The sequence below is a fragment of the Pinus tabuliformis genome, chromosome 4_1 (assembly GCF_031772625.1).
Source record: "Pinus tabuliformis cultivar Carrire ecotype Pingquan chromosome 4_1, CPIR1, whole genome shotgun sequence".
In the NCBI taxonomy this organism is placed as follows: Eukaryota; Viridiplantae; Streptophyta; class Pinopsida; order Pinales; family Pinaceae; genus Pinus; species Pinus tabuliformis.
This window is the reverse complement of record NC_142303.1, coordinates 212,398,426-212,470,514: the sequence shown is the minus strand read 5'-3', so window position 1 is coordinate 212,470,514 and position 72,089 is coordinate 212,398,426. Positions and strand designations below refer to the sequence as shown.

Here is a 72,089-nt window from a genome sequence, read left to right as displayed (position 1 = left end):
AGCTGCAGATTACATAAAGACAAACTTAGACGTCCTCACCAAGGACATACACCCGATCGACCAAATTGAGCTACACAAGCAAACAGGTGAAATGGTCTATGCTACACTAGCAGATAAGGCTATGCTGGCCCATCAACTGAAGGAATCATTGAAAAATACAAACACTCAATTGGATTTGGAGAGAATGTCTTCCTCAGCCAAAGATAACAGAATAAAGACATTGGAGGAAATCATTGTGGAACTAGGGCATGATCCTAAGAAGGATGCCAAAGGCATCCAGGCCCTCATAAAGAAAAAAGAAGAAGATATTGTTGCACTCAGAAAATAATTGAGGTTACCTGCAACCATGCACCCTCAAACTACTGAACTTGTACAAGAAAAGGAAGGTGAAGATATGATGGATCTGCTAATGAAGATGAATCAAAGAATAATTCAAATGGAGCAAGAATTGGAGAAAGCATTGCAAGGCAAGCAGGGAGAGTCGACCCCCCAGCCACCTGAAACAGCTCCAACAGTGGCCACTGTTCCTCCCACACAAGCAGGAGCAATTCCTCCTTCCATTCCAGCATCCACAACAACTACATTGACCACAGATGCTTCAGCAGTAGCAGCAACAACAGCACCAGAATCTAGCATGAGTATGGAAGAAATGATGAAAGCAGTCAAAGAGCTAGAAGTTCAGGTGACAGAGGTGAAAGAGGCCAAAGAAAAGTTGGCCAAGCTGGAGGAAAGCTATGACAAGTCCAAGATGACAGTGGCTGAAAGAAAAAGAGAAATAAAAGCCTTGGACAACAAAATAAAAGCCTTAGAGAAGGAGCTTACTCTAGATAAAACTCTATCTGAAATCAAGAAAATTTTGTGGGCCAAAATTGGCCAGTCTGTCACTGACCAACGACAATCAATTCAGACTATACATGAACAAATAGAATTGATAGGCTTAGCTCAATTTGAGACTCAAAGGGCCAGAGCATCATTGGGAAATATGCCTGAACAGGCCAATAGAATGATTCAGTTCCTGAACACTCATACCAAAGAGCAGCTTGCAGCTCTGGATATCAGTAGCAGGACAGATACTATTCTGACAGTGAAAAAGGTGCTGACCCTGAGAAATTTTGTGCAGACTCTAGAAAGAAAGTGCGAGGAAATGCAAGTAGAAATAAATGACTTGAAACTAAAGGTTGCAGCATTGCAGAGCAGAGGGTTACCTAGCCTATTGACCAGTAGTGGTAGACTGCTAACCCGTGAACAGTATACTACCAAGATAAACAACTATGTTTCCAATCAGATTACCGCATCCTCAAGCACCTCAGAAGAAACAGGGCCTCCCTCTAGACAGAGTCTTTATGACAAGTTAGAAAATCTGTTCTACATTGAACATGAGATAAATCACCTATTTGAGGTTCAACCCAACTTTTACAGATATACTGAAGCTAATGAAACACTGATTAAAGTACAAAGACATCTGCTGCCTACAAAGGATTGGTGGCAGGCAATGCTGGAAATCCTACCCAGGTGATTTGATTTCTGTCCCATTTTGAGTCAGCTACAGGTCAGCAACTCCACATACATGGCCACTTGCCAAAGTGTCAAAACAGTAGAAAAAGAAAGTTAGATGTAATGGCAACTCATTAAAAGAAAATCAAACACAGGTGGCAAACGACAGCACATCAGGGGCGTCAACCAAAGCCACAACTATCAGCCGAAAAAGGAAGCCTAAAAGTCAACAAAAGTAAAGCACTTGAGGCGGCCAGTACAGCCTAATTACTTCCACATGTTGTGCAGGCTTACACATCAATTATTGTTGTTTGCCAGAGTAGATAGATAATTTATTACTAGATATTTTCCTATGCGATATTTTTGTGAAAAGCTCTCTTATATATACTTCCAATTGATATGTATTTTTGTTGGTGATTTTATCTCTGGACTACACTGTAAATTTTCAGACTGCCTAATACAAAAGGTTGTTCAAGCTCACTGTTGCTGCACTGTTTGAATGTGGATTTAATGTTCTGGGAACCGCTACAGAATTCCTGAGTCTTTCTATGGATCAATAAGTTGCTCTAACCTGTGTTTTTGTCTTCTGTGTTTGCAAACATCATATGTGTTTCATAGTCTTAGTAACAGAGAAAAATAATAGCCCAGGATTTGTTTAAATACACTCTGTGTTAAATCTCTGCTATTAATTATGTTTTCTTCATAATTGGTCATAAATATGAATTCTTAGCTGCTCATATTTGCGCTAATTCTTTCATTTTTAATACTATTTAGGAATTATTAGTTGCTCCTGGATAATATTCATGCACCTTCCCTCTGCCAGCATAGTGAAGGATTCTTGATTTCCCTTCACCCACTGAGTGACACTCCATAAACTTCCAGATCTTAAAATTGTTCCAAAACTGCCTATCTTGTTCTGTAGCATCACCCTTTCCTAAAGAAACCCCTTCAGCAGTACACCATAATAGACCCCATTACCCAATGGTATAGACTATTTTTTGACTTGCATCCCAGCTCTATTTGAGATCACCATCCAACAAACTAAAAACCAAACTTTGTGCATTATAACTAGCCTAAAATACTCCAAAACAAAGTTAAATTTCAAAGAGAGCCCTCTCTGGTTGTAGATTGGCTAGAATCTGCAGCTAAAAGACTGGTTAGTGGTTACCTCAGCCGTATTCCCTTCAGGAGGCAGGGAACAACCTGAGTGATAACAGAACCAATATTTTCAAGATTTGTATATTGATTGTGGTTATGATTATGCATGGGAACATGTGTCCTATGCTTCTATGAAAAAATAAATAAGTTAATATAGTAAGCAATAGTAATTACAAATAGTCCAAAGTTCAGACTGAAGAAGAGTCTCATAACAGTTTTTCCTAAATTCTTAATGATATCATAAATAATTCAATAAATGAAGTTAAGGACCTAAACTATCTATTCAAATTGTAAAATAAGATTACTTAAAAGAACTAGGTTCTGAGACTCTTTGTGTTAATGTACAAATATATAATAGAGACGCTCTGTTTGACAGAGACGGTCAATGTGTACATTAAGATATATGTTTACAAAATATTGTCCTGATAGGCAAACAATATGAGAAAGGTCAAACAAATGTACTCGAACCAATCATGTCTTTTTGTGGTGTGGTTAATCTATATGAACTATATCATGTCTACATAAACACTGAGATAATTAGCATTTGCACCAAAAGGGGACAAAGACATGTTGATAGAAGTGTAGATGAATGTAGAATGACATAGAGGTAGCATTGCATGTGGACATGGAAGGCATGAAGAATGAGGAGGCTAAAATATTGATAAAATAGAACTTCCAAATAGGTAAAAATGCATCATAGAATCTTTCCATTTATCATATTTCTATCACGTAACTCATAACTAAACTAGAAGCAATCTTCTTGGAGACAATAGGTATGCTAGAAAAACCAGGTATGTGCATAAGTTTAAATTAAGATTTTTAGTTATAAAATTGAAGAGGTATATTTTGTTAGAAATGAAATTATAATTATATTTTGCTACAAATGAATTTATACTACTCTAAATGTAATTAGAATCACAAGTTTTACACCTGGTATCAAATATACGACATTATTTATATTTTTAATACTTGAGATTTATAAGGTGGCACCAATTGCAAAACCCAAAAATTGGATTTAATCAATTCCTTTCCATCCAATCTGAGAGTAGGCCATGCACATGGATAAATAGGAGTTAGTGTCTTTTTAAGCTTTAGCCTTCATCAAACTTTTTTGTACGTTTTATTTTCTAGTGTAGGAAATGTTCTTGCTCATTTTATTATTTGCACATATAAGCTAAAGGAGTTGCACATATAAGCTAATCCTTTAGAGACAAACAACTATTTTAATTATAATAAGAAGGATTGTCCAAAAAATACTTTGAGGGCATTACTAAATGAGTAAGATAGGCTGCTTCTTCCTATTGTTCAAAACTAACAATAATGACCTAGTCATTAGATTGCTCAGGTTATTGATCTTGCTCTACCAAAGAGTCTCCTCTTCTTAATGTCATTTCTTACTTTCTATCACTACTACACCAAGGGCACTTTTGAGACATTTTTTTAAGACAAAAGAAATATTTTGTCTCAAAAACTCATTTTTTATTTTAGTTATTTTACATTAAAAATTAATATCAATTGATTTGTCTTAAATATAGACTTTACGACAAAAATAGGTTGAGACAAAAATATTTTAAGACAAAACTTTATATTTAAGACAAAAATAGTTTAAGACAAAAATATTTTAAGACAAAAGTAGTTTGAGACAAAAATAGTTTAAGACAAAACTTTATATTTAAGACAAAAATAATTTAAGATGAAAATATTTTGAGACAAAACTTTATATTTAAGACAAAAGTAGTTTGAGACAAAAATTTAAAGACAAAACTTTATATTTAAGACAAAAATAGTTTAAGACAAAATTATTTTAAGACAAATCTTTATATTTAAGACAAAAGTAGTTTGAGACAAAAATTTAAAGACAAAACTTTATATTTAAGACAAAAATAGTTTAAGACAAAATTATTTTAAGACATAAACAATTGAAGACAAAATTATTTTAAGACAAAACTTTATATTTAAGACAAAAGCATTTTGAGACAAAAATATTTTAAGACAAAACTTTATATTTAATACAATGACCACTTTAGATCAAACCTATATTTAATATGATATTTCACTTCAAGTGAAAATGGAGGGCAGCGCTGAGTTTCAGGGTGATCTGCGCACGCGTTATGAACTGGAGCTCTCACGCCCCTGCTTCCTCGGCCCCTGCGGCCCTTCGCAGGCCCCCTGCTTGGTAGCCCCTACTGCTGGGCTCTCAATCCTTCCCGACATCCCCGTAATCGGGCTTTGCCTCCCTCCTCCGGCCAGTGCTGCTGCTGCCACAGCGTCCACGTCTGGGTTTTGCAATCGTAGAGGAGCGTAGCCACCGCCATGAGTCCGCCTAGGGGTGGGGAGCCTTCTCCCACCCCACCAATCTCTTTAGAAGAAGCATTTAGAAGATTGCTCTTACAGAAAGGGAAGAAACATTTGATTCTAGAAGTCCCGAAATTCATCAAAAAACTGGAGGAAATTCCTGAGATTGCCCTGCCAGAAGACCAACCGATAAAAATCGCCCTAGCCCTGGCTGATAGAGGGTTGGTAGGACAATTTATGGGATGTTGGCCCTCTACAAAAACAACAGATGACTAGATCCAACGCAACTGGAGGCCCTAGCTGGAAAAAAATGGGATCTACTATGTTGGCGAAAGAGGGTATTTCATTTGCTAGTTCACCTCCAAAGAAGATCGAGATTTGGTTTTCAGAAACGGTCCGTATTTTATGGGAAATCAGGGTCTGTATCTTAATAAGTGGACCCCCGACTTCGATCCCTCAATCGATACCCCTAAAGAGGTCCCAGTCTGGGTTTGGCTTCCCAATCTTCCGATCCATTGCTAGAGCTATCACACCTTGCAAAATATTGGAAATGGCCTAGGTCGTTTCATTGACAAAGCAGATAACAAGGGCCAATATACCTGCACAAGAATCTATGTGGAATTTGATTTGGAAGCTGGACTACCCAAAGCAGTAAAAATTATAGTCAAAGAATGGAATCACTATCAAAAATTGGATTACGAGCAACTGTCTTTCAAATGCAGAACCTGTCACGAACATGGACACTTCCAACGAAATTTCCCAAAAGCTCCAACCGGGGACAAAGTGGACGAAGAAGGATGGAAGGAAATCAAAAAGGGCAAGGTAGTCCCAAAAACAGCTGAGAAGAAAAATTCAGGGCCATTGGTAAAGCCCCGGCCTAAACCAAAAGCCAAAGAAGTTCCAAAAGAGGGTTCTTCCTCTAGGGTAAAGACAGATGCCATTGGAACCCAAGAGGAACTAGAAGACCCATCGAAGAAAGTGAAAGAAGCAGAGGCAAAACCAACTCTTCCTCCATCAGAGGATGAACAAGGGGAAAAAGAAGAAAACGAGGAGCACATCAGTCTGGGCTCCGATTCTGAGGGAGATTTAGAAGATGGAGTCTCAAATTCCGACAACTCGCAAGTCACTCCTATCAAGTCGGCCAGGGGTCGAAAGTCCAAGAAGAAATAGAGAGAGGAACAAACTTATCTGGATGTTCTCCAAGGCTCTCAGAAAACCCTCAAAGGAATGATGAATACCAAATCTAGGCGCAAGCATGGTCAGGCTCCAAAACGAGCCACAACCTTCCAATCCAGTAAATAATGAAATACGTCTCTTGCAATTGCAGAGGGTTAGGTAGTAGGTTGAAAGAAGAAGCTCTAAAAGACATTGTAAGGATGTACTCACCTGAAATCCTTCTCATCCAGGAGACAAAACTGGAGGACCTTCTACTCCTCCAAGCAAGCAAAGCATTCTGGCATAAAGGCCAAGGGAGAGCAGTTAACACTAGAGGCGCCTCTGGAGGGATTGCCTCCTTTTGGGACAGCTCCAAATATGATCTGATTCATGAAGAATTTTGCCCCCATTGGCTACTCACTAAGCTCCTCCATAGAGAATCTGGCCACCAAGTAAGTATGTTCAATCTTTATGCTCCGGTATTACAATCTAAGAGAAAAATTTGTTGGGACTCGCTCCAGTCATATCTTTTCTTGCACAACCCAGAAAATATTATTATTGCGGGTGATCTGAATGTTACGCTAGCTTCAGAAGAGAAAAAGGGGGGCTCGCTGGTGAGGGACCTAACTAGAGAATGGGTTGAAGACCTCATTTTAGATTGGGAATTGGAGGATATCAAGCCCACATCTGGGAAATTCACCTAGTCAAACAAAAGGATAGGCCTCGGCCACATTGTTGCTCGTCTGGACAGATTTCTAGTCCAATCCTCCTTCTTGACTTGTGGTCTAATGGCCACCTCTAAAATTTTATTGAACTACACCTCTGACCATAAACCCATTCTGCTTGAGCTCTCCTTGGATGGAAATCTTGGCCCCATTCCCTTTAGATTCAGTTCTCTATGGATTCATCAAGAAGGATTCCAGGAGGTGGTCTCCGAGGCTTGGTACCGACAAGTTCATGAAGGATCCTCTTTCTTTGTGTGGGAAGAAAAAATTAAGAGACTTAAAAGGGAGCTCAAGGAGTGGGCTAAAAGGTTGAAAATGCCCACCGCCAAAAGAAAGGAGATGCATGACAGTTTAGCAAGCCATCAATTAACAATAGAGAATTCCGATGTAACTCAAATCCTTCTTCAAAAAGAAGTAGAGCTGCAAAAAGATCTCCATAGAGCAAGTAGGGATGAAGAAGAGTTCTGGAGACAGAAGTCCAAAAATCTTTGGTTACAGGCCGGAGACAAAAATACAAGCTACTTCCATAAGCAATCTGAAGCAAACAAGCACTTCAAAACATTAAATGAAATTCACTATCAAAACACTGTGGTTCAAGATTCTAAAGGCATAAAGTGAGCAGCCCACTCCTTCTTCAAAGATATTTACTCTGCCCCGGAAGACCCTCCTATCGATTCTCAGGCCTATCCGATTGCTCTTATTCCTCACTGTGTTCAAGATTCTGACAATATTATGCTGATTGCTTCGATCAGTATGAATGAGATTAAAGAAGCTTTAGATTACATGGATCCGGATAAAGCCTTGAGCCCTGATGGGTTCACTGCAAGGTTCTACCTAACTTGTTGGCCTACAATTAAAAAAGACCTTCTGAGAATGATCCGTAAATCTCAGACCTGCACCAAGATTGGAGGCAGTACCAACTTGGCCTTCCTTGCCTTGATTCCAAAAGACAAAGGTGCCACCGATTTCAGCAGATTCAGGCCCATTTCTTTGTGTAATACAAGTTATAAGATAATTAAAAAAATAATAGCCAACCGTATTCAGAAAATTCTGTCGGTCATCATCCTTGAAAACCAAGGAGGATTCATAAAAGGGAGAAAGATTCTTGACAATATTGTGCTGGTGCAAGAAGCAATTCATTCAAGCTGTCATCAAAAAGAGAAAGGCATGGTGATTAAGCTAGATTTGACAAATGCCTTTGACAGGGTGAGACATGATTTCCTGTTTTCTGTGATGGAGAAATTTGGCTTCTCAAAAGTTCTCATAACTTGGGTGAAAGCCTGCATTGCCTCCCCTTGGATAGCGCCTCTGGTTAATGGTCGTTCAACGGAATTTTTCCAGGCCTCGAGGGGGCTAAGACAAGGTTGCCCTTTGTCCCCGCTTCTTTACGCCATTCAAGCTTCGGTGCTCAGCTTCCAGCTAGACTACTGTCAACAAATCCAAACTCTGCCAGGCCTGAGAATGGCTCACAATGTTAAAGACATAAATCATGCCTAGTTTGCTGATGATACATTATTGCTTGGAGGAGCTAGCATAAATTCTACTAGAACCTTCAAGAAGGGGTTGGACATTTATAGGGAGGTTTCGGGCAGCAAGATTAACTATCTAAAAAGCACGATCTATGGCTAGAATTGCTCGATCAAAGATTTCACAGACATAACAAGGCTATTAGAAATGGGAAAGAACCCTGACCTGGGAGTCATTTAAGTATCTTGGGATCCCAATCTTCAAATCAAATCCTAAGGTAGCTCAATGGATGCCCCTGCTAGACAAGCTAAAACTCAGAATACAAGCTTGGGGAACCTCATGGTTGAATAATGCTAGGAAGGTAATCCTTACAAAATCTGTTCTCATAAGTCTCCCAGTTTATCAGAACTCCATTCTACTAGCCCCTAAAACCTTTATTAGTAAAGTGGATGGTCTCCTGAGAAGATTTCTGTGGGAGGGAGGGAAAAATAATGAAAGAAGGCTCCATTTAGTTAATTGGGACACTATTAAGAAGCCATTCTTCGAAGGAGGTCTCCAAATGTGGGATCTGGCAGCCCAAAATCTTGCTCTGGGCTCCAAGCTCCTTTGGAACATTGTTTCTGGGAATCCTAGTTGGAGCAAGAGAGTTCTGTGGAAAAAATATTTTCATGGGCAGCATTTGAGGTGCTTGGACCAACCTCCTAGAATTTCCAAAGGATCACCAGTTTTCAAACTCTGTCTCACAGCTTTGAAACTTTTCAGTCATAAGCTTTATTGGATCCCAGGTAATGGGAAAAAAATAAAAATTTGGGAAGATTCGATTCTTGGAGATCAACCCTTGAATCAGATGGCAGAACTGGAAAATATTAGAGCTTGGCTTCAGGCCAGCAATCTGGAAACCCTTTGGGACATCTCCAATTGGACAAATGATGCAGAAAGTATATGGGATGCTTGGAATTTGGGGGAGGTCCCTCATTGGCTGGATGGTGAAGCCAATTTATTGTTGGATTTGATCTAAGGAAAATCTCCCTTAAAGGCCTCTTCTAAGGACAAAAGAGGGTGGGGTTCTCTTTCAGGCTCTTACTCAGTAGCAGAAGGTTACAAAAGTATGATGGTTGTCCCTAGCGTCCCCCCAGAGCCAACTGAATGGAAATTTATTTGGTCTTTTCCTACTCTCCCCAAAATTGACTTCTTTTGCTAGACTCTGGCGCTTAAAAGTATCCCCACTAGAGATAACCTAAGGAAGAATGGAATGGAAGGTCCCTCCAGGTGCCCTCTTTGTGAATCGAATGAAGAAATAGCTAATCACCTATTCTTATTGTGCCCCTTTGCTCAAGAAGTTTGGAAGGGTGTCCTGATGTTACGACCTGACAAAATAGAGCTTCCAGGAAATATTCAGGACCTGCTAAGAAACTGGACCAAGTTATCCCCGTTCTGTCTCTCCAAAAAAAGCCTTCTTAAGACTGGCTGGATGTGGATCCCCAAATTCACATGCTAGAAACTGTGGTTGGAGAGGAACAACAGAATATTTAGGGAGGAGAGTTGTAACCCGGTCAGAATGATCACTAAGATCAAAGATCTATTGGAGGAGGCCTTAGAAACCAAACCCACCATAAGAAATGGCATGATTATGGATAGCGAGGAAGATCAATGGTTAAAAGCGCTTGTTCCAAATCATCAGAATAGATCCATTCCTCCTGTTAAAGCCCCTTCTCATTGGAAAATTCGTCTGGAAGAACAGGAATTCAGCAAATGGAGATCTGCTTTGGATGATCACTGCCTATTCTTCGATGGGGCCTCTAAAGGTAACTCAGGAAAGGCGGGTGGCGGGGGAGTTATCTTAAGCCCAAGTGGCTCAACTGAGTTGTGCTTTTCTTGGGGTCTGGGGCATGAAACAAACAATAGAGTAGAGGCTCTTGCTCTGTGGTAGGGTCTAAATCTAGCTATCAAGATGAATATCCTCTCCATCTCAGTCTTTGGAGACTCCAGACTAATTATACAGGCTATGAACTCTCCAAAGATCCCTTCTCAGGTGCACTTAGCCCTCATCCTCAAAAAAATCAGACTATTGTTGCCCAAGTTCCAAAAAATCTCCTTCTATCATGTTCTGAGGAAGTTAAACTCATAGGTGGACTTGGCAGCCAACCTAGGCTCTCTCAGGAGTAGGAGATCTCTGTTAGTAAATGATGTTGAATCGGACTGCAGCATTCCTTAATTTTGGAGTTGTCTGGGCCTCTGTTCCTTTGAGCATTTCGCTGATTCAGATTCTCCAGACTTCGGGACCAAACCATTTTGAGCTGGCTGTTGTTAGGAAACGTGGACTCATCCACAAGGGAAAATTCAAAATGAAACCATGGCATTTTCGATCTCTGTTCGTCATTGGAACTCACTGCTGCATCTGGGTAGGTGCTAGGGAGTTCACGAGGGCCTCTTCAAGGCCAATTTACCACTCTTGGCATTCTTGAACACTATATAACACTCCGCCAGACATTTCAAAAAGAAAACGCAGTGATTCTTGGGATGATTCGGCACTCCGGCGTGTTGGATCTCCTCTCTGCAAGCTAGGAAGCAGAGCTACATCACGGAAAGAAAAAGCAACGAAATTTCAAGGCACCATTCTGAAACCAAATCAAGTTCTTTTTCAAGCCTCTATATGCATTCACATTGTAACTCATTCAACGAACTATTCAAAATAAAAACCTTCTTTCCCCGCCGACTGTAACAAGGAAATACAGGGTTTCAGTGTTAAAGTCCTCGGCAGCTGATTTGCCGAATTTTAAATAAAAACTAACCGTTTATGTCAAAAAAAAAGAAAATGGAGAGTGGAGTGCTTAGGGTTTGATGCTGCTCTGCAACTGGCACACCTTCACAGACTGTGTCATTCTACCATTAACCTTCAGCCATAAGGTAGCTACAGCACAATAAGGAATAGCTATCATGCAATGGAATCCCCTCAGGAGGAGGACATGATGCCTCCCCTCGCTGATACGGAAAATGGCCTGCGACAGACTAAAAATGTTAGGATGGACCATCCAAAAGATACATCAACAGAGAATGAAAATACGCCAACGAATAACAACACAAATGAAGAACCACGAGTGACGTCAAACACATGCAAACCGGTAGCAATTGACAGACCCAAAATCGAGCTCCCAAGTCAGCGCATCAACACCCAGATCTAGTTTATGAGGGATCATGCTTTGATAGGAAAGTTCATAGGCCTTTGGCTAATGGAGAAAGCTTTGCATGGCTAGATCACAGCCAAATGGAAGCCAAAAGGGCATATAACACTGCAGTTAGGGCCTAAGGGCTTCTTTACTGCCATTTTCAATTTTCTGGAGGACCGAAATAGGGTATTGGATGGAGGACCATATTTCTTCAACACAGCAGGGCTGTACCTAAGAGGATGGATCGAACGCTTTAACCTGAACAAAGAAGATCTGAGCTGGGCCCCGGTGTGGTTGCGCCTTTATTCTCTCCCTCTGGAGTATTGGGACGAAGACTCTTTGCAAGACATTGGGAATGGTTTAGGTGAATTCATCAAAGTGGCAGAGGAGAAAAAGCTGAAGCGATACACCTCCTATGTGCGGATCTGTGTATACATGCACCTCAGAAAAGCTCTCTCGGATGCGGTAAGCCTCTACCATGATGATTATGAATGGTTACAAACAATAGATTACGAGCATGTACCATTCCGCTGTCGAAAATGCCACGCCCTGGGCCATTTATTCCGAGACTATCCCTCCAATATGAAATCCACGACCACCCCTTCAATGGACAAATCCGACCCGGATGGGTTCACAAAAGTTCCCAATCACAAAAAGACCCATAAAAAGCCCTCTAACTCAGTCAAAAAACCTATCACTAGCACCTCCTTGCCTTCAACAAGCAATAGCTTTGAAATCCTGCTCCAGCCGAAGGTTCATATTTTAGATAATCAGAAACAACCTGAAGCCATTCCTAAGACTTCCACCCATTCTGCTCCATCAAGCTCAAAGAAAGCCCTCACTTCTAAGCAACCCACGGACACCAAAACACCCTCTCCCAGTAACATGCAGAAAAGGACTTCTCAAGGTATGGAGGTAGATAGCACTCATATGCAACTCACAATTGTAGATGATACAAAGGCAGAGTAGGAAATAGTACAACACATGGAAGAGGAACCAGAGAGCTTCGACATCGGAGATCTAGATATACTAGGACTTGAACATGCTTGTAAGAAAAAGGAATATGACAAAATTCCTGAGCAACAGCTAGAGAACTTAGAAGTAACTCTCTCAAGAGCACAGAAGCAAAGATCATTAGGCGTCCAAACTGGTAGTCAGTGGGATGGAAGAAATATCTTCAAAGATAGCAAGAAACGAGGATGGAAAACCAATCTTCATAGAACCATCCGCATAGGGGAGATGTTGGTGGAATCTAGAAGATACTCCAAGCTCACCAAATATTATAATCCCCTTCCCAATCGTGAATCATGAAGCTCATCTCATGGAACATCAGAGGGCTCAACAGCTCAGGGAAGGGACGATTAATAAAGAACATGCTACAAGAAGAAAAGCCTCAAATTCTCATCTTGCAGGAGACCAAGTGTAATTTCACAACATTGGATCAGATCCTTGCCAAAGCATGGCCAGGAAGCAAAGAAGTGGCAGTGGAAGCCATGTGAGCCTTAGGAGGGCTAGCCATTGTTTGGGATGATAGAGCTATAACACTTACCAACATACATGCCAGTAAGCACTTTATTCAGGCCAAGTTTCATTTAACAGGGACAAATGTTCATGGACAATTAACTAATGTCTACCTCCCCCAGGAGGCAACAAACAAAGTAGACACACTGAACACCCTAACTCAGATCAACTCAGAAAGATCCCACCCACTTTGGATCGCAGGAGGGGACTTCAACATGATTACAAGATTTGAGGAAAAAAGAGGAGGACGGATGAAGCTGGACTGTGAAAGCATGCACTTCAAAAACTACATTCATAACAACAAGCTTATAGATATGGATTTCAACAATGGAGTTTATACTTGGAACAACAAGCGTGCAGATGCCCACCAAATTGCATCTCTGTTAGACAGATTCCTGATCTCTGATAATGCAATACATCCTGGTGGGGATCTCTTGGCCTCTATATTGCCACTCTCTGGCTCAGACCATTGGCCTATTAGGCTTCATTGGCAAAGACTAGGAGACAATGTTCGCAGGCGCTTTGGCTTTGAAGCCTTTTGGCTAAATCACCCCGATTTTCATAACCTGATAACAGAGACATGGAAAATTTCACACCACCAGAAGGCGTAAAAATGTACAAGCTCCAATGTTGACCCTTTTATCGTGCGCGAGATTTTGAACCGGAGCTCCCGCGCCCCTGCAACCTCGCCTCTTACGGCCCTCCGTCGGCCTCCCACCTAGCAGCCCTTGCTGCTGGGCCTCCAGTCTTCCTCCTTGGCACCCTCGTAGTCGGGCTCTGCCCTCATCCTCCGGCCAGTGTTGCGACTGGCTCCCTTATGGCCTTTCCATGGCTGGGATCAACCCCTCCTAGATGCAAGACAATGAAGACTAGGCTCAGATCTTCGCCTCTCTCATTTCTGAAAATGCTACCATTCGAAACAAACCCACAGCTTCAAAGTTCGTCAAGAAACTGGCTGACATCCCATAAATCTCCCTTCCCCCTAGTCTCCTAAGGAAGGCAGTGATCTCTCTAGTAGAGAGAGGTCTGGTTGGACAATTTACTAGCCTGTGGCCCTCTCCCAGAGCTGTACAGAAATGGGTGGAGTGCAACAGGAACGCGAACATCCAAGGAAAAATCGCAATAAGATTCTGTGGAAGGGGTTACTACACATTCCTCTTTGAAACCAAAGAAGACCGGAATCTCATCTTCAGAAATGGTCCCTACTTCATGGATTCGAGAGGTCTCTATCTGAACAGATAGTCCCCTGACTTCGACCCAGAAATGGATATACCTAATGCAGTCCTAGTTTGGGTTCGCTTGCCCCATCTCCCTCTTCATTGCTGGGGAGATGAATCGGTCAAAGCCATTGGGAACGCTGTTGGAAAATACATCGACAGATGCGAACCAAAGGACAACATGCACGCATGTGCAAGGATCTGTGTTGAAGTCGACTTAGGAAAGGGCCTTCCAGAAGAAATCAAGATCAAAGTGGACTAATGGACCCATATTCAACAGCTGGACTACGAACAAATCTCGTTCAAATGTAAGGTATGCCATGAATATGGTCATTTTGCTAATAGGTGTAGTAAACTAAAAGAAAATGAAATGAATGAAAATGCTGAAGCCAGTGAAGACACATGGGAACAAGTCGAAAAAAAGAAAGCAAACCCCAAACAGTCTCGCCCAAAACCAAAGCCTCCCCCAGAAATCCAAGCTGCACCCTTCTCCCCCCCTCCCATCTTGACTCAGCCATTACCCTCTACATCAAACCGCTTCGAATATTTGGAGGAAGAAGACCACTCATCCCCCCACTCTCCTCCTGATCCCCAGGAGCCCCCTCTCCCTGAAAGCCAACGCCAAGACACTATCGAATCCTCATTGCCTCTTACTATTTCCTCTCAGCCTCTTCTTGTTCCTCCCCTCAACAGAATCACCAGAAGCTCATCTAAAGATCACGGGGGTTCTAGTGAACCCTCCAAGAAACCTGGCCCAGGTAGGAAATCTACTAAGCAGCACAGGGAGAACAATAATACACTATAAGCATTCTTATCATGAATTAATTTCATTTACAAGTATAAAAAGTTCAACATCCCTCTAGGATCTATGTGAGGATGTGGTCCAACCCTGAACAGGATTATGTTATCCCATGAATACTATTAGTGTCATGTTTTCATCAAGGTACCAATTACTTTTTCAATATACATTTCTTTTTCTTTCTATTAGGAAGTTAACCATTACATCATAGGTATACTCATCTAAGTACATCATTAAATTTCAAATGAGTCTCATCATCTTGAGCCTTAACCTCTTGTCGAATATTCTTCCTTCCCCAAGGACATTTGAGTCTAATTCAATGTTAAGATATTATCGTTTGTACAATCATTTAAATCATCAATATCATGTTAAAATTCCATGATCACTATACATATTGTGCTTATCCAAATGGAACACATACATGAGGTCATCCTTATTTAAGTCTTAGGTTATGCTTAATCCACCTGCATGAAAGCTTAATCCATTGTTATGCTTCCATTGTAGCCCAGTAGGTCAAGATACTTGGCTCTTACTAGAGCAGCTTGGGTTCAAGTACCCACAATTGAAATAATGTGCTTGTTGTCCCCTAGTGATTTATCCATCACTTGCATGATTTTCATTGTGAATCTTGGCTTATCTCATCAAGTTCCCACTTGATATCTTTTATCATAGATTCATCCATCTTCAAGTTAGACTAGGGATTCTTCCACCTTAATTTTCACTCGTTAAATCTTTAGTTTATAGTTTGAAATGCTTGGAACCACTACCACCATTACCATCCATGAATGATTTGGTATGCCTAATATGTTTGACAGTAAATTCTTTATCGATAATCAATTTACACTTAAATTTCTTATTAACTCAAATTACCACACACACAATATACTAAAAATAATAATAATATAAATAATGACACTTCCAATAAATAATAAAGTAAAATAACAACTTATCAATTTCAACATAATCTTTTAATATTAAATAAAAAAATTCAATTTTTATTACTCATTTCAACATAATACTTTAATAATAATTAAACAAATTTAAGCTCTATTATCTAATTTATTAAATGACTAAATCCACATTATATAAATTCCTTCTCATTCCTTAAAACTTGGTGAGTCCTTTTTATACTATACTTAATACATGTTTTATATAATATAAAATAACACTCATTATATATATTTATATATATATACCTTTGCTTATAATTTTAAAATTTAATTTAAATATATTTTCATAATACCACATCCTATAAATCCTATTTTTTCTAATAAAAAATTATAGTCATCCATAAATATTAATTATAACCTCAACCCATTATATACTTTATGTTAACGAGTTATATGAATTACATGGTGTCCATTATATTGTTTTAATATTAATGTATATGTATATTATCACTTCCATTAAATATAAGCACTAATTTTAATAACCTTAATGCATTAAGGTTAACACATGCAACCTATTAAGTTTTTTTCTTTAAAAACTCGTCTTGCCTTAAAGCAGCCTCTCCGTCTCTCGTCTTTCACATTCTCCCGTGTGCCCGACACCTCTTTTCTCTCTGCCTTATTATCATATATCTCTTAATGACATCAACGTTGTGATGTTTATTACTTGTATCGTTCTACGTGGAGAATTCACCAATATGGCAGATAAATAATTTGGCATTTAGCAAATTGGCAGGGTTTATAAAACAACAATTTTTTTTATCACTAGTTTTGTCTCTCTTATTTACTTTTTCTTAGCAAATTCCTATAAGTGGTTTTGTTGAGTCTATTTTTGACGCTCACGGCAGTTTTGATTTGGCTTTTGGAAGTACTCTGGACTTTGACTAAATAACATTTTGGCGCTTGTCTTAGCATAAACATCATGCATATGATGCTTCTGAGGTTTCGTCGATCTTGAGGATGCGACAGTGTTCACCGTTGATTGCTTTAAGAATATGGAGGAGGATTAACTAGATTTGCCTTCATAAGTGAATATTTGCCACTAATGCAACCAATGTTTTTGCCAATGTAATAAACACAACACTCCAAGAGAGGGTATAAGGATTATTTCCACGTAGAAAATCTTAGTCAACACAATATGAATTATGTAATTCCCCAACGAGACAACATGAACAACGAGTGACGATACATAGCAAAACATGTATTGCAATAAAATTGATTATGAAAGCGTAAGCTCCCGAGGAAAATATCATATAGAAGTAGGATAAAGAATTTAATGTTGATGTTTCCTTATCCGCATTGGATTTTGGAAAACCTACAGTCAATGCATTTGGATTTATTTTCTGGCCTCTAAAGCGGTTATGAGGCAAACGAGCCCCTGGCCTTGCCAGACATCTGGTTAAGACCACAATCTCATGATGTACTGTCAAAAACCCATTTCTCAAGAATAATATATATATATATAGTCATAAGGTTTTACATACCTGGGATCACCCTTTGGACTTATATATACAATTTCCTATGATTCATTTACCTTACGTCAATTTATGCACGTCAATTGTCATACGGGTATGGTTTAATGGATTGGTGTACTGCTTTTTAACTTTAATAAAAATCTCTATAATATGGTTTGGATGCATGTTAACCATGCAGCAATGGTTCTGGGGGTAACTTTACGTTTTCCCTTTAGCCATCACGTGGCACCCCTTATCCATTACTGTCAGAATTATCTCCTGCTCTACTTCGTACTGTACGAGGCTGGCAGGCTATCCAGTCTTTTCGCCTTGCAACAATGGTGGAGGGCACACTTCATAATCCAATGGTGGTAGATCGTCTCCGCGGGTTGCTGCCTAAACTAATGCTTGCCTTGGGTAATGGGATCATTTTTTGGGGAACTTTCTCTGCAGCTTTGCTCTGGTTCATTCCATGCGTTCTGTCTCGGAGAGAATAGCTCGCAGACCCTGTTCAAATGCTAGAGGATTCGTTTCCAAACCCTTCAGGTAGACAACCGCACAATGTCTTATTCCTTCTGTAACCTTTTGGCTATGCGTTCTTTTCGAGTTACTGATAAACTTCTCGATTATGCTCATGCATCATGCATCTGCAAGGTTATTCGGCAATGGGGTCCTCTTACAACACTGGAACGAGTGCTGTTCATTCGTTGGTCAGAGTTTTCTTTAGTGGTAAGTGTCTTGGCAAGCACGAGGATAAATTCCTTGAGTTTTTGTTTTACTGTGGTTTGCATTACTTATATTTTTGTCTAACATGTGCTATTCGGGATGCTCCTTGTACATATTAGGCACCCGTTCCTCACACGGCGTAAAGACTAAGGAAAACCCCACCCCTGTTCTGTTCCAAGTTCCAGGTATGGGGAATCCTACCGGCCGCGACTATGTCTATTTTTCTTCAGATTTTTTCTTGTGTTTAGAGGAGGGCAACCCTCTAGGTCACCTTTATTTTTGATTGAACCAGGGTGGGGAGGGTTATTCGTTCCCTCCAGGCTTCGGTTACCATGGACATGACAAATGTAATTTTAGACTCTTGAATTTGGATGTCCGACTGCAATTCCTCTGCTCGGACAATTGTAACTGTATATATATTTTAACGCACACATGTGCTTATTTTGCTCATAGCATATTAGGCTCCTTGTTTACTAGACTATAATTTATTGTGAGGGTATACTGCTTTTAACGACATAATATTTTTTCCTCGTTTGTGCTTGTTTAAAGGTTACCGCACCACGGCCTTTCTGTACAGGAATTTGTACTCGTTTTTGTTTTATGAGTTCATAATATTGCACAACTTTTATCTATGTCACGTTTTTTGTTTGGTTTAGCTGCACATTCCTATACAGTTTATATGATGTTTTATGTAATTGACTGAAGAGGGTCTTATCCCCTAAGCTTACAACCTCCCTTGTTGAGAGGGTCCGAACCCTGCCCCTCAATTACAGTGTTCTTTTGAATTAATTCCCGATTGCTTCCAGGTTATTAATACTTGTAGGCTAGAAAGAGTTAAAACGCGGACAAGATAATAACCCTACCAACCTGCTGTTCCATTCTATTCCAAACCTAGTTTTCCTTTTTGGGTGTTCCATTTGGCTCAGATAATGTCCACAGAGTAGGTCTCCAGCTGCGCTGCTCCGCTTTCTGGCCTTCCTTATTACAGAGGAAATGCTTTACCGCATCTTAACACAACCTGCAATAATCTCTGCCTTAGATTAGGGTCGATACAGTTTGCGGCAAGCAGACATTGTTTTATTTTATTTTTTTCTAATTATATACACCTATGTCTCTTAAAGAAAGGGGCTCAGCCCAAAGGCTGCAAGCCATTACTGAGTAATGCTGGTCTTGAGTTGATTCCATTCACTCGTCTAATTTCGGGTCTGCCTAAGCATTTATTTGTTTCCTTCTTATTTACTGATTGGGATTTTGTTTGTTGCAGTATTCATGGGCAATGTGAAGTTATCATGTTTGATGTTACTGCACGATTGACTTACAAGAATGTCCCAACGTGGCACAGAGATATTTGTAGGTATCTCTTTTACAGAGGGGTTGGATCTCTAAGTAGAAATGAAGGTTCCTTAATTGTGTGGTGGCACAACTGCCTGAACCGATTAGCTAAATATCTTTGTGAATTTCACGGTGTGTGAGAACATTCCTATTGTTCTTTGTGGAAACAAGGTTGATGTGAAGAGTAGGAAAGTGAAATCTAAGCAATTTACTTTTCATAGAAAGAAGAATCTTCAGTACTATGAGATATCTGCAAAAAGTAACTGCAGCTTTGAGAAGCCATACCTGTACTTGGCACGGAAGCTCTCAGGGTGAGCCTTTAATCTAGTTTCTGATGCTCCCTAATATGAATGTTATATTAAAAAATTTGCATTGATTCTATAATAGGTTATTTTTATAGGGATCCAAACCTTCATTTTGTGGAGTCACCTGCTCTTGCTCCTCCTAAGGTTCAGATAGACCTTGCAACCCAACAAAAGTAAGTAGAATGCTATTTTCTTATTATTTTTTGTTAACTTTTATTGAAATAATTTGTTCCATTTCTAAAAGATTGAAACTTTGGCTTACAATCTTTTATGTTGTCAGGTACGAGACAGAACTTGTAGCTGCTATGGCCCAACCCCTTCCAGATGACGATGATGATGCTTTTGAATAGCTTTGTTAAGATGCTTTTGCAGATTTAGGGATTGGCAGATTCAATTAGTTTTGTATCATTGGAGTTTGCTCTTGAGTTCAGACATTTAATTCTAATTTTTATTCAGGGCTTATAATAGCATTATCGCATCTCTCTATATGTGATTTGGGTACTGTGCAGATGTTTTCATCGGTGGAGTTGGCTAAGCTATCTTAGTTCAACTCCATTACAGAGCTATTTTTATATGCTAAGACAGTTTTTTCCGTTATATACTCTTGCACATTTTGCACAAGAACTTTTTGTACTCTTCAAATATTTCAAGAATGCTCAAGTGCCTTTCATTGTGTACTGTTGGGGGAAATGCTAGTTGCGATGATTGTTGCTTGTAATATATTATGGCTTGTTAAAAATTTCTCTGAAAATTCTAGCTATGTCTGAGGATTTATTTTAACTCTGAAATTGGTTTACATAGTTGATAACTGTGGCTATCAAGCCTGCCTGGGTATTCTTGTGGGTATGTTGTCTGTCGAACACATAAAGGTATCGCCATTTCATTAATTGGGCTCTCGATTGATTTCTGCATAAAGATTCGCATTGTCTAAATCTAAAGTCGTTTCCATTCAACAGTCTACAGATTCTTCTTTAACTATAGTAAAACTGGGAGATGGAACGCTTATCAAAGCTAAGGTAGCATCTTAAATCCAAACTTCTGACTCCCATTTGAAGTAGATATTAAAGCTTTATAAGATGGCACGCTGTTGAAAAGTTGACAATAATTAAATATGCTGGCTGGACATTGCATTTATATATGGGTGGCCATGTTAAGCTCATGTCATATATCCCGCTGCAATTTTTTTTTTTTAATATATACATATACACACATCTATAACTTATTGACATTGATTTACAATGGAATATTTTATTTTTTTTACACTTTATGATATTTGTTGTCCTCCCTAACGAGTAAGTAATTTCAAGTATTTATAAATTTTCAAGTGTTTTTCAAATTATGCTTTTGCCATAAGTTTGGAACCCTTGGAAATGTTAGAAAGAGTTCGATTTTTATCACTTTACCTTTTTGAGATAGAAAACCTAATAAAGTTTATCCAAAACAAATTATATATTTTATTGCAAAATTACAGTATTGGAATAAGAAAATAATCATTATTACAGCTATATAATTACCAACACATAGACGTGCTTTATAAGGTTGACGGTCCTGTATCATGTGTACATAATTGTCAACACATGAGTTATTCTCTATACGGTTGACAGGTCTGCAATTCCTATTCTTATGTACGCTCACATAATGGCTCACTTTAAAACTTGCATGAAACAAGTCCTATAGCTGTACAACTACCCAACCGGTTGGACAGGACTGTGATGATTCCCACGCAGTTCTCCATGACTCAAACCTATTAGCAATTGACACGATCTCCACCCGATGATTTGTGTAATCCCCCAGGGCTATGAAATTAGCGATGCTGTGGTTTTTGTGTTGTTTGATACACATTGATTTGGGTTAACATTAATTGAGCATTAACTTGTCTGTCCCACCCCGGGTACGTGGCGTGGGCAGTCTCCAGCTGCCGCCTCGGGATCCTTCATGTATCGACGGCTACGAGACGAGAGAGGCGATCCTACGGCTGCCATGGATGCTTGCCGACTTACACTACTCTTGGCACCGGGTTGTAGTCCCATTCTTCCGCGGGAAGACCTGGAACTTGTTTCGCCTCCTGCCTCAGCTAAGGGCTTGACAGCCTCGGCTCTATGGTTTGGTTGCAGAGAACATGTGCGCGAGGTTTCGGAACCTAATCCCACCACCAGAATTTATCGACCTGGTAATTATTTGACAATTTCCTTTCCTATTCCGTCGATTTACAATCGTTTGATTTGCATATAGACCCATCATATATAGGATAAGTATTTACAATTCTTTAACCACAGTGTTTTTCTCGCACGCAGGTACCCCCACTCCTTCTGTCTGGGTTGCGGATGGCATTGGATGGAGTGGTGAGCGGATAACCATCCTGGCTTCCACCGGTATGATGAAATTCCACTTGCTTTTGTTTGTAGGAATGGGATCTGGACCTGGTCTATAGGCTATTGCGCCTGATTTGTGTCTACCGCTTGCCAGAGCTCGCGGATAGGTGGCCCGGTTTCGGGTTCTGGTGAAGTTATCCCCGAGAGGGCTTCTGTTGTTTTAGTTAAATGAATATGAGGCTTCATTCCTCGTGGTTTGCTTTCTCTGAGCTGCGCTGGCTATGCATGCTGTTCCGTTTGTTTACTGAATGATAAGATACCAGATTCGTACTTATGGTAAGAAGAAGATCGTCCCATTGAACAGTCAGGAGACTGCGGAGAAAATGGTACTGCAATTTTTTTATTGATGGGGAAACATCAGTGGACCTTCCTGCTTAGTGCTTAATTCTGTATCGTTCAACTTAGTTTTTCGTTCGAATTCACCCACAGGGAACTTGCTAGTGCACATGTCAAGGTAATTACTCTCTGGTCTAAATTACTTGAATATTCTTTTGTCAACTGTGGTTCTCGGCTATTTTATTATTCTTCTTTCTAGTGATAATTCCTTTTCCATCGTTACTTTTGCCTCTAATTATATATTTGGTTAGGGTTTCAAAGGGGAAGCCTTAGACTGGTTTTCTATAAATAATGCCTCTAACTTCAAGGCGTATGTGGTTTCATTTGACTCCTGCCAGGCAAATTTTGTTTGAGTTCTAGTTTTCTCTTTGCACAGAGGGATTTCTTTGTCGGCAACACTCACCGCTTATATATATATATATATATATATATATATATATATATAATTTCATTTGGAACAGGGTTCTGTGTCTTTGTCTTCGTGCTATATGAACATGTATAACTCTTACTTTCTCTGTCTAAACTCATTATAGTGCTCATAATAATTTTTTCGAAGGCCTTCTCGTATACCCTAACTGATGTCCACGTATCTTTTTGTTTGCAGGTGTGTTATGAACACAGGTATCCTAGGAGACCCCCCCTGTTCTAGACAAATTATACACAATATTTTCATCTCACCTATGACATTTACAAGTTCTTACAAACATTTTATTTTCTATAAAATTGTACAGGTTCTCAAACTTGATGGCCGAGACCACTCTAGGATTCCAAGCTCAGGGTTTAGATGCATTCAAGAGGTCTTTGCACTGGCCAGCTTTGTGCAATTTTACCCGTAATACCTTAAGAACCATAATTGTATATTGCTAGCATCAGTCATTTCACTATAATTATTCATCTCACCACTTGGAACTATGTTTATTTATTTATAAATATTGTTTTGTTATAGCTTTATTTGGGTTTGTTGTATTTTCATTTCTCTGTATGTGGTTAGTCTTGCATGGTCGGATTATATAAACTCTTTATGTTTATGTATATATACGCTTCGGATCTATGAGAAAACTATATACTGAATTCAAATCGAACCCTTTATGGTTATTTATGGTTAATATTTGATAAAGCCCAACTATGCATTTTCTTTGTTTATTTTAATGCTATGTATAATTACAAGGTATGTTCATGGTATGTTCATGATCTTAGTCTAAATAGGAAGGTATTTTGAAATATTTATTTGATAATGAAGAAGCATTGATTTTATATTTCCTCCACATGGAAAATAATATTTTGTAGCTTATATTTTATAGCTCTTTTTTTCCTTAATCTATATTTTTATAGTTTTTTTTTTCTTCATTTCACATTTGCAATTACTTTACATGTTATCTAAATGGTTTACATACTTTTCCAATCATAGAAACAAAGTTTTATTTTATATTTATTTACTCCCCCACAATATTGTTAGGCCAAAGGCTTCACAAATCTTGTTAATGGAATCACTAGACTTCTTCTTAGCTCTAATCTCCCCAGTATTTAGGACTGATATTCTTGGGTTAGATAAATAGGGTTCCCCTAAACTCTGGAGCTTCTAAGATGAATGCACTCTTATCTAGGATGACCCTAGAGACCCTAATATTAATGTAATTAATTATATTTTATTCAAAAGTAAACTCCAATCTATGAATATTATATTTTTCTCAATGCTAATTCTACTACTTGTTTTGTCCATAACACTCCCCATAATTTTCACAAACCAATTAACTCTTCTAGAAAAATTCAACAATTCCAATTTAATAATCCTATCGGCCTCTCTTTGTACCTTTTGGGACAATTGCTAGTAATAACCCATATGTGCTGGTTTCTATCAGACAACAATTTCTGTGGTGGTTTCTCTCATACACGAGTATTATTTGTGAACTTTGAATGTGAAACTACTTTGAAAGAACATTCAAAATGATTAAATAATTTTTTATATTGTCTCTAGAGAAACAATAGTTTGAATTATGGACATTTATTTATTTTTAAATAATTTTTTATATTGTCTCTAGAGAGACAATTATGGACATTTATTTTTTTTAAATAATTTTTTATATTGTCTCTAGAGAAACAATTATGGACATTTATTTTTTTTTAAATAATTTTTTATATTGTCTCTAGAGAGACAATTATGGACATTTATTTTTTTTAAATAATTTTTTATATCGTCTCTAGAGAGACGATAGTTTGAATTATGGACATTTATTTTTTTTTAAATAAGTTTTTATATTGTCTCTAGAGAGACAATTATGGACATTCATTTTTTTTAAATAATTTTTTATATTGTCTCTAGAGAGACAATAGTTTGAATTATGGACATTTATTTATTTTTAAATAATTTTTTATATTGTCTCTAGGGAGACAATAGTTTGAATTATGGAATTGTCTCTAAAGAGAGAAAAATGTAATTGTCTCTAAATAGACACAAATGAAGTTGTCTCTAGAGAGACAAATCAAATTGTCTCTTAATAGACAATAATTCTTGTCTTTATAGAGACAATAATAATATGTGTTCTATATTGTCTTTATAGAGACAAATTTTTGAGACATTATATTTTGAGACACCCGCTTAGAGACAATATTTAAGACAATACACAAGTTTCTTTTTGTCTTAAGTTAAGACAATTGACTCAAATATTGTCTTAAATATTGTCTTAAAACCCCCCTACATGTAGTAGTGTATGGTGCAATTTGGGTTCATTATTGAGGTTGTTGAGCTTTCTCTACCAAAGGGTCTCCTCTCCTTGATTCCATTCACTACTACATGTAGGGGGGTTTTAAGACAATATTTGAGTCAATTGTCTTAACCTAAGACAAAAAGAAACTTGTGTATTGTATTAAATATTGTCTCTAAGCGGGTGTCTCAAAATATAATGTCTCAAAAATTTGTCTCTATAAAGACAATATAAAACACATATTATTATTGTCTCTATAAAGACAGGAATTATTTTCTATTAAGAGACAATTTGATTTGTCTCTCTAGAGACAATTTCATTTGTCTCTCTAGAGACAACTTCATTTGTGTCTCTTTAGAGACAATTACATTTTTGTCTTTTTAGAGACCATAGCTGAGATTAAAGTCATATTGTCTGTATAGAGACAATATAAAAACTTATTTTAAAAAAATAAATGTCCATAATTCAAACTATTGTCTCTGTAGAGACAATATAAAAAAATATTTAAAAAAAAATGTCCATAATTCAAACTATTGTCTCTCTAGAGACAATATAAAAAATTATTTAAAAATAAATAAATAAAACCATTTTGAATGTCTGTTGGCGCATATCGTTCTCACCTGGAACAGATTCATAAGATAATAAGCAGGAACCTTCCACACAATACATACATATAATTTCAGTTCCCCATTAATGATATTTAAAGGGGAAGTATAAAACAAGGGTGAGAATATTTGCAAATCTATTCCAAACATTAAAATTCAGGCTAGAGTTGGGACTTACATTTATAATACATTTTTGCAATTTCCAAAGACTTAAATTTTAGGAAACAAAGAATGTGTGCTAAAAAAAAAAATGTATACCTTCCTCTTTGGCAGAGCGAAAGTTAGAAAGGACGTGAGGTAAAATGTTTCTAGAACAAAGCCTGCACTGTTTATTGTGAGGATCATGGTACTGTGGGATTTGACGAAGGTGCTCCCATAGAGCAGCCCAACACAAAAATTGAATAGGGTGAACACATAAGGAAGAATAGAGTACTCTTTCATGGACTTGAACTTGTATATTCTCCATAATGTTGACCTGCAATTCATAATTTCAGTACCAGGCCTGTCAAATCAATCAAAACTGCATAGAATTTCACTCAGAAATAAAGTAAACATTCAAAAAGGAAGTAGCCTCGCACAAGCAAAAACAAAGAAAAGAAACAATAGCACTGGTAGCGAAGGGTGCCCTATACTTACATATGGGATAAGTAGAGTACTAGAGATGTTGCATTTCCTGTTATAAACATCACCAACAATTTAAGCATTATTTTGCTCATTCGAGCACAATATAGAAAAAATTAGCTCTCAGATACTCAATTTCAATGCAAGGTGCACCTTTTCTTTCTCAACATAATACCAATTTATCTAGCAAAACTAAAATTTGCAAAGACAGAATCATTTGTATAAGCAAACTACAAACTGAACAACATGATGGACTGGGTTTTCTATAGGCACTGATTATAAACCCACGATCCTTCACAAAAAAAAAATATTTTTTCTATTGATTATATAAAGTGTAGTTAGGTGCATTTGCAGTTTACTATATGGAACAGATTTATAATATTAGGGAAACATAGAATTATAAACAGAAACATAATAATAATAAATAAATCAAAATTATGATAATATTATATATTTTTTTAAACATCTCTATTTCTTTTAATACTTTGCTTATTAAACCTAGATTCATAAAATTAAGTTTTTAATTCCTTTAATACTTTTAATTACCAATTATGTCTATCGATCCGAATAATTTTCTTAGCCTGAATAGAAGATTCTTCAACCACGCTTCTGTATTCTGCTCTATAACCACGACGCCTCCTGTTTTGGCCCCATTGTAGGAGAATATCTCCTCGTTCTGCAACGCAATGCCTTGACGGCTCGTTTTCTTAGCTAGTCTTTCTATCTTCACTCTTCTCATGGAACGGTTCCGGAATGGAGTTTACGTATTCGAGATATTTCTGGTGGTTCCCGTTGCTGCTTGTCGATGACCCTCCTTTCGTCCTTACTGTCTTTCCTTCCAAAAGGGCACTGGGATGGATCCCATTTAAAATCCTTCCATTCTAGAGGTTTTCTTCCTTGCATAGTTTCACGTGTGCCTTTTTTGCATTACTCATCGGCATAGAATCCGTGCTAGCCCTTTAATATCTGCACAGAGGAATCAAGAGCATAACATAAATTTTTGGCCACATATTTAGTTTGCAGGTTGAACAGGACAAAGTATAGCTTACTACAATAAGAAGTGGAAGCTTATTCTTTTATCCAGAAAAAATTGTAACAAGAAAATGTACCCAATAGAATTGAAATTTAAAATAGTTGAGATGTCAAGAAAATAATATCTTATTAGTCCCTGCCTGGGACTAATAGCGATCGATCGATCATTGACCATACATTAACTGGTCCTTTGACCAAAAAAAATTGTGCACTATCAAAGTTTAACCAAATTTTATCTTTGCAAATATCGGTGTAAGAAATTTATAACCAAAGTTGCGAATTGGAGGTCTTATTGCACGCTTCACGTGCCCCGATGTTAAAATGAAATTCCGGTGTAATCTTTTTACCCAAACTTTTCATTTGAAAAATTATCCACAATGAATTATCCGGTGTAATAGCTTTATCCAAAGTTTCCAAGCATGAGGTTTTTCAAACTTTGGTTAAAAGTTTTTTTCCAATCCAGAATGTTTGCAACCATTCAATAAATGCGCATGAGGGTTTTCAAACTTTGGATACAGGATTTTTTCGATGCAGTAAGTTATGCAACCTCGCAATAAGACCTTTTGTATACAGGATTTTCTTGATGCAGTAAGTTATGAAACCTCGCAATAAGACCTTCAAATTCAAACTTTGCATAAAAGTAGTTTTGGGATATAAACATTGGTTAAATAGAGCATATCCACAACACGAATTTTGCAGGGCAGTAGCCACTTGTCTTCAGTTGGCCACTTGTCTTCCATTGTTCTTCAATTCTAAATGCTATATGGCAGCGTGCTCGCCCTTTTGCAGATTTCTCAAATACTATATGGCAGTCGGCATACCTGTCTTTCCCTTCCCCTTTTTCATTTTGTTGCAGGAGGCATTAGCATTTTTGGATTTTGCTATAGGAGGCATTAGCTTGGCTCCTTCAGAAGTCTGGAGAAATCTGCTTCTTCTGAAGTCTGAACAAAGCTGCAAAGCAGTCTCAAACATATCATTCACACGTGCGCATACTTAAATTATTCACAGGATTCACAATCTTAAATCTATGCCCATTCTATTCATTCTCATCATTTATTTGAAAACTTTAAAATATTAGTGTTCGCTTCTATCAAAAGGGATCCGACGAGTGTCTCTGTTTGCAAACGATTATGAGTCTAAATATTTCTGGATTGGGAAGTACCAATGGTGAAAATGAAATGTATATATATCTGTATCTATTTCTGCATAATCACAACAAAATATATAAACTTGGCATTTTATAATGATATGTATTATAGATTCAGTGCGTTCAATTGATTTTGTTCCCTAATAATTAAATATTAAATTTATAATTAGATATTAAAATTTATAATTAAATTTTAGTAATTTTCAAAATATCATAAAAATAAGCATCTAGGACTAAGATACCTGGAAAAGTTGAAAATATCTGTAAATTTCTTTTACTTCAAAAAGGATATGAATATAAGGCGTGCGTAGCTGCTACTCCATCTATCTCTATCTCGCCTTATTGTTTTTTATATATGTCTACACTGACTTTATCAGAATTTGGAATGCTCATAAACTTCTCTGCCATTTTCTTTCTCATCCCCTTTGCATAATGTTGTCTGTCGCCCCCTTAATCCCACCATTTTCTTAGCGAGGAACTACTACCCGCAAGATAGTGGACGGGTCAATCTACACCAGGTAAATATCAGTAAAATTGTATTATTATTAAATGTATCCAAAGCGCTGCCTAAAAGGGTTTATGGATAGACACCGAACTAACGTTTACTAATGGTTTTGAATGCCATGTATTTAGAGGAATTTTTTTATTAATGGTTTTGAATGAAAGCATGTATCAGAATTAACAAGGAAAATACAACTCGTCTGCAACCTGAATTTGTTCCTCCAGCTTTCTTTCTTTAGTGGTCAGCATCGACTTGATCTTTGCTTGCAATTTTCAGTTCTGGTCTTGAAGGGCTTGGAATGCCTTTTGCAAATGTGCAATATTTTATGTCGTAGAGACTGGTAGGTTTGTCTCTGCGGGGCCTTTCGGAATGACTAAGTCAAAATCCTCAACTACAGAAGCTAAAGACTCATAAATTTAAAATTAAGGGTTTCAATCTCTAATAATTTCAAATATCAATCTCTGAATGTCCAAAAAATTACGCTCTAGGTCTTTCTTTACAACTAATTTTACTGTTATTTTCTTTATCGATATCTGGTTTTGTATAAATTCACTACATAAGGGATTGAGGGAATTAGAAATGAGAACCTGGAAACCAGCTGAGGCTTGAAAAAAGATCTTTGTCTGTCAAGAAAAACAGCTGAGGCATCTGAAACAGGATCTTTGTCTGCCAAAAAAAACAACAACGTGACTTAATCCTTGTCATTGTTAGCGTGGATGGATTCAAAGGCGGTGGAGAAATTTTCAAGAGTTGCATCAATCTAAGTAAAATCCATGGTTTCTTCCCTATTTTCAATATTCCCACCCAAACATTTCGGGAGGTTTCTGTTAGCATGTCGTATTACTTACTCTTATTGACGCGCTAATGTTTTGGTTATCTGGTTTATATGGTTCATAGTAGCTTTATCAAATCTTTTGAAAGGTCGCTGTTCACGGTTTAAGCAGGTTTTCCATGCAACAGGGAATGTGGCTTGCATCCAAGCCCATATGTCATCCAAATTTTTTTTTAGTATCATTTAAATATTGAGTCGAACCTAGAAATTGGTAAATTTGTTATTATAGCTTTTAGCATATATACCGATATGAGTGCTCAAGTTCCATGGTAAAACCAATGTTCATGCAAATTTACCAACATAGCAAAGAAAGTCGAAATGAAATTTAGACCAACTTTAAAGAAAAATATGTTAAATTATTTGGTTTTCTTAGTCATGTTTTCCCCGCTCAGCCTAGTAGACTACATCATTTACAAGATAGATGTGTTTATTTGCAAATAGTCTATTTACAAAATGGATATATGCAACAAATTTTACAATAAATTTGATTGGTTGTAAGAGTTTCATTTTCCCGATCAATGAAAACCCAGAAGGAAACAAAAGCCCATCTATGAGCAGTTTCGGAGCATCTTCAAAATGACATTGTTTTATTGAAAAAGTGCGAAAATGACATCAGTTTTAATGTTTTCCAGAAACTCAAATATGCTTCCCAAATCCACCAGCTAGAGAAATAGATTCTTGACTTCATTCAGTATCAAATTCCTCTCCAATTAAGTCTTGAGGTTATGAATCTCGTAACAAAGTTGAAGAGCCTTCCGTCAGTGTGCCAATTGGGGTTGGTGGATGAGAGAAAAGTAAATGAGATAGTCGTGCCCGGGCTAACCAACCACCAGTGTTAATCCATATTGTTGTTTCAGCACCTCAGCCTTGCATATTTCACTTCCAATTAAGCTGCCATGCAGCAACACTCGTTACATATTGACTTAAAATTATTATGGTTAATTTTACATAAATTGTTATTATTTAACTTGCATTTTATTTGTTATAGGGTATCTTGGGGTATATGATGTTTAGAATTTTTTTTTAATGAGTGTCTCTCTTAATGTGTTTGAAAGTGTGCAAAACTTATTTTTTTATGGTTTATTTTTATCTCAAAACCTCATTAATACTTTATTTAGAAATTCAAGGAATTAGAAATATATATACTTGCAGAGAAAGTAGGACTCGCCAAAGGCCTGAGCAAATGGAATATAGTTGCAGAGAAAGTAGGGCTGGCCAAAGGCGTGGGCAAATGGAATAGACAAGTCATAGTGCTCACTTATCTCACAAGTCACAATGGATTTTAAGCGGATTCTCCTGGATAAGACAACAGAATCTGGAATCCATATCCAATCAATTAAAATGATGAATCGAGACCATAAATGCTATTGATTAGGGTGATGCAAGTTAATCCATGGTTTTTACCCATCTGCATTAATTTTTATGCAAGCAACACAATTGGAAATTGTTAGTGATGTAAAGAATTAATTATCCAGGCTATTTGTTTTCTATTGCAAACCATGCTCAAAAAAGGGTGCGAAGACTAAAGGAAGAGGACAGGGAACTGACTCGCCAGGTAATGGAAAGAACGCTAGAAATGAAGGAGACCATTCTCTAAATACCAAAGGAACAACAAAGACTACAAAGCGGGCCGACTGATTCTTTAACACTAATCATTTGATTGTTAAAATAAATGGAAAAATATTTGCAATTCGAAGATCAAATTATTTTAAGATAGAAATGTGATTACACTAACTTGTTTTTAGTGGTCGTTGGCAGTTTGTAAGCGTAATAGAAGTTTTTGTTATATTTATGAAACATAAACATCTATTAGGCTTACAAACTGTGTTACATCATTTACAAATTGCGTTATATGGCATATATTTATTGTTTAAAAGGTAGTTTTTCATGCCGTGATTGCATCCAAGCCCACATGTCATTCAAATGTTCTGGCCATAAATGCAAGCCCAAGTGTCATTCAAATGTCTTCGCCATATATTTATTGTTTTAGACAAATAAATTATATATATATATATAACAATTAAAAGGTATGTTTTATATTTCTACATTGTAACAATCACTATTATACTATATAGTTAATTAGTTTTTCATTGACACTAAACTTTCTGAAATACATCATATAGTTAAAAGTTTCTTTGTTCATTCTGAAATAAAAGTTAATTAATTCGTTGTTCATTCTAAAATACACGAATTTGATATTCATAATGCAGAATTGATTTTTTAATTTTGTAACTTATTCGAAAAGTCTACTGAAAGCTCTTGAAAAAAAAAGGGCAGCATTGATTTCTTTCGCTGTCTCTGTGCATTTTTATCTACAATATGCCATACTCTTTTATATGATTGTTCATTTAAGCCTATAGCATACACATAATATCTAATTCTTTTAACTTCTTTGCATCAGAGTGTCCAACGTTTCTGAATAAAGACCTCGCGGGAAAGAGCTTTAGTTTGTATGCGGTCTCTTCCAAAGACAGAATCAATAGTTCCCAAATTCTCCAGAGACGCGTGACTGTTATGTGAATGATAAAAGTTGGTTTAGATCTCAAACATGAGTGCTTAAAAGATTAAGTTTATGAAATGATCAATACCCCAAACATTCAACTTCTATAACATATTAAATTGATACAACAATATATGGAATAATTGGATTATTAAACTACATTTATTAAGATTTGTAATATAAAGATTTAAAATATTCAGTGTACATAAATAAAAACTACTTATTAAAAAATAACAAAAAAATTATATATCACAAATATTATATAAAATTTCCAAAATAAAAAAATATATATCTAATTGGCCATAATTACACTTATATAAAAATAAAAGTTCATGAGTCTTTCTATCCCATGTTCATTTTGAAATATTAAATTATATAATTTGTATTTAATAATTAAACTTGTCCAACACATTACACATTCAAGTGCATTATGGGATTGTGTAATTGTTTTCTCTGTTCTGGAATAAGATGCCTTTGTGATAGCCTTCTATGAGCATTAAATTAATATGAAAATTGTATTTCTTTTGAAATTAGATTAAGTGAATTATGCAATTGTGTGATGTAGACAGCAAGATCTTTGAACCCCATGCAGACAGCAAGATCTTTCAGGTAAGGTAGCAAGTTTGTTTAAAGATGTTGCACAGAGTGTTTGTATTTTGTTGTTGTGGCAGACCCCTGGACTAGCAGCTGCATGCAGCACTTGTTACACTAAGAAGTGGGAGCTTATATTTTTAGCCAGCAAAAAAATGTAACAAGAAAAGGTATCCAATAAAATTTAAAATAGAGAAGAGAATAACATCCCATTGTTGAACCAATAAAAAACAACAAGTGGGTTGGGGAGATTGGATTATAACCTTGAGTATGTCAGGAGTAAGCGGATTCGGCCCTTGAGAAGAAAAATTTGCCATCACCGGAGCTGGCTTTTTATTTAACCCAGTCATCTGATCATCAATGGAAGCGACCGCGGACCTGAGTGAGCATCATTTAATTGGGAATTAGAATTTCTTATGCAATATCGTTCATCGTCTAAAAGTTTTATTAACCAACTTTTACTACACCGCAAAAAGCTGTATTTAAATCCTACCCTGTTGCAGTCCTGATGTAGTTAAAAACTAATGCTCCATCAGCTGCACTCAAATGAGCAGCAGGAAGAGTATAAGGCTCTGCAAGAATTGATTGGTCGCCTCCGGGATCATTGCAGACAATTATGCCTACTCCTCCTGCCAATCGAACTGTTTCACCTTTCACAACCAGTGGATTGGCACCGCGAAGGCAAGCAACGATTTTTCCTTTAACTTTATAGGGATCTAGTGTTCCCGGGAAACAGAGTTGTCTGCAACATTATTCCTATGAAACTGTCAAAACACAGCGGTGTACCTTCGAATGATTGAACTAGTATTTCTAATCCAATCCAAGTTTCTTCATCGGAAAATGTTGTAGTTATGTAGCATACCCTTCAGTTTAATTTGCATCTGGGGCGCTCACGTCCAGTGATGATACCAGCGGATACTTTTGTCCCTGAGGTAATCGGAACTGGGCAACACTTTGTCCCTGGCCTCAAACAAAAACATACAGAATAGTGTAATGATTTTCTAGCATAATCCAAGGGAAAAACATTCAATATCAAATTCTAATAATTCACCAAAAAAATGTGGTGAAATTAAAAAAGACATCAAATTTAAAGTTTTCCTTATGTTTTATCTTGAAAAAGGATATAAAAATTTGCGATCTTTATCTTGATTGCAGAATATTCTGGAAATACAAGGAAGATGAACCAGACAAAAAACTTCTACCATCAATCTTATTAGTCTATTAGCATCATAGTTACCAAATTTATTTGAATCCGGATATAAAGTTGAAGATTTGTCAATTTGATTCCAATAGCCAATGGTTCCATGAAATTTAATCAGGTTCATCCAAGGATATCTTCATGCCCATGCCTAGAATGCTAAGGCTAGTGATCAGTTAACACTAATTGAAAATATATAGATAGTGGTGTATTAAAAAAGAAAGGAAATAAAATTATTATAAAATTGAAAAAAAAATATTTTAGTTTTGGAGGGTGGAAAAGTTAAGAAAGATGGAAAATATAGGATTTTGAATTAATTTTTTAATATAAATCACTAGGGGATGTCTTGGCTACACCAACTTTTAGCATGGATAGATTTTTGCCCGTGGAATTTTGATGGTGTCTTTTTAGACTATGAAGTGCCTTAACAGAACACCCCTGATATAATGCCTTAACAAAATACCTGCCTTAACAAAACAAAACACCTTGAAATGAAGTGTCTCAACAAAACACCCAATTCAGTGCCTTCACAAAACACCCTATGAAAATGAATGAATGAGTGAAATCAGAAGAAATTTTAAATAAATAAGTTTTGAAAATAAAAATAAAATAAATTTGGATTGTTTTTGGTGCACAGTCTCCCTCGAACTATTATATTTTAAATTTATTAGAGATTATTCCAGATTTTGAAAAATTTCATCCAATTTTCTTTTAATAGTTTATAAAATTCAAACGTGATAATTACCATGGTTAGCCCACAGTAGTTAAATGGAATTTAATAGGATGACCTAGGCGTGCCTACTTTCGTAAGATATAAATAAAATATGATGAATTAGGTTTACGTACTACATATTTGTCGTCGTTTCCGAGAGTAACAATTGAAGGGAAGTCTCTATCAATGGTGCTGGCTGCCACAGTTATGATCCATGGTGCCATATTTGCAACTGTCCCTTTAGCTGGACCAGAATTTCCAGCTGAACAGACAACTACCCTTCCACTCTGGACAGCATGGAAGGATCCAATGGCAATTGCGTCGTGAGAATAATCCAGAGGAATGTCACCTGGCGCACTTCCGAGAGAAATAGAGAACACATCAACTCCATCACTTATGCCTGTGTCGATTGCTGCAAGGATATCTGAATCATCGCAACCATAAGTGTTATTTACGTCAGTCCAACAAACTTTGTAAGCTGCAACTCTGGCATTAGGAGCTCCTCCTTTCGCAACACCTTCTCCATGTCCAAATATACTTGCATTTGCCACAAATTTCCCACCCGCTGTGGACAGGGTATGAGTTCCATGTCCCGTTTTGTCTCGGGGAGAAAGAGTTTCTGCCGGAGAAATCCCATATCTAAATTGATATCCCGCGTTGAAGAATCTGGCTCCGATCAATTTCCTTGTATCAAACAACACTTTATTGAATGAGACTTTAATTGTAAGAATGCAAAGTTCAAAGGCTGTTTTCCAATAAACTTCTTATTGCAAAACACTTCATAGAGAGTCAAACCTTCGGTCTAGGAATTTCTTCAAGGGAATTTTGGTTCTATTTTCAATAAAAAAATCTGTACAAAGAGGTAATAATAATAATACCCTCTTCGTCAATTTTAAAATATTAATATCTACAATCAAATTAAATCCAAAATGATTCCAATTGAGATTTATCATCACAGCAAACCATTTTTTTTTTTTTTCTGAATAAGTCTACTCCTATATTGATGCAAAATATTTTTACATAGAGCAGCGGCCTCTAGAGGTCTAGCCCAGAAAGGCCGCTTACTCACATTACATTTCTGAAAATTGACCCAAGAAGACTAGCTAATGACTCACTAGAACAAGGACCATGACAGATACATAGAGATAGAAAACGACATTGTCAAAAACTGTAGGCTTACCAAAATACCGAAACTACTTGTCTGAGCTTATACATATGATCATGGGAGAGCTGCCCAGGTCAGAACTTTAATCTGAGTCAAAAACCAGCAAGAGCCTTAGCTACAGCCAGAACAAAAACCTTATTATGCATCTTGAGTGGTGGAAGGCTCTTCTTCCACGATTTGACATCCAAAACTGGAGGGATCATCATCATCTGAGGGATGTCAACTGGAGGGATCATCATCATCTGAGGGATGACCTTCTTCGCTTGGAAAACCGCCTTCAATGGGAACATTCTGACTCGCCCAAGGAGGCAAAACCACCTGGAGCCTTGTTCTGCTAGCTATGAAACTAAGAAGTGCCTGGCTACTCTTTCTCCTTGTCTCGGTAGTCGCATCTGGAGTTGCCAACACCGAACAGACAGTGCCTTAGCTCACCTGAATAGTAACAAAAGCAATGAAAGAGTGATTACTAGAGTGTAGGGGATTTGAAAATGGGATGTATGAGCATGAATATTGTTAGAGCTGGACTCTAAAGCATGTAGCCCTCGGTAGCCTTCCACTATTTGACATCCAAAACTGGAGGGATCATCATCATCTGAGGGATGACCTTCTTCGCTTGGAAAACCGCCTTCAATGGGAACATTCTGACTCGACCGAGGAGGCAAAACCACCTGGAGCCTTGTTCTGGTGGCTATGAAACTAAGAAGTGCCTGACTACTCTTTCTTCTCAGTAGTCGCATCTGGAGTTGCCCACACCGAACAGACAGTGCCTTAGCTCACCTGAATAGTAACAAAAGCAATGAAAGAGTGATTACTAGAGTGTAGGGGATTTGAAAATAGGATGTATGAGCATGAATATTATGAGAGCTGGACTGTAAAGCATGTAGCCCCCCGGTCCACAACCTCCCCTAGTGGTTGGATGGCGATCAGAGACGAATCCTGATGAGAAAGATGAGGTGTCTGAGGTAGAGGAAGAGGGCTGGCTAATGGGTCGCCAGGGGGAGCCTCCCCTTCTACAGTCCATTCTTTAGCGCAATATAGGCATGCTGAACAGAACAAGCAGCAAATCTTTGCAAGCTGGGAAAGACTGGAAGGTGGAGAGCAACTTAGCTGGAAGAAGCACTGAAGATGCAAATAAAGTAGCAGGTAGGACTTTGGAAAGCCAGAAGTCCTAGCTGAGAATCAACCCCACATTCCAGAGCGCAGGGATTTCCAGGACTAACCAGAGAGCAGAGTGCTGTGACAATAAGGACACCAAACATTCTCCAAGGAGGAACAATGAAGAATTGGAGGAGCCCCATGACATAAGATTGGAAATGCCAATTTGGAGTGTCGGGCTACATTAATGCAGCATTGAATGAGCTTACCGGGAGAATGAAGGCTGGCAGGGAGTGAGGCCAGATGGCGTTGGGTGTGAACCACGCGCCAGCCCATCTAGCAGCCTTCGTAACCTTATATTTACTGCACACCCGCATCCGGGAACAACAAACCATTCTTAAATAAAAGAAAAAATTTCAAAACAAATTAGTACCATGTTTAAGGTACCCATTATTGATCCACGTACTTGTTACATTGAGCTGGACCAAAGTCCTTTCCATTTTTGTTGGGTATTTTTCAATGGGAAATACCAAAACCAGACATCCTAACACCACAGAGCCAATGCTCTGTTTCCACTGTTCCAGGACCTTTGTGCACAGGGAAGCTTTTAAAACAAATCTACTCATAACAGAGTATTACACAGCCATAAAAATATTTCTATTGATTAAAATACAAAGCCTGATACAAACTTCATCCTCTTTCACTCAGAGGGATTTTCAAAGAAAATTACATTCAGCAAAAACTCTGTTTTCACTTGAGAAATTACTGTGCTGGGTTTACTGCAGTAAAACGCCTTTTACATTCACTCGTGTAAAAACCTTCTTTTACATGCTGCTGTAAAAACAAAATTTACACATGCTTACCCAAGAAAATCATATGCCTTCCCTGCTTGCGGTGTTTTACTTTTCTTCACTTCCAGTTAAATAAAAAAATTTTACAGATGTGCTCTCACCTTTTCTTTTCTTCATGCACTGCTGTGCAAAACCACACATGGTTTTTCGCTACACAAAATTACATCAACTGGTTCTATCTTTTTACACACTGCTGTGCGTTATCATTCACATTTTTAATTTCATGTGCAATTCACTCATCTGCAAAAATGAGCACACGCTAGAAACATATACCAAAAACATTAAAGATGGGGCGATGGCTTGCCCATACCATTCTTTAAATTTGCCCATACTCCCGCTGAAATAAAATTAAAAACTTCACCAAAACTTACCAACCCACAGTAAATTGCATTTACTGTTTTACTGACATTTACTGGCGGTAAAGGAACTTTTACTTCACGTCAAATTTATTTGCTGCTGACCTGTACTTTAACCATTGACTTTATTTGCATCGCATCGCAACTTTTCTCATGTCAAAGACCCCGACTCTATGACATTGCCGATAGCGATGTGCCGATGCGATATCGGCGATCGCTTATCGGAAACACAAAAGCTCCTTTATAATTCCTTCACTTCGACTTTGCCGATGCGATATCGGCGATCGCTTATCGCAAACACAAAAGCTTTTTTATAACTCCTTCACTTTGACTTTGCCGATGCGATATCGGCGATCGCTTATCGCAAACATAAAGGTTCCTTTATAATCCCTTCACTTCATTTTGCCGATGCGATATCGGCGATCGCAGTTGAAATTATATTTTCAACACTCCCCTTTAATTTCAACTGTCGGGCATTCAATCATACCCAAACACTTCCTCTCATGGAGGGATTCACCAACACTGCTGTTACAAAGACATCTTCCTCACATAGAGGGGTTCACCAATCTTCCTCGCATAGAGGGATTCACCAACTGCTTCTGCTGCAGTTCATAAACAAACAAAGTTGTCTTCCTCTTAATAGAGGGATTCACCTGAAACTGTGCTTAAGAGCACCTTCCTCATGACAGAGGGATTCACCATGTGACTGTGCTTAAGAGCACCTTCCTCATGACAGAGGGATCTACCAAACTATGCTAGAGAGCATCTTCCTCTGAACAGAGGGATTCACCAATGTAACTGTGCTTAAGAGCACCTTCCTCATTACAGAGGGATTCACTAATGACAATGTGCTTAAAAGCACCTTCCTCTTCAATAGAGGGTTTCACCAAATGACTGCTTCAAATGCAGTTCCAAAACAAACAACCATTGCACTGCTGTGTGTGCAAACTCATTACGATGTTCTTTTATGCTGCTGCATATTCTCTGCTGCACTGTTGTGCCATCTTCTTTACTGTGTCTACCTCACACTGCTGTTGCATATATTGCATTTCAATTCAATTCATTACATTTACCTTTACTGCTGTAAGGAAAATTTCTTTTGCATGTGCTGTTGTTCAAAACTTCTTGCTGCTGCATTTATTTTATTTGCATTGCTGTGTGCTTCTCCTTCTTGCCGTCATGCTGCTGTCCATAACCATAACCATGGACTGTCATCCCTGGGTTTTTATTTGCTGTTGCGTTGCCTCTGCAATTTGCACGGTCGCTACCTTTTGTTTCAACATACTGATGTGTGCCCATACTCTTGGCACTTCATTCTCCACAAAAAAAATAACACAGGCTGCTGCCTTTTCTCATGCACCCTTGCTTCACACAATCTTAGTCTTCATTTTTTTTAATTACACAATGCACTGCTGTGCAGTTCCTTTCATTTTTCTGCTGCCATACACATTCTCATTCATCCATGTGCATTAAAAATCTGCTGTCCCTGTTTTTCTTTAGCCATTTCTGTGCATGTTGCATTGCATACAAAAAAAATATTACATTTTTCACTGCTGTGTGAAAAATTTCATTGCATTCTCAGCCACTGGGCATTTATGCTCTGCTGCGTTTTGCTTTCTCATTTTCTTCTCACTGCTTTGCATTTTCATTCCCAATACAAAACATTTCATCTGCTGTGTATTATACTCACTCTGCTGTGAGTATATTCTCTCATACTACATAAAAGGAAACTACCTTCCATTGCTATGCATTTCAATGCATGTGCACCACAAAAAAATTTCAAACTGCTGTTTTGTGTTCTATCTTCCCACTGCTGTGAGGATCTCCATGCTTTGCATTTTTCTATTATCTTGCTGCTGCTCTTTACATTTCAGCGCTGCCATTTTTCTTCTTTATGCATTTCTGTGCATATTGCATAAACACAAAGCAAAAACATTGCTGATTTCATCACTGATGCATATTACCTTTTAGAGGGATTAACAAAGATTTCATTTGCAACTGTTGTGCTGCAATACATCCTCCATCAACAAATGACTGTTAATACAGTCCAGCAACAAAAAATTACAAGCTCCCCTTTAATGTATGCTTGTCTTCTTTTGGCAAGTTTTCTCAGAATAAATTTAGATCCACTGGGGAGTTCAAGGGGTTTTCAGATTGCCTTTCCTTCCTTCTCCATACTTGTGTAACTTTCTTCTTTTGCATGGGTCTAGCTTGCATAGGAGCCCATGTCAAGTTACATTCATGTGCCATATGCCCAATGTTATGACACTTGAAACATTCTACATTTTTCATGAATGACATTTCATAATTTCTTCTAAAATTGTCTCTTGGAGGTTTTCGGAGACCACAACATTTATCTTTATGAAATGTTCTACATTCTTTTGCCATGTGACCAAAGTTTGAGCAAGCATAACAATAACCATAAAATGAACTTTGGTACCTGGGAGATGGAGGTTTCCTTGATGCACTTCTGAAGCCTTGCTGCCTTGAGATTCTTTGTTGATGGCTATTGCCTCTTACCTCTTTGACATCAGCTACATTTCTTCTTGAAGCTGATTTTCTACTTGGAGCAGGATTCCTTTTATTGCAGCCTTCTTTTTTCTCCTTGCCTTTGCTGGAACTAGGAGCATCACCATCTCTCTCTGCCTTCTTCACATCTCCTTTTCTTAAAGCATCTTCATCCTTGTTTGAGGGTTCAGCTACATACCCAAGTCCTGATTTATCAAATGGAGATCTGTGATAGCTGAGCATGTCATCCAGAGCTTGAGAGCTCTTCATGATCTTGTTCATCCCTTCAACCTTCTTCCTGAGGAGGACAATCTCTTCTTCTAACTTTTCACATTCATTATTTTTCTTTGCTAGTTGTCCCTCAGTTTCTTCCTTGCTACGAGTAGCTTCAGCTGCTACTATTTTGAAGGAGATAATATCTGTCTTCATCTTGGAGATTTCTTCATCTTTTGCTTGGCTGCTCTCCATTTTCTTTTCAGCTCCTTGTGCCTGCTTCTTGGCTTCTTGTAGTTCGGACTTAAGGGAGGAGACCTCTACCTTGTACTGTCCAATCTCTTCTACAAGCTTATTCACTCTCTTGTGCCTTTGTTCAAGTTGACTTGTCAAGACATCTTCCTGCTTCTTTGCTCTGTTCAACTGATTTGTCATAGATATGACTTCTTCATGATGTTTCTTCTTGCATTGGTCAAGCTCCTTCTTGAGCTTGGCTAGCTCTTCATCCCTTTCCTTTACTTGAAGCTTGATGAGGTCAAGCTTTTCATTCTCAGCTTCTATGATGGGTTCTTCTTGACTCATTGTCATGGTCAGTGCTCCCTTTGCATGAAGGTCATGCAGTCTATCCCATATATCCTTTGCTGATGTATATTTTCCTAGATTCCTCTTCACAGAATCAGGGAGTCCATCCAAGATTAGTTTTGCTGCTTGTGCATCATACTCCATGGATTCTTTATCCATCTTGCTGTCATCAATCACTGACTCCCAGACTTCAATCCCCTCAGACATTAGGAAAGCCCTCATCATTATTTCCCATACATCAAAGTTTCCATCAAACTTTGGGGTTTGAAATAGAATGTATTCTAATGGATTGCCTTCTAGTTTAGTAGAGGAGGGAGACACATTTTTAGCAGGCTTGGAGGCTTTCTTCTTTGACTTTGCCATTCTTATCTAGGCTTCAAATACTTGACTGTGTTTTTAAATCACTGACTGTTTCTTCAATAATAACTCAAAAACTTGAGAAATACCTGTATCCCTTTGGCTGAGTCTTCACACTGCTGGAGAAGTTTGACTGCTGCAACCACAACTTCCTTCAGCTTCTTTGAGTCTTCAAAGAGCCTGGACTAGCTCTGATACCACTGTTGGGTATTTTTCAATGGGAAATACCAAAACCAGACATTCTAACACCACAGAGCCAATGCTCTGTTTCCACTGTTCCAGGACCTTTGTGCACAGGGAAGCTTTTAAAACAAATCTACTCATAACAGAGTATTACACAGCCATAAAAATATTTCTATTGATTAAAATACAAAGCCTGATACAAACTTCATCCTCTTTCACTCAGAGGGATTTTCAAAGAAAACTTACATTCAGCAAAAACTCTGTTTTCACCTGAGAAATTACTGTGCTGGGTTTACTGCAGTAAAACCCCTTTTACATTCACTGGTGTAAAAACCTTCTTTTACATGCTGCTGTAAAAACAAAATTTACACATGCTTACCCAAGAAAATTATATGCCTCCCCTGCTTGCGGTGTTTTACTTTTCTTCACTTCCAGTTAAATAAAAAAAATTTACAGATGTGCTCTCACCTTTTCTTTTCTTCATGCACTGCTGTGCAAAACCACACATGGTTTTTCGCTACACAAAATTACATCAACTGGTTCTATCTTTTTACACACTGCTGTGCGTTATCATTCACATTTTTAATTTCATGTGCAATTCACTCATCTGCAAAAATGAGCACACGCTAGAAACATATACCAAAAACATTAAAGATGGGGCGATGACTTGCCCATACCATTCTTTAAATTTGCCCATACTCCCGCTGAAATAAAATTAAAAACTTCACCAAAACTTACCAACCCACAGTAAATTGCATTTACTGTTTTACTGACATTTACTGGCGGTAAAGGAACTTTTACTTCACGTCAAATTTATTTGCTGCTGACCTGTACTTTAACCATTGACTTTATTTGCATCGCATCGCAACTTTTCTCATGTCAAAGACCCCGACTCTATGACATTGCCGATAGCGATGTGCCGATGCGATATCGGCGATCGCTTATCGGAAACACAAAAGCTCCTTTATAATTCCTTCACTTCGACTTTGCCGATGCGATATCGGCGATCGCTTATCGCAAACACAAAAGCTTTTTTATAACTCCTTCACTTTGACTTTGCCGATGCGATATCGGCGATCGCTTATCGCAAACACAAAGGTTCCTTTATAATCCCTTCACTTCATTTTGCCGATGCGATATCGGCGATCGCAGTTGAAATTATATTTTCAATAATTTTGGCAGGTCCCCTTCCATTTGGAAGGAATATCCCCCCGATCAGTGTCAAGGAAGCTTTCTGATTCGGGCCATACCCCTTAACGCACAAGAACAACGGCATGAATATGAACGCCAACAACACAATCCAAGTGAATTTATCTCGTTACACAGAGAATTCGAAGGAACAGAATCATCGTCATTTTGCAATCCAAGGAATTCGATTGAACGAGTGGTATGCAGAATTCTTCTTTGGCTGGCAAATACAGACACAACTTGCGGGAGTTCTGAACAATAATAATCCCCAACACACCAATTCAATTAGAAAATAAAATGAAAGTTATCTCTACATTTGAATTGCCTGGTTGGTCATTCAATGAAAAAGACACACAGTATATGGCTTAATGACAGGTAACAATGACAAGTAATTTACTTGAGAGAGCAAGAGCGTGGTCTTCTTCAAGAGCAGCAGCAAAACCATTTATGCTTTTAGTATAGGAGTAGAAGATGTCTTCTTTGGCAATCTCCTCGCTGTAATTTTTCATATAAAAAAAAACAATATGTATAAGAACCCAAATTATAGGTTGTAGAATAAGAATCAAAGCTTGTAGCAGCATGTCTATACATAAATGAAAGCAAGACCTAACCAAGGTAAACCATTGTTGTCATTTCAAATAAATACAACGCAACACTGGTTATTTTTGCAATATATCATCCGGCCATGGATTCATTAAAATAATTACCTTCCTAAAACTGATCCCAGAAGCTATATATATGCAACAGAGCTTCATTTTAGAACATATTTCATGGAAAAAAAAACTAAAAAATCAGCTTAACATGCAGTTTTTCTATTGGTCTTCAAAACATGGGCTTCAACCCTTCATACTCTCCGCATCTAGGCTTGGATTAACGAGCCAGATATTTCCTATATCAATTACTGACAGCCAAAAACACGCAACCCAAATCTGAAGGGCCATCCCCCACATTTTCATCACATTTTATCTTAAACGGCCAATTTTCAATCACAAAATAGAAACAGTAGGGAGCTGATCCTCAAATTCCAAGCCTGTTTGAAGAGATTGAATTTGAAGGACAAGATACAGAAAGTTACGGCACATATTTCTTCTCAAACAGTGCGGAAGTCTCAGCTGAGTCTTTTCTGGCCTTCCGACCGTGCCCCAAAATAAGCCTTCACCATTTAGGTAAACTAAAATCGGTTCATGCACTAAAAACAGTAAATTTTTGCACAAATATTTGATTCAAATAAGAAGGATTTTAACGGCTTAAAGGCCATGATCTTCCCTCCTATACTACATAGAGACAAAGGCAATTGTTAGATCCATCCAAGAAAGACCTTCCTGGAGTTCCATTCACAAAATATTATAAATCAATTAGAAATTTCAATAGCCGCTGTTTCTTCAATGCTTCTATAAACAATAACCTGCCATGCCACAAGATGGTAAAAGCATTCCTAGTGTCAGTGCTTCTATAAACAATAACCTACCATGCCACAACATGGTAAAAGCATTCCTAGTGTTAGTGCTTCTATAAACAGTAACCTGCCATGCCACAAGATGGTAAAAGCATTCCTAATGTCATCTCAACGCACCCCCACTCGCAATAAAAGGATAGAGAAAAATTACTGCAGTCCTAAAATATGTTTGAAAATATCAAAGGTAAAGAATTTGGAGGGCTACGCTTGCAAGCACAAAAGAAAGAGTGTTAGAAACGCCTCAGGTTTGACCCTGGCGCAACTAGTGGCTGAAAATTTTCCTTTAACAATAGACATGCACATATTACAGATTACAAGGTTTCAGAGAATATGATTATAATGAGAGCCAGAAAACTGAAATGAAAACTTAAACTACACTGCCGCGCAAAGGATCGCCAGAAATTCCCATTCTTAACCAACTCTGAAGTAGGAAACAAAGTATCAAGGACGTATGCAACAAATCGCCCAGAAAAAGTTTACAAAATAAGATTAAATGGCCATAGATTACACCATCTACTGCTAAACTTTGCAGAACCTTAGAATCGAAGGAGTTAATGCGTTTGGTCAAGGACTTAACACCACGGAAACGAAGCCACTAAAAATGTGCAAAACAATCGAACATTCCCAGCATATTTAAATCAGAAAATCCAAAGAAAATCCTCTTTAAGAGCAACATACAGAAGAAACCTATAATTACGAGTTGTACTGCCTGGATCCCTCTTAAGATCGTTCAAACTCGCAAAATTTACGAGCCACGGGAAGGGAGGAGATGATTACAGACCTCATGACCAAAGCTGGGATAAACCAGAGGCCGAATATGCTTCCTTTCGATGTTTCAAATATACATCATCTTCCTCCCATTCTGGCCCGGGGGGAGCAGTTGGCATGTGTCCTCTTGCAACTGTCACATGTAAATTTTCAAAACCCAAGGACTCAGGCAATAGAGGGCCACTTCCTTCAGAACTCTGATCAGGTAGAGAATTCTCAACAGCTTCAGATAACCCTCATTTTCCTTCATTCCCAAAGAAGCTTTAGGGGTAGTCGTATTTCTGATAAGCTGCAAGAAACACTCATTTTCCTTCATTCACAAGGAAGCTTTAGGGGATAGTCGTATTTTTGGTAGTAAGGGTGGCGACATCGAATTTCTCTGTTCAGTCGATTAAACAATTTGCAATAAGATACATATACTATAAAGAAAACATTGTAAACATATCGATAGAATCCAAAGCAAATTTAAATTGCATGTACATACCAAAGAGCATCTGTTAAGGAACAATATCTATGGGGCTTCTTCACACCTCCAGTCGTGGGAGCAGATTTACGAGCAGCCTAATTTAAAAAAGGAGCTTCAGAATAAAATTCCACAATAAAAACAGCATGCCTCAATTAACTCCACTAAAGATGCAACGGAAGAAATATAGGAAAGTCGTTACCTTTGTTTCGAGCTGCTTCCTTGGAGCCTTTCCTCCGGTAGATTTTCATGCTGTCTGCTTCGTACGAGCCATGATTCAAGGAAAAGAGCGATCTATAGCACAAAGAGCAAGAACGAAAGCATAAGACCAAAGGCCAAACATCAAAACAGAAAATCCAAAACCACAACAAAAAATTACTATCAATCTCTTTCAAAAAAACCCCTTTTAGGCAATGCAATCGCAATCACACCGCCTTAAATAAAATGGAGATTTTCCCATACTAAACCCTCGAAAACAAATTTGAAGAACAAGGAAAATAGGAAATCAAAGCAGACATATACTCTGAGACAAACTAAAATGGAAATAAAACATGGATCCTAACCCAAGAACAACCACAAACCCTAGGAAACCAAGAGAATTCACTAATTCAAGAACAATCTGACATGAACTTCAGAACTTTTTACATCAAAAACTAGTTGACATGCTACAAGAATATAAATATGAATAATAAATAGAAACACACCAAAAGAAGATAACCCTCGAAACATACACCAAAATCCTTTGCTACACAATGCCCTTTTTGGGATAATCTGCATTCACAGTTTTCTAATCCATGAGTGCATGCTTGCCTGTTCGATACCTGTTCGCCATTAGAAACATGGGAATACAGGTAACCTGATGAGTGCATGCTTGCCAGATGTGATGCACGGCGAGGATAATGAATCGGTAAATATCTTTTACTGCCAGATGTCAAACACAAAAGCATATAACAGATGTCAAGCAGAGAAACAAAGTGTAGACAAAAAGCTCACTCAAAGGAAGGCCTATCGGCCTAATAACCCATTATAGAATTAATGAAAATTTTTTAATATAACATTCATATTAGGGAGCTTCAGAAACTAGATTAAAGGCTCACCTTGAGAGCTTCCGTGCCAAGTACAGGAATGGCTTCTCAAAGTTGTAGTTACTTTTTGTAGATATCTCATAGTACTGAAGATTCTTATTTCTATGAAAAGTAACTTGCTTAGCTTTCACTTGCCTATTCTTCACATCAACCTTGTTTCCACAAAGAACAATAGGAATGTTCTCAAACACCCTAAAATTCACAAAGATATTTAGCTAATCGGTTCAGGCAGTTGTGCCAGCACACAACTAAGGAACCTTCATTTCTACTTAGAGATCCAACCCCTCTACAAAAGAGATACCTGCAAAGATCTCTATGCCACGTTGGGACATTCTTGTAAGTCAATCGTGCAGTAACATCAAACATGATAACTTCACATTTCCCACGAATAATGCAACAAACAAAATCCCAATCAGTAAATAAGAAGGAAACAAATAAATAGAAGTGGAAAAACACGGAACCCTCGCCAATTCAATTAGGAAAATGCCAATAGAAACAGGAAAAGCAAACCAGTATTGATCAAAACAACCAATAACAAAGTCTGTCTATAAATTCAAAATTAAATTAAATTCAAATTCAAATAAATATAAGTGGAAAAATACAGAACCCTCGCCAATTCAACGAGGAAAATGCCAATAGAAGCAAGAAAAGCAAACCAGTATTGATCAAAACAACCAATAACACAGTCTGTCTATAAATTCAGAATTAAATTAAATTAAAATCCGAAATAAAGAGGCATAAACGAGTAAAACAGAGTGTTGATAAAAAGGAACCAAAAAAGGGCTCATAGTTGCTCCATTGTCATTGATATTGAGGTTAAAAGGTGTTGCTATTGAGCCCACACTACATACATATCAACACGGGAAAATAGAATTGATAAGTCAAAAGTTCTCTTGGGATCGATCCAAGTTTAAATCCATGTAGGACCTGTTTAAACAAAAAGTTGAAAAGGCACCCCAAAAGCTCAAATGCACAGTGCTCCAATCAATAGGTGTCTACTGCACCCGCAGAGGATGACAAAAAACACTACTTTCGTAAAGTCCCAAGAGACTTGATTTCAAGTGAAAATCAAAATCATTCTGGCAAAATACAAAAATGGGAAAATAATCAAACTAATTATTGACGTACCTTAACCACATTTTGTGATTAAACCTTATATGACTGAGCTATAAAGTTGTGTCAGCATTTCATCCTTGGCTTTCTCAACTTGACAAAGCACCAGAGCCTGCAAATCATCAAGTCATCAATTCAAGTATCATGGACTGAACAAACACTGAGATTATGTATGGTTGTATTGTGTGCCCATCCACATGGATGTCTTACTTTGGGAACATTTGCAGCAAGACTATTCAGAACATCTTCCACATAACCACGGACTTCTTGAGCCATCATTCTGAGCTCCCCCTCCGGATCTACAGGCCTTCTTACCATGGTTTCCTGGATTATAAACAAGAAAATCAAACTGAGGTTGAATATTAAGTTTGGAAATAATTTTTCTATTCTCATCGTTGTATATGGTCATGGTATCCTAGGCTAAAATGTGTATTGATTCTTAAATTATTTAATAGCAAACGTTTTGATTATATACATGTGCAACTTATGATGGAACTTTATGTGCTTCATTGCCTATATGCAAGTATTTCAATACAAGCTATAGTTGCTCACGATTATACTTTGGGTTACATAAAGTACTCTTGGCCTCTAGCTAGCTAAATATTGCCTACCCTCTACCTTATATCTATTTAAGTTTTATGAGTGGAAATAGTTTGTCTTGAAGATCGAAGAAAACTCAAAGGATGTTAGTCCTAGCTGAAAGCAAAGACTAGCAATCTATTTTCATTTTTGCTAAATAGTTCTCTACCAGAGAAACCAAATTTTTTGGTTACCTGTAATTATTCAGAAGTTGAACAATTGTCGAGCAGCACAATGCCTACTTATCTGCAATATAATTGTCCAGCAGAAAATAATGTGACTAGCATGCATTTGAATGCAGTTTACTAAATTTTTAACCTTAAACAGACATGTGAGTACTCGATAGTAAATCAAGACAATTCCATATAACATAATGTAATTCAGTTAATGAAGGCTTCTCACCAGATCATTCCATCATTATGTCAGTGGTTATAATATATACAATGTACAGTTGAGCAGGAACTTCTATTTATGGATATATAACAGTGAACTCAACTCAGCTTGCATTTTATTTGTCTCAAACAACCTATGAAAGGTTTTTTGTAGTATAAAGGGTGCACCTTTATCCAATGCTTTAATTGTCTTTGCAAGTTGACATTGTAATGGGCCAAAGGTTAATGAATCTATCTTCCAGCAAGAATTGGCAAGCAAATGAATTTCACCAATGGCTCCAACATAGAACCAAATTTCAGGAATGGCAGACTAGTGCCTTTCTTGTTGGGAATATCCTAAGAATGGTCCCTTCATGTAGGGGATGTCCCAGCGACATCCAATGAGTCATTCCCACAAAACTGGAGATGAATCAAATGATATTTGTGGCATTCTTGTTCTCATCCCCATTCCATAGAAAACAGGTAAATAACATAGGAGAATAGGGATGCCTCAAATATCATTTGAGAATCAAAGTCTATAGAAGGATGTCTCTAGAGGGGCTCAACACTCTATTACATTGTTACATTCCAAGCATATGTAATTATTCTGCTTCAGCTTCAGAAAGCTTATTGTAGCGTAACTGCCAGGTAATTTGTCAGAATTACGCCCAAGTTTTACTACTTCAAATGGGAGTCAGAAGTTTGGATTTAAGATGCTACCTTAGCTTTGATAAGCGTTCCATCTCCCAGTTTTACTATAGTTAAAGAAGAATCTGTAGATTGTTGAATGGAAACAACTTTAGCATTGAATCTCATCATTCCTGGAGCCAATTCTTTTGCAAGGGTATCCAGAAGCATACTCCTTTGCACGCATCGAACTTCATGATTTCCGCTGATAGACAAGAAAGGTACTTAGTATTACAAAGCATGCGGAAAAAAATATGACCAAAATAGTTAATGGGATAGAAAGTACATCATGTCACAAATCACAGCATATCTATTGCATGCCCTGCAAAAACTTGTAAACTCAACCACTGAGATAAAATAATGAAATTAAACAGCATTTTGAACTGTTAAAAATAGAAGGAACGAAGGCCAAGTACTATGTAATCCACACAGTCCACCAAGTGAAAAGGCTAGCTGGCCTTGAGCTGCACCTGTGGCTCCAGGAATATCAGTCACTATACTGAGTGAGATCACCAATACAAAAACAAATTTTTTTATTTATTCAACTTATTGACCATTATCTTAAAACAACTGTAAATAACCCAGTAGAATCCAACATAGTTCCATTTAATCTAACATAAGAATGTACAAATCTATCTAATCCGTAAGAATATCAGTTCCATTTAATCTAACCTAAAGATAGTATAAATCTATCTAAACCTCGAAAATATCACACCTCAATGCTTAAAAGTCAGTATTTAAAAAAACTGACAAAAAAATCTCGGTTCAAGAGTTTATCACCTTAGGTAAAAACAACTAAAAAAGTAAAACAATTAAAACTAGCAATTGTCCCAAAAGGTACAAAGAGAGGCCGATAGGATTATTAAATCAGAATTGTTGAATTTTTCTAGAAGAGTTAATTGGTTTGTGGAAAACCTTGTTTTCTTGGACTGGATCATTGTGCAATTACTTTTCTTTAGATATTTTGTTTATATCTATATTACAAGGAACACATTGAATGTCTTATTTCATTTCTGCTATCCTTACTAATATCCTTTCCGTGCTTTCCTTAGCAATCTCATGTAGGGAAGCCCCCCTTGAGTTGGAGCAGAGCCGACCAGAAGACAAAGGAAGAGCTATTGTGGTGACAATGGCTAACCTTCTTGAGCTGCACAAGACTAGCCCATTGATGCTTGGGACTTTACATCATGTGGAGGTGCTATCTTTTTTGTAAAACAGAGCATCCCTCACAATCAGTGCTACGCATGCAAATAGTGAATAGGAAAAAGAGAAACCAACCCTTGCTCCATCCAATCTAGAGCAAAGCCCCTAGTCCTAGGGCGAAGAACTACTTTAAAATTCTAGATTGAAGTGGTGAAAAGGGGGCTGGAGGCATTCAGAAAATTTACTTAAAAAAACTCAAAAAGAGGAAATAGAGGAGGTCATGAAGGATCCCCAAAATGAGAAGGAGCAAGGGCCGGGGCCAAAGGAAGATCTAGTTGAAGAGATTCCCTGTCTAGCAAAAGAAAAGTAAGTAAGAAAAAAAGGGGAAGAGGCAGCTACAAGGACCCTATCTTGTGTGCAAGCTCTCTAACAAAAAGCAGACCCATCCAACTCTCCGAGTCTCCACCACTTACAAGAGGACAAAAGTTGGAGAAGGTGCTGTGGGAAAAAGAAGCGGACAAAAATAAAGCTAGGGGATCTCAATCCCTGCTAGCAAAATATGGCAACACCTTGGGTTCATAGGAAAATGCATAGGTATGTACTATGTTTTTCCAGTGTATTTTAATTTGCAAGCAATTTGTTAAGGAGTTCAAAAGCCTGTGCACTATTAAGCACAGGAAATCAAGAATGAAAGCTAGTTCAACCCATCATCCCAACCCTAACCCAAGGATAGGATGAAGAGTGGCATACAAAAATGTTGTATTGGGTTGTACGAAAATAGCCACAACACTCCCTCTTTTCTTTTAATACATTATTATAAAAAAAATATTGTAATCAGATCTGCAGTAAAATAGAACCATTGTCTATGGTTACAAACCTGGATCCTAAGAAAAGCTGCACTAGGATTGACCCAAAGTCAGATCCATAGGATTGCTACTTTATGTAAAGACATCTTAGCATGACAAACTGATAAAGAAGTTGTTAACCTGCAATAGTAATCATCTAGAATTTGGAATTGGCAAAACCCTGTTAGAAGATGCTTATAGGCAAGATTCATGACATGTGCATCTATTCTGTTTCTGATTCTTTCCTTCACGTGATAGTATGATATTCTACTGTGTATTGACTTGATCACTGCTACTGTTTTCAGTGGAGTACTCTCAGCTGATTATATCAGTTATGAATGAGCTACTCGTGATCCCAAGATCTTTGTGATCATCAACTTATTATCATGTACAAAGCTAGGGATTGCTAGCAAATTCTGCATCCTCATCAAAAAGGAAATGAATATGGATTAAGAGCTCATGTAGAAACTCCTTTATGCCAACAGACATTTTTCTCATTAATATATGTCAGCATCTTAGGCTGAAGAGGAAACTTCTCGTATACTTTTCATTTCTAATATGCTATTCCAAGTTCTAGTCAAAGTACTTTCATATTATAGTTTCCATATAATTTCAACACTAAAATGTCAATCTTCCAAAATAACCAACAAATTCTTGATTTTAAATTGTAGATATTATTAGACACTTCGTGGATATATTTGAATCTAGTGTAGGAACAACCAGAAAATAATTTCAGGCAAACTAAGAGGGATACTCCAAAAAATCATCAGTCAGGCATGAGCTAGTCGTGAAGGAAAATAACAGACAAATATACAAAGACAAGGAAGAAACTGGCTTACATTATTTCCAACAAGAAAAAAATACACCACTGAACAAAAATTACTTTAATAATTGCATTCCCCATGTTGGTGAGAGCTGCAGAAAACTATTTAAATAAAGAGTACAGCAGGAAGCGTAGTGTGAGATTTGCATACAAAAATATTGCCAAAATATGAGGTACCATTTTGTACTGTTGTTTTATTAAACGAAGCACAACACTGTGAAAAGAATTATTTATCAATGCCATACATCCCAGATGAGGGTGTAACTATTTCTTTGTTTATTTTGGTTTATGTGCATTATTTCCCATGTCACATGATGACAGTAATCAGAAACATATTATGCAACTACGCAACATGATGAATATTGATCCATTCAAAATCTTTTTAAGGTCTACCAAGAAAAAATAATGAATTGCTGAAAATAAGGATACAACCTTGTAAGAATCATCGCCTTTGGACAAAATTTATATTTTAAATACATGGAATCTAAATAAAGTTCCACATCTGAAAATTGGAATTACAGATGGATATGTAGCAATGATAGGTTATTTGTAAGGTAAGAAAAATGCAAGATGATTAGGGTGAAGAAGAGGATACTCACACATTGGCATCATCCCTACCAAGAAGTTTAACAGGGGTTCCTGATCTAGGAGACATCAAGTGAGTTGCAGATAGCTCCTCTACACCCAGAATCCTTCCAGGCCACCAGGACCCATTTCTCCTTCTCACCCACACAATGGTACCAATGGCTGTATCAATTTTGGGCGTGATAGTAGGTGCTGCTGCACTTGATTCTCCCATGATTGTCTAAAAACCAAGAATCCAACCCAGCTTAGATGCCCAGTACCCACCGTCTCATTGCCATCTCCTTTTATCCCTCAACCCATCTGGTTAACCTGCAAATCAAACCTCAGATATATCAACAATCACCTCACACCCATGAATTCAAATAAGCCCAAATCCCATGTCTATAAATAAGATTATGCAAAGAGTAATAAAGGGCTAGTAAGACACAACTAACACACTTTGAAATCCCAAAAAGGCCATGTCAGTAGAATGAAAATAGATATGCTGCAAGTCATCATTTGGGTGTGTACTTTATGCCTGAATGCTTCTGGAGACCATTTTAGCAGAAGGATATGATGGGTTTGAGTGACAGGGGCTTCAAATAGTTGGCTTTCTTAGTTGTTATTGTCCTGGAAACCTGCCCCCTTAAATACCCACTTCACCACTTTCGGATCTGTGCTCATCCAGGTGGCCCAAAGAAAAAAGAGTTCTGTTTTTCCACAGGGATTTGAGACAGATTAAGGAAGTAATCCAAAAATGAGTTTTGCTCCTCCTCTCCGCTCTTTCTTCTCTCTGCTCGTGAGCTTGGGTTCTAACCCCTGGTTAGCAAACCCATGTCTGTAGTTAGCAGAAGACTTTGATCTTGGTGGCTTTACCCTGGTTTCAATACTGTGGTTAAGCTACCTCTTCTTCTTCTTGGCATCCCCGCGCCCAAAAACCACCGCCTCCCCATTCTTGAGAGCCAGAGTAGGCGGTAACCCACCCAAGCGCCTACAGCTATGATTTCCTCTGCAAAATACCTTCGAAGCTGAGACGTTGCAGATAGCTCCTCTACACCCTTTCTCTAAGATTGATTTCTATTTTTCGTAAATAAATCTGAATACCCTTTCATGCTGTATATACAAGATCTGTGTGATAAAGCTGTGGTAGCTGAATAGATGCGGTGGATCTGGATTGGGGCACTCTACATATTTTAACCCCTTCTCTATTGACATTACAAGTTTATACTTGTGCGATTTTCCTCACCCGTCCAGTGTTATTGGCCACAATATTCTTGGCATGATTTATGTCTTCCTTTGAGTGCTACAGGTCCAGAACAGTGGAAATTGAGGCACCTCTTAACCAATATTACAGGCTTGTATCTTTTGAGACCTAATGATTCAACACCAGAAACTATTCCATAGTAAACCTGCTTTCACAATCCTCGATCCAGAACTGGTGTGATTTACACATGAATTGGAGTTTAGCTACAATGTGCTCAAAGAAGTTTCTTTTTGGCATCATATTTATCCAGATTCTAATCTATCGCCAGGAAATTCATCCAAATTGTTGACTATCACCCAAAGAATCAGCGATGTCAATCAAAACAATCAGGAGATTGTCGTGGAGTTAGCTTCCTCAATAGTAATAGCACCATAATCTTTTCTTCATGAAAGGTGTGCGTAAGCTTCCGCAAATAATAATGCAACGACTATGAATGCAAGAATGCTCGCATTCAGGGTTCAGAATCTGAAGCTAGATAAGGTTGCATATTAACATGAACAATAGCAGGTAAAGGATATGCCATTGTTTTTCCAGAGCCTGTATCAACAATACTAATCAAATTTCGTTCTTTGAAAGCCATGGGCTACAAATACTGTTCCATTGTAAGGATATCAACACCCATAGCACATGTGTCATTCATTGTTTGCTTTATCTCTTTATCAGATTCTTCAAGACCCAACATTATCGAAGATTTGGTCACCATTTCTCCCTTGAATCCCTTCACATGCTTCAATAAGAGTAAGCTCTAGTCATACCGTCATCAACATATCTACATTGATGAATTTGAGCAACAATGGCGCTCCAACCTTACGGTTGTCAACATCTTGATGTCGGATTAGCTGAACACTTGCAAACCTTTCAGGATCACGATGAATAAGCTGGGCTATTTCTGGTTGACCACATGGATTTACAGCTTCCTGTCCTCCTTGAGTTGTAACAGCTGTATGTTGAAACCACAAGCTCTTAGCGGAGGGGAGTACTGGTTGTAAGTGGTTTTTATGAAGGGGCCTCTATTGTTTACCATGTAGTGTTGTTTACTAAATACTAATCAGTACAGATAGGTGTCCATGAGGTATGTATAATAATTTTCTTTTAAAGGATCCATCATAAGATGTAGTAGGGTTGAATTTATGGGTTTATATTTTAAGAAATACCCAAGTATTTAGAAACCTTAATCTTAAGTATTTGTTCCCTATGATTTGATTTCTAGGTCATGGGATAAACTCTAGAATGGCATAAAGGGAAAAGAGTATGATCTAAGGTTTGAATTTAAGAAACCCTAAAAAGGCCTCTTGATTACATAAAAACCCTAGAAAAGTAACTTGACATCATGTTTTGGAATAATATATTCCTTGGGTTACTTGTTAAAATAGTATTGTATGTCCAATAAGAAAAAAATGGATGGGGTGATCCATTTAAAGGCATGATGTAGCTCTTCGTAACACCTCATAAATCATGGAGTCGTTGTGCAAAATCTTTATTAAATATATGCCCTATATTTCTCAACAAATAACATAATCAAACTCACACAAATAAATGGTTGAATCTTACATTTTGCATAACATTAGATGTATATGGGGGCATTAATGATCCCTGCATGCCAACATTGGTTGTATTGAGGGGCATAAATGAATCCTACATGCCAACAAAATGCACGCTTAGTAAAAACGCAAATATTAATAAATATATATAATGAAATAAGTTAACTAAATGCACAAAAATATTGATCAAGTTTTACCACTATCATTACCTTAGATGTATTATAAGGTGTTATAGGGGTTGGAATGACTTTAGTGATTGCCTGCATTCCACAAACATAAATTAGCATAATATAATAATGAATATAAGATAATTGAACATATAAAACACAATATTCAAGCTTACCTCATGCGTCATCATAGCAGCGTCTTGCCCTCGTGCATTTGTTAACATTTCCATAAAAGTAGTGAATATCATTGAATCCCCCATAGTAGCATCAATAACACCCATGGGTACATTCTTAACAAAACACATAATAACATAAAAATAAGAAAACCTTGATCAAAAACCGATAAGAAAATAGAATCGGTAACACCAAATATATGTGTCTTTCAAGTAAAACCTTAAACATTCAAATTACTTGATGTTCATTACAATTAAAAACTCAATACTTAACTTGTAAAGAAAATTTATATGGCAGTGAATCCTTATAACCATCTTAAAGTAAACATAGTGATCGAAAAATGTCATCCTCACAAGTAAAACATTAAACATTCAAATTACTTAATGTTCATTACAATTAAAAACTCATATGTCTAACTTGTAAAGAAAAATTATATTGCAGTGAATCCTTAAAACTATCTTAAAGTATACATAGTGATCATAAAATGTCATTCTCGGATGAAATCTCCTCATCTGATGGCATATATACCCCATCATTAATAGACCCTAAATCCACAAATAAATTAATACAATCATTTTCATAGTCTTCATCACCTTCAACTATAGGTAAATTAAAATCAATGAATTCATCATCTTCATGGATTTGATGCCCATGTGGTTGCTCATGTCCTTCAAAAACTTCAATAAACTCGTCTTGGTCTTCATCTTGGTGATATGCATCATTGACAATAAATTCTTCATCATCTCCACCTTGGCCATCTATGTCTTCAGGGGGAACTTCTGCATCTTCAAGTAAATCATGGTCCTCTACATCTTGAACAAATGTTACTCTTCATCCTCTTGGATCATAATCAATCACAAATGACCAACCAGGTTGTTCTAAATTTGGAATGAGAAAATTTTGGTCACATTGACTTGGAAACACATAAGGTTCAGAAGTGGCTTCAAACCTAGATGTATTGATCATGTGGAATCCATTATCATGGAGCAAGATAGTTTTTTCTTCTCCCACTTCAATAAGCTTGTACCATTCAACATCAAAAATAACTTTCTTAGAAGACATAAAATCAAGCTCGATAATGTCCTCCAACACTCCATAGTAGCGAAGTGTTCTTGTGATTGGTTGTCTATCATTTGCATGTGAATGACATTCCACCTCAAATGATGTTGAAACTCCACAATCATAAGTTTTTCTCTTTTCATCAACTTTTCTGATGCGAAAATGATGACCAAAATTCCACATTCCTTTGTAATATCTTTCCTAAATTCATATAAATATCAACTAATTAGATTCAAGGATATGAAATCTAACAAACAATTTATTAAATATATGCAATATATTAATATATATCACCTCCCAATTTATGGATCCTTTAATGAAATTCAATTGTTGTTGTGTTACTCTATTATTCCCTTTTGTTGCCTTGTGTTCAATATTGGCCTTTAGCCAATTCCACGAGCATCTCTCTAGCCACTTTCTTTTATGGCTTGCAGGCAATCCTCGAGTAGTGTTTTGACCATGTCTATTATATATATTGGCCCATGCATTTTCATCTTCTAATTTCTTTTTTTCAGCGTACTTCTCCATCCATTCCAACATAAAGTCATAATTGTATGCAACATACAAATGTAATGCCTCCCACTCCTTCGCATCTACAATGAAATTTTTTTTCGTTCAATGAATTAATAATTATTTAAAGCCATGTAATATAAAACTTAAGATACAAATAACTCCTAACATTTTTTTATACCTTTTATCCTATTTGAAGTCCCTTCTCCCTCTAATTTTTCTCCTTCAAATGATTGAGATTGGTTATAATTCCATAATCGCGGAGCTTCAAGATGCAATTGAGGTAAGTACTCACTCAAATGAACCATGGCCTGGAAAACCATGTACCCCTCAACTATGGACCCTTCTGGTCGAGCCTTTTGCCTCACAAATTGTTTCAAGACCTTCATATATCTCTCCACGAGCCACATTGTTCGAATATGAATAGGACCACACTGTTCAATCTCTTTTACTAGGTGTACAAGTTAGTGCTCTTGAGAATTAAAGAAGCTTGGAGGGAAGCACATTTGAATATCACACATCAAAAGTGAAACATTCCTCTTCCAATACTTCAAGTCATCCTGATGTATCTCTTTAGATGAGACCCACCTACAAGTATTACAATAAAGACTTGTTATTTCTTGTAAACTAAAAGTAGAAACTCATATAAAGGCATAACCAATGTTGCACTTCAAATGATAAGAGTAATGGAAGAGTATGCATGATGGATTGAAAAATACCTCAGATATTTACATAATTTGTAAATAGTCAAAGTGACATTGTGGTCAAAAGTACTTGGTATTGCTGCAGGCAACACATACTGCATGACCATTAACAAATAACCATGTTCAAATATGCATGAACTAATTTCATCACTATACTAGCATGTCTATTAACAAATAACCATGTTCAAATATGCATGAACTGATATTATCACTAGGATATACAATTTTATAATTAAGTTTCCAACAAATATAACATGTGACAACGTTACCTTTATCCAATTGTGCCAATCATGTGTTTTTAGGCCTGAGAACTTTGATCCATCTCTTGTGAATAAGTTTTTTAATGTCGCACCAAAGCCAGAAGGAAATCTTATGCTTTTCATAGTAGAAATGATGTTTTCTTTCTCATTTGATGTAAATGTCCATGGAGCATGAACATATGAGTTGTCTTCGTGCAACCACATGTTCGACATGATATTGGCAACTCGAAGGTCCTTTCTTAACTTTATTTGTGCTTCAATGTTATTTCCATTTAGATGTTTCCACAAGCACTCTGCCACATTTTTCCCGATGTGCATAGTATCAAATAGGTGGGCTATTGGCAAGCTCTCATAATATTCTAATTTGTAGAAAATAGAGAGTCTTTTCATTCCTAGGGGAAAGCCTGTCCCTTCTTTTTTGTCATACATCGCTTTCCACCTAGCAGGGTTCATCTTTATTGGCTTCCTCATTTCCACTTCCTTTCCATTGAACATATGTTTATCACACACTTGATAGCAATGATTTTGTGGTAAGAATTGTCGATACTCATCATAGACAGTTTTATTGAGATCCCTTGACTGCCTATGCAACAATTTTGGCCCACATGATGGACAGTCGTGTTTCCCCTTTGTTTGTAGTCCTAAAATAAGATTGGAACCCATATTTAGTAAATGCTAAAATGAACATAATAATTATAAATGTAATTTATATTATATTACCACAACAAATAGAGAGCCACGGGCATCACAAATTGTCCAGATAAGAATCGCATGAAATAGGAAGTTTCTATCATTGATAGGTCTTGATACATCAAACATATTTACACGATCCCATAATTCACGAAGCTCATCAATGAGGGTCTCCATGTATACATCCATATCCTTTACCTGATATTTCCCTAACTGAACAAAGAGTTATTTATTAGGATTAACTGAATTGAAATATTTTTATATAATCTTCAAGAAAACATTGCATTCACATGTTCTAGTACCTGGTATGATAAGAGTTAACATTGCATGTTCCTTTTTCATTGCCATCCAAGGGGGGAGATTGTTGTTTATAATTAACACTGACCAAACAAAATATGTTGTTCTAAGATCTCCAAAAGGATTTATGCCATCCATTGCTAGAGAAATTCTTGCATTCCTTGGCTCATTTCTGAAATGTGGCCATTTTACCTCAATATCTTTCCAACATTTACTATCCGCAACCATACGCATGACACCATCTTGGATCCTCCCTTGTGCATGATGATCCATATATTTTGCCAACTCCTTGCATTTGAACATTCTCTCAAGCCTTGGCTTTAGTGGAATGTGTCGTAATACTTTATAAGGAACTTTCTTGGATAATTGATCTTGACGATACCTATTTGTGTGACACTTTAGGCATTGTTGTAAATTTGCTTTATTTCCATAGTACAATATATGGTCATTTGGATATGCATCATATGTCTTGTACTCCATTCCAATGTCTTTCATTATTGAAGATACTTCTCTATGAGAATGAGGCAACTTATTGTCCTTTGGAAGTATTTTGTTTTCCAAAAGTCTACATAGTGCAACAAATGATTTTTATAAGTACACACAATATTCAAAAATTTTAACACATCTAGAGAATTAATTTATAGGAATATCAATCCAACCTTAATATATCAGTAAATCATGTGTTTTTCAGTACATGTGTAACCTTCAAGTTCAACAACAACATAAGTGTCGCCAATATAGAAGATTCAGCATTTTCATAAAGAGGTGTCCTAGCCAAATGAGCTAGGGGTGAATCAACAACTTCTTCAAAAGATGTGTAGAAGTCTTGGATAAATTCATTGACACCAGCCTCATATATCTGCGAAGTGGCTTCTTCCATAAATGTGTCTTGTCCTTCATCTTGAGAGTCGCTATTATCAATATCATCCATTGGTTCTTCACGAATATTGGGAACTAGAAGCGGCTTTTCATAAATAAAAAAATCAAATGAAATGATCAATAATAATGTATTAAATAATGTGCATATTTATTTATTATAAGAATAACAATTTGTTAATTATAATGTACCTCTTCTATATAAACTCCATGTTCCAATCTATGGATACCAACAAGCCTTCGCTTCTTTAGTTTCCTATTTTGGCACATTTTGCAACTACAATATATCATTTCATTGAAGTATTCATCTGTACCTGGAGTAGGTCTTGTTTCCTGTTCATCTGAATATTTGGATGACGATGTGCTATTTCCCTGAATGCACCACGTTTTTTAAACAATAAGACTGCAATTTTTAACTTGGGTATTACTTATTTTTCAAGAGAACATGACCAATGAATAAACCTAGGGAGTGAATCTATGAATATGTAGTTTTTCAATGCATTTTTTGGCTCTTTGATCACTTGATTGTTTGTACTTTTGTTTTTTTGTTGTTTCAAGGTAGTGTTTAGTGCTTCTGTAGGAATTAGATATGAAAAAAATTGAGAACTAGGTTCAAAACCCTGAACAAAACTCTACCAATGTGTTGAGTGAGCATTGAAGATCTGTCCAACACTTTGAGGCAAGCTTATCAGAGTGTTCCAACAAGCATTTAACTAGTCACAAACAAACTTTTGAAGTATCATTTTAAAGTTATTTCTAAAAACAAATCCAACCTCTAACTAAATCAACAACATAAATAATACAAATACCAAAAGCAACATAAATACCTGGTCTGCCATTTTGTATAGAATAATGTAATAGAAATCTACAAAGAAAAGTTTGTGGACACTAGTTAGGATCATTACATAAATAAATGTTGAAATATATGACAAGTAGGAACTTTACCAATTGGATAATCCTTTGAAGACCCCTGAGGTTACAGAGGCATATAATATAGTTGTGGAAAAGAATGAAGTTGAATATGGAGCATCCTAGGAAAGCATTTTTATTGTTGATGGCATAACTGATGCAAGTCCAATTAGAGGACAATTGTCTGATATGGACAACAACGAAAAACATGAGTGATTCATTGACCCTGCCAAAATTGAGGGAAACAATGGCCAGGAAGATGGAGAGACCCAAAATTTCAAAGTTGGAGAAAATATACAGATTGTGGTGAGAAAGCAGGAACCTTCCCAGTTTGATACTCCATTGAGGATCCCTGAGGTTACGGAGGGATATAATATATCTCCTTGTTTAAGCACCTGATTTGGCCTAGACTCCAGTATTCCATCCAAAAGTTCAGGAACTTAGAAAAAGTTACAATATATCCCCTTGTTTAAGTATGAATGAATCTCTTCTAGAAGACAAGGATGTGTGCAATCAGCAACTTTCCTTGGATAATCCATTGAAGAGGCTTGAACATGCCGAGGGACCAGAATATGATACCCTAGTGAAAAATCTTGAGCTTATAGAAATTGATGTGACATCAGAGACTGAATATTTGTCACTGCATGTCCCACTTGGAGACCATGTGTGTGTCATGGAGAAGGATGCTACGGTTTTGGATGGGACAGATCATTCTGAAAGTATTCTCCTCACATAAAATCCTGTAGAATCTGGAGAAGTAGCTGAGGGTTATACTATTTTGGATGATATGAATGTTCCTAGTAAAGGGGATTCAAGAAGAACCAAACTTGTAGACAGAATACTGACTTTGAGCAATAGATTACAAAATTTGCAATTGGACTTACAAGGACCATTCCCTATATTGTTGATAAAGAAAATTTCCATATTATATGTGATTTTATCTTGCTGGTAAAAGCAAGTTGTGTGTGATATGGACCTATTTCATGCTAAAGAATTAGAGTCTAGTTCCAAACACATGATCACATATCCAAGCAAAAGATCATCCCAGTGCATCTCCTAGAATGGTAGATATCAAGTGACACAATGTGGCCATTTATTGCACAGAAGTTGAATTATATAGCAATGAGCCAATGTGGAGTGCATTTTCAGAAAAGGATGACCTCATTTCTCAAAACACACCCAAAGGAACTAGGATTGTTACAATGTTGTATGTTGGGTTAGGGTGCAACACTATCATGTTATAAGACACAATTGCATATAAAAGGTTATACTCCATTATTAATTTAAATTGTGATGCTAATTTACAACTAATTATTGAATTTTTTGCATTACAACACTAAAAAGAAAATATAATTGAGTGAAAAAGGTGGAACCAACATCACAAGAAAAACCCAATATGGTATGATGTCCTCTTGATGAAACCAACCATGTCAAATGTGAGCAATATCAAGGGAGGATGAATGTAGAAAAATCCCTAAATCTTGCAGAAATGGTGAGGATCCTAAACTAGAAAGACTCCTAAATCTTGCAGAAATAATGAGGATCCTAAAAGAAATACTCTAAAGCTACGTGATAGATAATGAAAGGATAATCCAAGAGAGAGAAAGACCATTAGAATTGAATGCATTGTTGCTAGAAAATCTATCTGAAATTCAGAAGCAATTGCAACAAAGACCTAATGATACCAATGATTAATTTCAAAGATAAAGATTCATTGAGAGGTTAAAAAACACATATTATCTACAAATAAAATGAGGAAAATCACCTCCATAAAAATACACCATGCTAAAAGGATAGATACATCTAGTAACAAATCATTATTTGATTCATCTAAGGTTGGGATAGTCAATTCATATGAGCTTCTTGGAAATGGTTCCAAGAGTGAATTACATAAGAAAAATAAAAATAAGCATTCTTGAACAAAACTTCCTTGAAGGAGAATAGATTCAAATCACAATAATGCAAGACTTTAGGAAATGGTACCAAGATGAGTTTCTTAGCCAAGATAAAACTATAATAGAAAGATATAAGTGTGAAAAAATACTAGATAGCTACTTGCAAAACAAGAAACAAGAGAGAATAAAACCACTAAGAAATTAACTAGTGAACAAGAGAGACAATTCAAATTTCTAATAAAATCTAATAATATGTTATTGATGAACATGAATGCAATATATAGACTCTGCTAGAGACCAATTAATTCAAATTAGGTTGGGGTTCCATGTTCATGCACTAATATAATTCAAAAGTACTTTCCCTAGTTGGAAAACATGTTAAATTATACTCACAAACCCAAATATACCCTGAAAATAATCCCAATGCCTACATCTATACCATGAAAATAATCCCAATTCCTACAGCTATACCAATGAATACAGCTACGCAAGGAAAATAATACCAATGCCAACATCTTTGCAAGGGAAATACATCAAATTGAAAGGAAAATACCTGTGGAAAATAAACCCTTTGTTGTCTTCCTTGAAACTTCTAGCTCAGCTTCAAGTTCCTTTGCAAAATAATAGTGAAAGCCCCAGCATATAAAAACTAAAACAATTTGGCGCCAAAAAGATTTTCGGCCTCTACACCAAAGAAGTTTCAGTGGTTTCAGCTATCTTGTTTCCATTTTAAGCCAGCCTGTTTCCATTTTAAGATGGCCTAGCCCACTGTTTCCTGTTGTTTCCCACTCAGTCGGCGCCCATGTCTCCCACTTTTCCTAAGAATGAGGGTCTTAATATCTATCTCCCGCCACCCACGAATAAATGAGTATGTGCTCTGCTGCTGTTGGGCCTCATGCCCTTAATGCCCATCACAGAAACCCTAGTCTCGTGGCTCTCAAACATTGGTGTTTGTCTCTCCATTTTCTCGACAAACCCTCCATTGCAATGGGGCAAACGAGGAGGAAGGTTTGGTTGATGACGAGGAGGAAGGTTTGGTTGTAGAAGCAAAGGTGTTGGTTCATTGCAGTGTGGAGGAAGGTTTGGTTGATGAAGATGCGGCACCATTTTCCAGTGGATTCATAATGGAAAGTCGTGGTAGGAATCAGGTAGGGAATGGAGTAGTTCTGCCAGGCCCACCGCTAGATTCCGTTCCATCAATTCCTCCCAAAAGCCAAATTTCTCGTGTTGTCTGGAGAATCCCTCTGGAACAAATCAAGGCGATTCTCTAGCCATCTCTTAGCACAACATGAAACAAAGTGACATTGGTGTGGCACTGTCACCATCTTCGTGAATCTACAAACATTTCTCAATCTTTTTCATTCCTCTATTCCTTGCATAAACCCTCTCTGTTTCTTGAAACCCTCTATGTTCCTGTATATACTTTTGAATACAAATTGGCAAAACCAAAGTAATTAAGGTATCAAACCAATGAGTCATGATCCTTATATGAAAAAAAATGGCTCCAATCTCAAACCAAGTCCACGAGCTAAGCATCAAATCTACGTAACATACCAAATCCTGGTCAACCCCACACGTAGCCCAGAGCTCTAGTTTATAGCCAAACCACAAAGGGAAGAGCCCACAAGGGGTGCAAGTGTATATGTGAATTGAAAAGAAACCCTGATTGTCGTCCTCCAGCTCTAAAGAAACCAGAAAATCCAAAATACCACTTTCTTCCAAGGAACTCTTCAAACCACCGTTCCAAGGCTGGCCGACAGAGGAATTCTCCAAAGCTTGAGATTTCGATAGACACGAAACCGCTTGCAAAAATAAAAGCAGCTTTCAAACTGCAGAGCTGCCCAAACCCTAAGCTGCGAATAAGCCATAATCTTGAAAACTGGAAATCCACCGAGATCTTGAAAACCGGAAATCCACCGAGATCATGGGGAGGCCACCTCTTATAGAAGAAAGATTGTGGTCTTAACCAGATGTCTAGTGAGGCCAAGGGCTCATTTTCCTCGTAACCGCTTTAGAGGCCAGAAAAGAAATCCAAACGCCTTGACTGTAGGTTTTCCAAAAGCCAATGCGGATAAGGAAACGTCAACATTAAATGCTTTATCCTACTTCTATATGATATTTTCCTAGGGAGCTTACGCTTTCATAATAAATTTTATTGCAATGCATGTTTTGTTATGTATCATCACTCGTTGTTCAGGTTGTGGCGTTGGGGAATTACATAATTCATATTGTGCTGACTAAGATTTTCTACGTGGAAATAATCCTTATACCCTCTCTTAGAGTGTTGTGTTTATTACATTGGTGAAAACATTGGTTACATTAGTGGCAAATATTCACTTATGAGGGAAAATCTAGTTACGCCGTAAGGCATTTCCATTTGAAATGAACTCTCGTGTGATCCACGCTATCTTGGTTATGTACCATTAAATTTAGTGTTGTTGTCGTTGATCTCATAACTGACTCTGGCCACTTAATAACTGACTTATCTCATAACTGACTCTTGCAGATCAACTGACTGGCTTATTAATTTTTCAGTTCGCGTAGAGGTCTCTCCACAATGTGGCTCAACTGACTGGCTTATTAATTTTTCAGTTCGCGTAGAGGTCTCTCCACAATGTGTTGAAGGCATATGCAGTGTATGACAGTGAGGTGGGGTATACGCAGGCGATGAGTTTCATAGCAGGCGTGCTTCTACTACACATGTCTAAGGAGAATGCATTTTGGGTGATGGTTGTGCTGCTCAAAGGCAGAGCAAATACTCCATTGAGAGGGCTATACCTGGACGATCTACCTCTACTCAGCAAATGCCTATTTGACTTTGATACACTTGTGAAGGAGCAACTACCAGAGTTAGGGAAACATTTTGAGGAGCAAATGATCATGCCATCTATGTTTGCAAGCAGCTGGTTCTTGACAGTTTTCTCTACAGATTTTCCGTTTCGACATATGGGAAAGGGACATTCCAGTCCTTTACTATACATCTCTAACAATTTTTAAGTGTATTTTGTCATGTAGTTTTCATACCAACATTTTGAACCGTACATTACAATGAATCAAAATAGTTGAATTTTATCATTAGTATCAGAAAAAGCAGTGATGTTCCTGTAATATCAAAGTTGCAATGTATATAATATCAACAGAGGCAATATGCATATATATATATATATATATATATATATATATATATATATATATATATATATATATATATATATATATATATAACAATCTAACCAGAAAGCATAGAAATTCATGGGTTCCTCTGTCATACACGATAATTTAGTGGAGGAACAACCAAAGGAAGACACAGTCCAAATTATTTACACAATCAGTATGATCTTAGTTCAAAATCAGACAAAAAATTATGCCAAACCCTCACAAAAACCTCGCTCTACAGCCTGAAAGGGCAGAATGTGAGCAAGCACCTGAAACGGTGAAAGACATAGAAGACCAGATTCCCAAGTTATTCCTCAGGCAACCCCGTTCTTGTGGCTAAAATTAACCTTCACAGTAGATGGCCTGACACCCTGCAGATCAACCAAGAGAAGAAATAAGGAATCTATTGTAAAACCCTAATCGGAGAACAAATCGAATTCTTGCAATTGTCAGTCATCACTTGCCAGAGTTTACGCTCCACATTAGATCAGAAATTTTCCTGTAGGGTCTTCGGATTCAGCAGGGAAGTCGTCTACGTGATGGATTCAGGGAACCTGGGAGGAACCCTACACATCACAGTAAATTTAACTCATATTAGACATGGGAAATTGAGCTAAAATCTAAATTAAACATCTCAAGGCATGATAAAGGCTATACCTGTTGGGCAACTGTGTGAATGAGGGAATCAAAACTCTAGGGAAGCCATCACTACTGTCTGCGAAGGGTGTCAAGAAGGTAATCTCTACAGCATGAGATAAATAGGGAGGTTTGCATTATCCGTTATACCCTGTGTAAGGAGACATTGAAACCCTGTACACAAAAGAAGTAATGAATAGTACCCTGCAGCATGAGAGAAATATTGTTTCTAGTAATCAGAATGTCTGTAGCAAGAATTTACCTGTGTTTGAAGCTGCTAGCAGGTGAGGGATGGCGAGGTTATCGAATTTGCAGAGCTCGGCACCGCAGAGTCCAGACGCAAATGAACTGCTAGTGAAGCGAAGGGGGTAGGGTTTCGTTACCCTAACAAACTCTCAGCAACCCATGACCGTGTGATGTTTATCTCGGTGATCCAACCGTTATAGTGAACCCTTGACCATGCAACTGACACCTGGCGAGTGAGGACCCTGATTCGAGAAGGTTCTGTGTAAGCTGGGTGCAGGGTTACCGTCAATGGTAGGTTAAGGCACCGGGAGGATGGTTAAATTAAATAATAACAATACCAAAATAACATACATTACCCTGCTTTAAATTAAATTCCAAACACTATGGGTCGACCTTACAAATTACAAAACTTAGTAAGATAAATAAATTGGTTTCGGTATCCAAAAACGTGACTAGGGTCCACTTGTGTGGTAAAATTCTTGACTTATTTAATTTCATATGTCTTAAAAGAAAATTTGACTATGGGTAAACCGGTGCGATAATCGTGAATGAGTTCATAGATATGAAATTTATATTTTTTTTATGGAGTGTAATTAGTAAGAGTTTTTACATGTGGATATTTTTTTTGGTTTTTATTTAACTTTCTCATTTTTACTTTTTCTACCTCTTTACTGTTCCCATATATTTCTGGACAATTATATGCAAATTTTTATGTTGAATGGTGCATAATTAAGCAGTTTTTATTTTTTAATTCAATATCAAATAAACAAAATATATATATATATATTGTAACAATTTTATATTAAAATATATTAAAACAATTTTATATTAAATATTAATGAAATTTAAAATATATTCAAATGCAATTCTCATTAATTGATTTTTTTGGCTTCAGGTTTTTTTTCTTTCATATTAAATATTAAAGATAATTATATTTATTATATTTTTGTTTAAATATTAAAAATTAAACATTGTTTTTTTTATATGCATCAAGTAAATAATCCTTTAATAAAACAATAAATTCAATCTTTTTATTGTTATATTCTTAATATTTTACTTGTTTGTAAATTTGTCTATTAAAAAAATTATAATGAGATGCATATTTTTATTTTTATTTTAATATTTATGTTATATATATTGAATTTATAATAAAAATTTTGAAAATATGAATTTATGTAACTTTGGAAATTTTATGTGAATGGAATTTTTTTTTATGGATTAATTATAAGTTTAGTGTTTTAATCTATAATGTATAATCACATTTTTTTTAAGTTTTTTTTTTTTTTTTTTGAATTATAAAATAAAATTAAGAATTTAGATAAAGAATCATTGGAATTTTTTTATGAAGTGGAATTCTCTTAAGAATTTAATGTATGTTTAATGTTTCAATATAAAATATATGATGTCACTTTCTTTAGGTTTTAAGTTGTTTTTATTTATATTGAATTATAAAATAAAATTTTTGAGAATATGAATTTATATAAAAAAAACTTTGGAAAATTTATATGAAGTGGAATTTCCTTGAGGATTTATTGTATGTTTAATGTTTGAATCTATAATACATGATCTCACTTTCTTGAATTTTTAAGTTGTTTTTTATTAGTATTTTTAATGTTTATATATGTCACCCATCTCTTATGGGTTGTTTAGGTTAGTAGAGAGACAAATATGAGCAGAGGCAGAATTGTGCAAACAATATGAGCAGAACTAAATTGTGCAAACAATATGAGTAGAACTATGCAAGCAATGGAAGAATGTTGAGTAAACTGAATTGTGCAAACAATATGAGTAGAACTGTGCAAGAAATGGAAGAATGTTGAGTAATGTGTTAGATGCCCTACTGCCTAATGTAGAGAATTTATAGTATATCTATCTTCAAGGAGAAATTACATTGGTTCATTTCATAAATATCAGCTGAACTTCCTAGGTTACCTATGCCCAATTTTTACTACACTCTCAAGGATATTGTATTTGAAGTTGCAAAGAAGAAAGAAGGATTAACTTGCTCCATTCACTTTCGACACACATATTTGGCTTCTCTACTTGGAGATTGGTAAACTGTGTATAAATGGAGACATGTATAAATGGAAACAATATGAGCAATGTTGAGTAATGTGTTAGATGCCCTCCTACCTAATGTAGAGAATTTATAGTATATCTATCTTCAAGGGGAAATTACATTGGTCCATTTCATAAATATCAGCCGAACTTCCTAGTTTACCTATGCCCAATTTTTACTACACTCTCAAGGATATTGTATTTGAAGTTGCAAAGAAGAAAGAAGGATTAACTTGCTCCATTCACTTTCGACACACATATTTGGCTTCTCTGCTTGGAGATTGGTAAACTGTGTATAAATGGAGACATGTATAAATGGAAACAATATGAGCAGAACTGTGCAAGCAATGGAAGAATGTTGAGTAATGGAAGAATGTTGAGTAATGTGTTAGATGCCCTCCTGCCTAATGTAGAGAATTTATAGTATATCTATCTTCAGTGGAAATATTACATTGGTCCATTTCATAAATATCAGCCGAACTTCCTAGGTTACCTATGCCCAATTTTTACTACACTCTCAAGGATATTGTATTTGAAGTTGCAAAGAAGAAAGAAGGATTACCTTGCTCCATTCGCTTTCTACACACATAGGCCCAATTTTTACTACACTCTCAAGGATATTGTATTTGAAGTTGCAAAGAAGAAAGAAGGATTAACTTGCTCCATTCACTTTTGACACACATATTTGGCTTCTCTGCTTGGAGATTGGTGAATATTTTAGGCAAATTGTGTATAAATGGAGACATGTATAAATGGAAACGCCTCTAGATATTACTCACAAAGAAATTTGATCTAGAACCATTACCATATGAGGGTAAGGGTTCAGTCTAGCTCAGACTATGAAAGACAAAAGAAGACTATGAAAGACAAAGGAGATCTGGTCTGGGATGCAATTATCAATGAAAATAAACTCTTAGAATTGTCAATGAAAATAAACTCTTAGATTGAGCACTTAGGAAGAAAGTTTCTCGTGCCTCTTTTTTTAGTAGATTGTTTGATTGTATTACATTTAACATTAACATTTATTTTTCACTTAAATTCGGCTATAGTTAGATCATGTAACATATCACATCCTTTTTCATCTATGCTCTTCTTCCATATGTGCTACCGACTTATGGCGTTTCCTTTGCAACATCTAGTGAAAATGCTAGTTAATCCTCCTCCATATGCTTAAAGCAATCAACGGTGAACATTGTCACATCCTCAAGATCGACGAAACCTCAGAAGCATCATATGCATGATGTTTATGCTAAGACAGCCCCAAAATGTGATTTAGTCAAAGTCTAGAGTACTTCCAAAAGCCGAATCAAAACTGCGTCAAAAATCCCATGAAAAGCTCGAATAAAATTTGCCAAAATTTTCAAATGAATTTGGTGTCTAAAACTCCTAAGCCTGTAAGTAAATTGAGTTAGCTCCATAAATTAAAAAAACAAATCAATTTTGAAGCTATAAATCAACTTTAAAACCCTCTCAGCCTCCTCAAAATATATTTTGATTCAAGCTTAGGCCCAAAATCCAAACAAAATATTAGACGGGTCTTAATAGAATCTCATTTTAAAATAGAGGTTGATACTTCAAACCCTAGCCATTTGTGTGAAGGAGGAAATGGCTAAAGATGAATTCAATTTTCTTAAAATATGGCTTAGATCTACCTGCAACAAATAGATTAGATGATTGAATTTGAAATCACAGCCTTTCCTCTTTAGATATGTAAAGCGAAACAAAAGATATGACGACCCATGGTGTTCCACAATTTTTTAGGGGTGACAAGGTTTTAATGTTGAGATAAAGGAGTCCTCCCCATGATACTCTCATGCCAAATGTTGATATGCTCATTATTTATTGGAAATAAAGTTAGTTACATATGATCACAATCATTAATTATTCATTGGGCACCAAACAAATGAATTGGACCATGGATGTTACGTACGATCACAATCATCCACGATAAACTATGATTATTAGCCACTCTGCAATCAAAGGCACAATGCAAGGACAACATGTATCCATCTTGGAGGACAGTGGGGAAACCCAAAATTTTATTGATGCACAATTGGTGGAGTGTAGAGGCATTCATAGATTGATATATATGCTGAACAACGTGGGTGAGAGAGGATGCCCATGCTTCACCACAGTTGTCCTCTTGATTGTTGGTTAGATATGTTGAGGATATGGTTGATGGGACAAATGTTGAGGATATGGTTGATGGGTCGATATTGAAGTCAAAATCCTCCCTTAACCCTTTAGCCAAAAAGATGTCTCCTCAAGTATCTCCAATAATATCATATGAAGAGTCATAATATTTAACTTGGAATTATGGCCCACCATGATCATCTACTA

The 72,089-nt window shown here is 36.9% G+C and overlaps 1 protein-coding gene and 1 pseudogene across 1 annotated transcript; one reads left to right on the top strand and one right to left on the bottom strand.

The window, feature by feature from the left end:
- The first annotated feature begins 17,960 nt into the window (after positions 1-17,960).
- LOC149174978 (GTP-binding nuclear protein Ran1B-like) lies at positions 17,961-20,112 on the top strand. Its single transcript, XM_089421025.1, has 5 exons — positions 17,961-18,109; positions 19,390-19,479; positions 19,589-19,768; positions 19,858-19,935; positions 20,043-20,112. The coding sequence occupies exons 1-5, from the start codon at positions 17,961-17,963 to the stop codon at positions 20,110-20,112; spliced, it is 567 nt and encodes a 188-aa protein (XP_089277151.1).
- Positions 20,113-21,630: 1,518 nt separating this feature from the next.
- Positions 21,631-48,613, bottom strand: LOC149174977 (subtilisin-like protease SBT5.3; annotated as a pseudogene).
- Between the last annotated feature and the right edge of the window lie 23,476 nt (positions 48,614-72,089).

Bases quoted from the DNA above. Each gene is read 5' to 3' on its own strand.
- LOC149174978 (XM_089421025.1), top strand. From the start codon at position 17,961: ATGTCTTATTCCTTCTGTAACCTTTTGGCTATGCGTTCTTTTCGAGTT. The intron at 19,769-19,857 runs GTGAGCCTTTAA...TTATTTTTATAG, and splicing joins TTGGCACGGAAGCTCTCAGG to GGATCCAAACCTTCATTTTG. The intron at 19,936-20,042 runs GTAAGTAGAATG...TTATGTTGTCAG, and splicing joins GACCTTGCAACCCAACAAAA to GTACGAGACAGAACTTGTAG.